Raw genomic sequence first — 72089 nt, forward strand, 5'->3', positions numbered from 1 at the left:
GCATCCCCACGCGGCTCACCTCCTCGAAAGAGAAGGGCCTGTCCTGGGGTAGTTCGGAAGAGCTGACCGGACTCCAAACATTTATTCAAAACACGGTGAACAAGAAGCTCAAACTCGTCAACGTAGTCCAGGTCATGCTCACCTGCCGGATCTTCCCGTGTCAACAACGGGCCTTCAACTTGTGGGAGTTCGACCCAGCGCAGCGCCAAACTCTAAATAGGCTCTTCGATACAACACACGAGGATGCCTGGAAGGTGCTATTCAAGGGCGCCGAGGTTCCTCCTCCTACTACCGAGGATCGCGGATTCTGCGCGAAGCGCCAAGCCAGCGCGGTAAGCTATTTTACCTCTTACAAGATACTCGTTTTACATAGTTTGACTCTATGCGGGATCTAAGCTCCCGTTCCTTTGACAAGACTGGTAGGAAATGGCCGGACCGATCGACTGTCCGGCTCCTTTGCCCAAAGGCCCAGCAAACGCGCTCCTGACGGAGATGCTGACTCCGGCTCCTTACAAGGTGCCAGAGAAGACCAAGAAGACCAAGGGAACCTGGAAGAGTTCCTGGCGCCAGGTGTTGTCAAACTCATCGTTCGATGACTCTGCGGCACACTCCTCCCCCGAAGACGAGGAGGAGGAAGAAGATGCTCCCCCTCTAGGCGGGGGAGACAAGAAAAGGAAGGCCGTCCCAATTGGGGGGCCGAAGGGTCCAAGAAGCGAAGGACTCTCCTTCCGGACAGTTCCACCTCTGCCGACGAAGGCGAAGACGAGTGGTTGCCCAGGGCCAAGCCCCTGGGGAGATCATAAGTATTCGGATACCAGAGTAACTCATAGTATTCCTTTGTCGCACTGCTTTCCCTAATGCCAAATATGATTATGCAGGCCGCCACAAGCCACTATCGATGTATCATCGGACGGCTCCCTAGGCTCGTCGGACATGGATAGTGATCCCGTCCCAACCGCCACGTCCCCTCATCCTGCGGATGACGCCGAGGTGCTATATCACGAGGCACCGGGTCGAAGGGAGATGGTCTCGGAGGTGCCTCAAGGCGGCCTCCCGGACTCCGGGAGCCAAGGGGACAAGGCCCCTGAGAGCTCCGAGTTCGGCCCTCAGCCGAACACCGCGCCGGAACCTCCAGTGGTTCCGGGCTCGGGCAGGCGGCCTCCTTCTGAGAGGAGCGAGACGCCTGTACCGGGGACCTCTGTCCATCCAGAGGTGCCGGACAATCTGTTGGGAGCGCTTCGCAGCGCTTCCATCGACGAGGAGCACCGTACTATCATGAGTGCGGTGATCCAGAAGGTTCAGTCCGCCAAGAGCGGATTGACTGAAGCCTGTGCCTGCCTTCTAAAAGGCTTTGAGGTAAGTGTTTGAAATATAGGAAAATATTACCGCATTGACAGTAGCCCCTGATGCTCTGTGCGGTGTTCACAAAGAAAAGCCGAACAGAGGATCAAACAATATTGCATGAGTCTAATATGAGTATGTCAATATGCGTATGCAGGCTTCGCTACTGGCGTCTGCCGCACTGACTGCGGAGGTTGCCGTACTGAAGTAGGACCTCAAGGGGTCCAAGAAAGAGCTCGGCCATGCCAAGAGGCAGCTCGAGGAGAACAAGGGTAAGTAAAACCCTGTCTATAGATATGTATATATAAAAGAAGACGCGGTTGCAAAATGATAGGATCATCGTATATTTGCCAAGGGCCACAACCGAGGTGGCGTCCCTGAAGCAAGCACTAACCAGGGCCGAAGATAAAGCGGCCAAGGAGCGCACTAAGCGGGAAAAGCAAGAGGCTCATGTGGGTGAGGTGCAGCAAGAGCTCCAGGCTCTCATGACGAAGCACGAGGCGTTGAAACTTGACTCAAAGACGCGAGAGTCTGAGCTTGCCGCGGCCCTCGAGAGCGCAAAGAGTGCCAAGGCCAAGGCCCAAAAGGCCCTCCATGAGATTGACGCGATGAAGAAAATAACGGTGGGTAAGGCATTCTATATGCAAAGCAAGTATGTGAAAGTAAATTACCGATTACTTAACCGAATTCGGAGCTCTCCAGGAGCATTCGCAGATTTGCCCCACAGCGTGTCGGATGCCGCACAATTTTACCAGGCCGAGGAGGGAAGCTCAACGGAGAAGCTGTTCTGGTCTCAGTATACTGAGACCGAACACCCGATGCCTTTGAGCGACTAGCTAAAGCAGCTGGTCGAGCTGCACAAGGCGGCCGAATAGGCCATGAAGGGCCTTATAGTCCGGCTGTGGCTTGGCGATGCCCTTCCGAACAGCTACTTCGGCCTGGTGAGGCGGCTTGTGGATGCCTGCCCACGGCTGGAGGTCGTCAAGCGGTCCGTCTGCATCGAAGGAGCATGCCGGGCTTTTGCCCGTGTGAAGGTGCAGTGGGCCAAGCTAGACGATGTGAAGCTGATCAAGGAAGGGCCGCCGTAGGGCAAGGAGCATCGCACCCCCGAAATTTATTATGAGGGTGTCCCGAAGGGTGCCCGTCTTGTAGTGGATGAATGTTCAAAGGATGTAATATTTGAGAAAACTTGCTCGTGTGATCCTGTATGATGAAAACTTGTTTCATATGCGCTATGCAACACTTGTGTGAATTTAAAATATTACCTTCTGTTTGGCTGTTTATCCAATCTGAGAGATGGCTAGTCCTCGGTTTCTGCCCCGATGCCACTAGTGCTGGGGTGTTCGGGATAAACCTGAGCACTCTTGTTCCCATGTTTGGGTCCTTCGAGGGAGGTGCTCAGCACAATGAACAAGGCAACCGGACTCTCTAATTTTAAATTTCGGCGAAGCCCCTCGTATTCGGAAGGCCGAATTCGGGGCGCGATACACGCCTTTAAGCCGGAGAGAGCTGGCCCCTCGCTCTAAGCGGCATAAGTCTTTAGGGACTCGAAAACCTCGCCGAACAGCGACCAGTCTCTCGCCTTATCATGACAGTCAGTTTTAGCTTTCTCTACTGAGGTGCTCAGCCCAGCAGAACCGGGGCATAATCGTAGTAGTTCTCCTAGCGCTACCTTAGCCGATAAAGCGGAACGTAAGGTACCAAAACATAAGAGCCAGGCAAACCCAACATTTAACCAAAGACATGATTCGGAGCTGATGCATATAATGCTATAAGTTCGGGTTGCCGCACTTGTGAAAGTGTTCGGACTTTTCACACCATATTGTGGGGTACGTAATCCCCTGGTGTATTGGTCGTACCAAAGTGTACGGTTGCAAGGCGTCATTAATGAACACATATATATATAATAAGAATGCAACAAAAGTCGTAATGTTATGCATTGTTTATTCAAAAAGGTGCGTTAAAGCAAAATGATACAGATGGTGCGATTAGCAAAGAGTAGGACTATGTCCCTTCCAAGGGCAAGCTAAGGAATAGTAGTAAATCAAATATTTCGCTCGTTATTGTAATCCACCTGGGAATTCCGTGGTGTGATGTAGCTTTCTGCCTCCTTGGTTGTTGCATCATGTGTTTGGCAATAGTGTTGCCGGACAGGGTTTCCAGAGAGTAAGGTCCTGAAAAAGAGAAAAATAACCAAACGGGAACCCCCTAGTGCGGTATAAGCCGCGTCTTGGGGCGTGCGGCAGTGTGCCCCCCTCCCCACTTGTGCCCATGGTATTTTTAATGCGTAATTATGTACACGTGGCACGAGTTCCGCCGTTTGGCTAGGACTGGGGTGGGGGCCGCATTGCTACACGAGCTCAGATCGCACCAGGCGGTCTAGTTGCCGATTGCTCCGAGGGCGCTTGAAGGTGTCCGGGTCTTGAAATGCCGAACTGGTGGATTGCCTTGAGAGGCTGCTTTGCGCTTCTGCTGCGAGGACCGCGGTGTGCTCCTCCATTTGGAGGGAGCGCTCTGTGTTTCCATTGACTGTAATAACCCCGCGAGGTCCTGGCATCTTGAGCTTGAGGTATGCATAATGCGGTACCGCATTGAATCTCGCAAATGCGGTTCGCCCGAGCAGTGCATGATAACCACTACGGAACGGGACTATATCGAAGATTAACTCTTCGCTTCGGAAGTTATCTAGGGATCCGAAGACCACTTCTAGTGTAATTGAGCCTGTGCAATGGGCCTCTATGCCTGGAATGACGCCTTTAAAGGTCATTTCTTTGTGGGTTTGATCCTTGAGGGGCCTATACCCATTTTGCACACTGTGTCCTGATAAAGCAGGTTCAGGCTACCGCCGCCATCCATAAGGACTCGAGTGAGGTGAAATCCGTCAATGATTGGGTCCAGAACCAGTGCGGCGAATCTGCCATGACGGATACTAGTGGGATGGTCCCTGCGATGGAAAGTGATCGAATAGGAGGACCATTGGTTGAACTTTGGGGCGACTGGCTCCAACGCATATACGTCCCTGAGCGCACGCTACCGCTACCTCTTGGGGATGTGGGTTGCGTATATCATGTTCACCGTCCGCACTTGTGGGGGAAACCTCTTCTGTCCTCCGGTGTGTGGCTGCCGGGGCTCCTCCTCGTCATCTCTATGTGGCCCCTTGTCCTTGTTTTCGGCAATTAACTTGCCGGCCTGCTTGAACACCCAACAATCCCTATTTGTGTGATTGGCTGGCTTTTCTGGGGTGCCGTGTATTTGACACGAGCGATCGAGTATACGGTCCAAGCTGGATGGACCCGGCATACTTTGTTTGAATGGCTTTTTCCGCTGACCGGGTTTAGAGCCTTCGAATCCGGCATTGACTACCGTATCCTCGGTATTACCGTTGTTAATGCGACGCTTATGTTTGTTGCGACGTGACCTGCTATTGCCATCCTTGGTATCTGAAGTACCATGGTTCTTTGATATGTTATTACTGTGAGCCAGCCAGCTGTCTTCTCCCGCACAAAAGCGGGTCATGAGTGCCGTGAGGGCTGCCATAGATTTCGGCTTTTCCTGACCAAGGTGCCGGGCTAGCCATTCGTTGTGGATGTTGTGTTTGAAAGCCGCTAGGGCCTCTGCATCCGGATAGTCGACAATTTGATTTTTCTTTCTTAGGAACCGAGTCCAGAATTGCCTGGCCGATCCTTATGGCTGCTGAATTATGTGGCTCAAGTCATCGGCATCTGGTGGCCTCACGTAAGTGCCCTAAAAGTTGTCGAGGAATGCGGCTTCCAGATCTTCCAAACAGCTGATGGACTCTACTGGCAAGCTGTTAAGCCAATGCCACGCTGGTCCCTAGAGCTTTAGTGGGAGGTATTTGATGGCGTGTAAGTCATCACCGCGGGCCATGTGGATGTGGAGGAGGAAATCCTCGATCCATACTGCGGGATATGTTGTGCCGTCGTATGATTCAATATTTACAGGTTTAAAACCTTCTGGGATTTGATGATCCATTACTTCGTCTGTGAAGCATAAGTGGTGTGCGCCGCCTCTGTATTGGGCTATATCGCGACGCAGCTCGAATGGGTCTTGCCCGCTGTGTTCGGCCCAGACAGATTTACTTTTACTGTATCCGGCGTGACATTTATCGTCTCTCATAGTGGCGCGCCCCCGTGATCCGTAGATCGATCTTGCATGATTTGCTTTGTCCTTCAATATGTCTCGCAGGTCTGGCGTTTCTCCCTATGCCTTTTTATTTGAATGGCGTCGGGGTCCGGGCTGAGTTTTTGGCTGGAATGCCTCTCTATTGCGGCCACGAGGTGGCCGATCAGCCGCGTCATACGCTTCCTCCTCCAGTCGGGGTAGCAACCTGTATTTTGGGTAACTCTTGGAGGGGTGCTCGAGTTTATATTCCTCGGCTGCGAGGACTTCAGTCCATCTGTCAGCTAGCTGATCTTGATCAGCTTGAAGCTGCTGCTGCTTTTTCTTAAGGCTATTTGCCGTGGCTATAAGCCGGTGTTTGAAGCGCTCTTGTTCGACGGGATCCTCTGGCACGGCGAATTCGTCGTCGCCGAGGCTTGCCTCGTCTTCGGAGGGGGGCATGTAATTATCATCCTCCGTTTCTCCATCTGCCGCTCTCTCACGAGGGCTAGCTCCTCCATCCTCGTGCTCTAAATCTTGCGAGAGGGGATTGTTGTTGTCTTCAGCACTATCCGGAGTGTTATTATCTCCTGTGCCGGTCTCACCACTTCTGTTCGGCGGGACTTAGAGAGGCGCCGCTGACGTCGGCGCTTGGGTTGCTTCTTGGAGGGGTCATCCTCCACTCTCTCGTCGCCATTGCCTTCTTTGGGTGTATCCACCATGTATATATCGTATGATGAGGTGGCTCTCTAGTACCCTGTGGGCAGTGGTTCCTCTTCGTCTCCCGCATCGTCGTCCATACCGTTGATGTCTTCGGAGTCGAAGTCGAGAATGTCGGTTAAGTCATCGACAGTGGCTACTAAGTGGGTGGTGGGTGGGCCACGAATTTCTTCGTCGTCCGCATCCCAGTCCTGCCGGACATAGTTCGGCCAGGATCCTCCTGACAAGGAGAGAGACCTTAATGAGTTCAGTATGTCGCCGAAGGGCGAGTGCTGAAAAATATTCGCGGAGGTAAACTCCATGATCGGCGCCCAATCGGATTCGATAGGAACGGGCGCAGGCGGCTCGGAGTCCGTGGCCGGAGAAAGATCCGGCAGTTTAACAACATGGCTCCTGTGCAAGGTAAGGTCGTTGTTTGGCTCGATCGCCGCTGAGGGTAAGGCCTTCATGCCGGGGTCCATCCACCCGTCCATGGACGGCACAGCTGGCTCCGAATTGAGGGTCGGAGCGGCTGCCTGTGCAATCTCCTAAACACTGTTCGATGGTAGAGCTAAATCGTACTCATCGTGACCGCATGACGCACAAGGCAGAGGCTCGAATCGGTCGAAGATCAAGTCTCCACGGATATCAGCTGTGTAGTTTAAGCTTCCAAACCTGACCTGGTGGCCAGGGGCGTAACTTTCAATCTGCTCCAGATGGCCAAACGAATTGGCCCACAGCGCAAACCGCCGAACATAAAGATCTGTCCGGGGAGAAAAGTCTCACCCTGGACTGCATCGCTAGCGATGATAGTAGGAGCCATCAAGCCTAATGGCGACGACATAGAGGAACTCTCAATGAAAGCACCAATGTCGGTGTCAAAACGGGCGGATCTTGGGTAGGGGGTCCCGAACTGTGCGTCTAAGGCGGATGGTCAGGAGGCAAGGGACACAATGTTTTACCCAGGTTCGGGCCCTCTTGATGGAGGTAAAACCCTACGTCCTGCTTGATTAATATTGATGATATGGGTAGTACAAAAGTAGATCTACCACGAGATAAGAGAGGCTAAACCCTAGAAGCTAACATATGGTATGATTGTATGTTGTAGTTGTTGTGTCCTACGGACTAAAACCCTACGGTTTATATAGACACCGAAGAGGTTAGGGTTACACAAGGTCGGTTACAAAGGAGGAGATACACATATCCGTATTGCCTAGCTTGCCTTCCACGCCAAGTAGAGTCCCATCCGGACACGAGACGAAGTCTTCAATCTTGTATCTTCATAGTCTAACAGTCCGGCCAATGGAGATAATCCGGCTGTACGGAGACCCCCTAATCCAGGACTGCCACAATAGTCAACTCCTTGAACTTGTCAAAAACCTTTCGCAACAAGTCGAGCTTTGTAGATAGTAACATTACTGTCAGTGTTAGTCTTCTTCTTGAAGATCCATTTATTCTCTGGCCTGCTGATCATCAGGAAAGTCAACCAAAGTCCACACTTTGTTCTCATACATGGATCCCATCTGAGATTTCATGGCTTCAAGACATTTTGCGGAATTTGGTCTCATCATCGCTTCCTCATAGTTCGTAGGTTCATCATGGTCAAGTAACATGACTTCTAGAACAGGATTGATGTACCACTCTGGTGCGGATCTTACTCTGGGTGACCTACGAGATATGGTAGTAACTTGATCAGAAGTTTCATTATCATCATTATTAGCTTCCTCACTTACTGGTGGTGGAATCACTGGAACTCATGATCATCATGATCAGAAGGTACAATTACCTCGTCAAGTTCTACTTTCCCCCACTCACTTCTTTAGAGAGAAACTCCTTCTCTAGAAAGGATCCATTCTTAGCAATGAATATCTTGCCCATGGGTCTGTGATAGAAGGTGTACCCAACAGTCTCCTTTGCGTATCCTATGAAGACACATTTCTCCGATTTGGGTTCCAGTTATCAGGTTGAAGCTTTTTCACATAAGCATCGCAGCCCCAAAATTTAAGAAATGACAACTTGGGTTTCTTGCCAAACCACAGTCCATAAGGTGTCGTCTCGACGGATTTAGATGGTGCCCTATTTAACGTGAATGTAGTTGTCTCTAAAGTGTAACCCCAAAACGATAGCGGTAAATAAGTGAGACACATCATAGATCGCACCATATCTAGTAAAGTACGATTACGACGTTCGGACACACCATTACGCTGTGGTGTTCCAGGTGGCGTGACCTGCGAAACTATTCCGCATTGTTTCAAATGAAGTCCAAACTCATAACTCAAATATTCGCCTCCATGATCATATCATAGAAACTTGATTTTCTTGTTATGATGATTTTCCACTTCACTCTGAAATTCTTTGAACTTTTCAAATGTTTCAGACGTATGTTTCATTAAGTATATATACCCATATCTGCTCAAATCATCTGTGAAGGTGAGAAAATAACGATATTCGCCGCGAGCTTCAATGTTCATTGGACCACATACATCAGTATGTATGATATCCAATAACTCTGTTGCTCGCTCCATTGTTCCGGAGAACGGAGTCTTAGTCATCTTGCCCATGAGGCATGGTTCGCAAGCATCAAGTGATTCATAATCAAGTGATTCCAAAAGTCCATCAGCATGGAGTTTTTTCATGCGCTTTACACCAATATGACCTAAACAGCAGTGCCACATATAAGTTGCACTATCATTGTTAACTTTTCATCTTTTGGCATCAATATTATGAATATGTGTATTACTACGATCAAGATTCAATAAACCATTTATATTGAGTGTATGACCAGAGAAGGTTGTATTCATGTAAATAGAACAACAATTATTATTTGACTTAAATGAATAACCATATTGCAATAAACATGATCCAATCATATTATGCTCAACACAAACACCAAAGAACATTTATTTTAGGTTCAATACTAATCCCGAAGGTAAAGGGAGTGTGCGATGGTGATCTTATCAACCTTGGAATCACTTCCAACTCTCATCATCACCTCGCCCTTAACTATTCTCTGTTTATTTTACAACTCCCGTTTCGAGTTACTAATCTTAGTAACTGAACAAGTATCAAATACTGAGGGGTTGCTATAAACACTGGTAAAGTACACATCAATAACATGTATATCAAATATACTTTTGTTCACTTTGCCATCCTTCTTATCTGCCAAGTATCTATGGCAGTTCCACTTCTAGTGACCATTTCCTCGGCAGTGACCATTTTCTTGAAACTAGTGGTCTTGTAAACCATCAACCCTTGATGCTATTTCTTGATTTCTACCTTAGCCGATTTCAGCATCGCGAAGAGCTTGGGAATTACTTTCGTAATCCCTTGCATATTATAGTTCATCACTAAGTTCTAGTAACTTGGTGACAGTGACTAGAGAACTTTGTCAATTACTATTTTATCTACAAGATTAACTCCCACTTGATTCAAGCAATCGTAGTACCCAGACAATCTGAGCACATGCTCACTAATTGAGCTATTCTCCTCCATCTTGTAGGCAAAGTATTTTCAGAGGTCTCATACCTCTTGACACGGGCATGAGTATGAAATACCAATTTCAACTCTTGGAACATCGTATATGCTCCGTGGCGTTCAAAACATTTTTGAAGCCTCAATTCTAAGACGTAAAGCATTGTGCACTATACTATCAAGTAGTCATCATACCAAGCTTGTCAAACGTTCATAACATCTGCATCTGCTCCTGCAATAGGTCTGTCACCTAGCAGTGCATCAAGGGCATAATTCTTCTGTGCATCAATGAGGATAATCCTCAGATCACGAACCTAGTCGGCATCATTGCTACTATCATCTTTCAACATAGTTTTTCTCTAAGAACATATAATAAAATAAACGGGGAACTACATCGCGACCTATTGATCTACAACATAGTTATGCAAATACTATCATGACTAAGTTCATGATAAATTAAAGTTCAATTAATCATATTACTTAAGAACTCCCACTTAGATAGACATCCATCTAGTCATCTAAACGATCACGTGATCCAAATCAACTGAACCATGTCCGATCATCACGTGAGATGGACTAGTTTTCAATGGTGAACATCACTATGTTGATCATATCTACTATATGATTCATGCTCGGCCTTTCGGTCTCCAGTGTTCTAAGGCCATATCTGCATATGCTAGGCTCGTCAAGTTCAACCCGAGTATTCCGCCTATGCAAAACTGGCTTGCACCCATTGTATGTGAACGTAGAGCTTATCACACCCAATCATCACGTGGTGTCTTGGCACGACGAACTATCGCAATGGTGCATACTCAGGGAGAACACTTATACCTTGAAATTTAGTGAGAGATCATCTTATAATGCTACCGCCGAACTAAGAAAAATAAGATGCATAAAGGATAAACATCACATGCAATCAAAATATGTGACATGATATGGCCATCATCATCTTGTGCCTTTGATCTCCATCTCCAAAGTACCGTCATGATCTCCATCGGCACCGGCATGACACCATGATCTCTATCACCGTGTCGTCACATTATAGCCTCACCAACTATTTCTTTTGCAACTATTGCTATCGCATAGCGATAAAGTAAAGAAATTGTATGGCACTTGCATCTTATGCAATAAAGAGACAGCAATAAGGCTCCTGCCAGTTGCCGATAACTTTAACAAAACATGATCATCTTATACAACAATTTATATCTCATCACGTCTTGACCATATCACATCACAACATGCCCTGCAAAAATAAGTTAGACGTCCTCTACTTTGTTGTTGCAAGTTTTACGTGGCTGCTATGGGCTTAGCAAGAACCGTTCTTACCTATACATAAAAAACGGCAACGCGGTATAGTGATTGCTTTTTGATCTTCAAAAAGAACCTTGTTCATTGAATCCGATGCAACTAAACTTGAGAAGCAGACACCCACTAGCCACCTGTGTGCAAAGCACGTCAGTAGAACTAGTCTCGTGTAAGCGTATGCGTAATGTCGGTCTGGGCCGCTTCTTCCAACAATGTCGATGAATCAAGAATCAACTAGTGACGGCAAGCAATATGTATATACCCACGCCCACAAATCCTTTTTGTTCAACTCATGCATATAACTTCTATGCATAAACTTGGCTCTGATACCACTGTTGGGGTATGCAGTAATTTCAAAAAAATTCCTATGCACACGTAAGATCATGGTGATGCATAGCAACGAGAGGGGAGAGTATCATCTAAGTACCCTCGTAGACCGTAAGCAGAAGCGTTGTGACAACGCGGTTGATGTAGTGGTATGTCTTCATGATCGACCGATCTAGCACCAAAGGTACGACACCTCCATGATTTGCACATATTCGGCTCGATGACGTCCCAAGAACTCACGATCTTGTAGAGCTTCGAGGGAGAGATTCGTCAGCATGACGGCGTGATGACGGTGATGATGTTGCTACCGGAACAGGCCTTCGCCTAAGCACCGCTACGATATTACCGAGGTGGATTATGGTGGAGGGGGGCACCGCACATGGCTAAAGATCAATGATCAACTTGTGTGTCCATGGGGTGCCCCCCTCCCCCGTATATAAAGGAGTGGAGGAGGGGGAGGGGGCCGGCCTCTCTAGGCGCGCCCCAAGGAGTCCTACTCCCACAGGGAGTAGGATCCCCCTTCCCTTTGTTGGTATTAGGAGAGAAGGAAGGAGAGGGAAGAAGGAAGGAAAGGGGGGCCGGGCCCCCCTCCCAATTCGGATTGGGCTTGGGGCGCCTTATAATTTTCTTCGTCCCCCTCTCTTCCACTAAGGCCCAATAAGGCCCATATACCTTCTGGGGGTTTCCGGTAACCTCCCGATACTCCGGTATACTCCCGATTTCGCCCGAAACCACTCCGATGTCCGAACATAGGCTTCCAATATATCGATCTTTATGTATCGACCATTTCGAGACTCCTCGTCATGTCTGTGATCAAATCATGGACTCCGAACTACCTTCGGTACATCAAAACACATAAACTCGTAATATCGATCATCACCGAACGTTAAGCATGCGGACCCTACGGGTTCGAGAACTATGTAGACATAACCGACACTACTAGGAAAAGGGCTATAGATAATATGGACACTAATGGCGCACCAGACATGTGGTGTGCCACTACTATATAGCAGTGGTGCACCATGTGCTGGTGCGCCATTAGTGTCTATCACACTAATGGCGCACCATACCAATTGTGCGCCACTACTAACATATTTTTTATTATTTTTCCAAAAATACTAATGGCGCACCAGGTCAGAGTGCGCCATTACTAGTTTTAACTAGTAATGGCGCACCACTCACATAGAGATTTGCGAAGTGCATACGGATCTGAATGTTGCAGACCCGTTGACTAAAACCCCTCTCACAAGCAAAACATGATTAAACCTAGAACTCATTGAGTCTTAATCACATGATGATGTGAACTAGTTTAGTGACACTTTTAAACTCTTTGGATGTTGGTCACATGGCGATGTGACCTGTGAGTGTTAGTCACATGACGATGTGAACTAGATTATTGACTCTAGTGCAAGTGGGAGACTGTTGGAAATATGCCCTAGAGGCAATAATAAATTAGTTATTATTATATTTCCTTGTTCATGATAATCGTTTATTATCCATGCTATAATTGTATTGATAGGAAATTCAAATACATGTGTGCATACATAGACAGCACCATGTCCCTAGTGAGCCTCTAGTTGACTAGCTCGTTGATCAATAGATGGTTACGGTTTCCTGACCATGGACATTGGATGTCATTGATAACAGGATCACATCATTAGGAGAATGATGTGATGGACAAAGACCCAATCCTAAGCCTAGCACAAGATCATGTAGTTCGTATGCTAAAGCTTTTCTAATGTCAAGTATCATTTCCTTAGACCATGAGATTGTGCAACTCCCGGATACCGTAGGAGTGCTTTGGGTGTGCCAAACGTCACAACGTAACTGGGTGGCTATAAAGGTACACTATAGGTATCTCCGAAAGTGTCTGTTGGGTTGGCACGAATCAAGACTGGGATTTTTCACTCCGTGTAAACGGAGAGGTATCTCTGGGCCCACTCGGTAGGACATCATCATAACGTGCACAATGTGATCAAGGAGTTGATCACGGGATGATGTGTTACGGAATGAGTAAAGAGACTTGCCGGTAACGAGATTGAACAAGGTATCGGGATACCGACGATCGAATCTCGGGCAAGTATCGTACCGCTAGACAAAGGGAATTGTATACGGGATTGATTAAGTCCTTGACATCGTGGTTCATCCGATGAGATCATCGTGGAACATGTGGGAGCCAACATGGGTATCCAGATCCCGTTGTTGGTTATTGACCGTAGAGTCATCTCGGTCATGTCTGCATGTCTCCCGAACCCGTAGGGTCTACACACTTAAAGTTCGGTGACGCTAGGGTTATAGAGATATTAGTATGCGGTAACCCAAAAGTTGTTCAGAGTCCCGGATGAGATCCCGGACGTCACGAGGAGTTCCGGAATGGTCCGGAGGTAAAGAATTATATATAGGAAGTGCTATTTCGGCCATCAGGACAAGTTTCGGGGTCACCGGTATTGTACCGGGACCACCAGAAGGGTCCCAGGGGTCCACCGGGTGGGGCCACCTGCCCCGGGGGGCCACATGGGCTGTAGGGGGTGCGCCTTGGCCGATATGGGTCAAGGGCACCATCCCCTAGAGGCCCATGCGCCAAAGGGACAAGAGGAGGGGAGAGTCCTAAAAGGGGAAGGCACCTCCGAGGTGCCTTGGGGAGGATGGACTCCTCCCCCCTTGGCCGAACCCTTCCTTGGAGGAAGGGGCAAGTCTGCGCCCTCCCCCTCTCCCTTGGACCTATATATAGTGGGGGAAAGGGAGGGCAGCAAAAACCTGAGCCCTGGCGCCTCCCTCTCCTCCCATGACACATCTCCCTCCTCCCACAGTGCTTGGCGAAGCCCTGTTGGAATCCCGCTACTTCCACCACCACGCCGTCGTGATGCTGGATCTCCATCAACCTCTCCTTCCCCCTTGCTGGATCAAGAAGGAGGAGACGTCGCTGCTCCGTACGTGTGTTGAACGCGGAGGTGCCGTCCGTTCGGCGCTAGGATCATCGGTGATTTGGATCACGACGAGTACGACTCCATCAACCCCGTTCTCTTGAACGCTTCCGCGCACGATCTACAAGGGTATGTAGATCCACTCCTCCCTCGTTGCTAGATGACTCCATAGATTGATCTTGGTGACACGTAGGAAATTTTTTGAATTATTGCTACGTTACCCAACAGTGGTATCAGAGCTAGGTCTATGCGTAGTTTCTATGCATGAGTAGAACACAAAGTAGTTGTGGGCGTTGATTTTGTTCAATATGCTTGCCGTTACTAGTCTTATCTTGATTCGGCGGCATCGTAGGATGAAGCAGCCCGGACCGACCTTACACGTACTCTTACGTGAGACTGGTTCCACTGACTGACATGCACTAGTTGCATAAGGTGGCTAGCGGGTGTCTGTCTCTCCTACTTTAGTCGGATCGGATTCGATGAAAAGGGTCCTCATGAAGGGTAAATAGCAATTGGCATATCATGTTGTGGTTTTTGCGTAGGTAAGAAACGTTCTTGCTAGAAACCCATAGCAGCCACGTAAAACATGCAAACAACAATTAGAGGACGTCTAACTTGTTTTTGCAGGGTATGCTATGTGATGTGATATGGCCAAAAGGATGTGATGAATGATATATGTGATGTATGAGATTGATCATGTTCTTGTAATAGGAATCACGACTTGCATGTCAATGAGTATGACAACCGGCAGGAGCCATAGGAGTTGTCTTTATTTATTTATGACCTGCGTGTCAACTTAAACGTCATGTAATTACTTTACTTTATTGCTAACCGTTAGCTGTAGAAGTAGAAGTAATAGTTGGCGAGACAACTTCATGAAGACACGATGATGGAGATCATGATGATGGAGATCATGGTGCCATGCCGGTGACGATGATGATCATGGAGCCCCGAAGATGGAGATCAAAAGGAGCAATATGATATTGGCCATATCATGTCACCATTTGATTGCATGTGATGTTTATCATGTTTATACATCTTATTTGCTTAGAACGACGGTAGGAAATAAGATGATCCCTCATTAAAATTTCAAGAAAGTGTTCCCCCTAACTGTGCACCGTTGCGACAGTTCGTTCGTTTCTAAGCACCATGTGATGATCGGGTGTGATAGATTCCAACGTTCACATACAACGGGTGTAAGACAGATTTACACATGCAAACACTTAGGTTGACTTGACGAGCCTAGCATGTACAGACATGGCCTCGGAACACAGAAGACCGAAAGGTCGAGCATGAGTCGTATAGAAGATACGATCAACATGAAGATGTTCACCGATGTTGACTAGTCCGTCTCACGTGATGATCGGACACGGCCTAGTTGACTCGGATCATGTAATCACTTAGATGACTAGAGGGATGTCTATCTGAGTGGGAGTTCATAAGATGAACTTAATTATCCTGAACATAGTCAAAAGGTCTTCGCAAATTATGTCGTAACTCGCGCTTCAGTTCTACTGTTTAGATATGTTCCTAGAGAAAATTTAGTTGAAAGTTGATAGTAGCAATTATGCGGACTAGGTTCGTAAACTGAGGATTGTCCTCATTGCTTCTTAGAAGGCTTATGTCCTTAATGCACCGCTCAGTGTGCTGAACCTCGAACGTCGTCTGTGGATGTTGCGAACATCTGACATACACGTTTTGATAACTACGTGATAGTTCAGTTGAATGGTTTAGAGTTGAGGCACCGAAGACGTTTTTGAAACGTCGCAAAACATATGAGATGTTTTGAGGGCTGAAATTGGGATTTCAGGATCGTGCCCACGTCAAGAGGTATAAGACCTCCGACGATTTTCTCAGCCTGCAAACTGAGGAGAAAAGCTCAATTGTTGAGCTAGTGCTCAGATTGTCTGAGTACAACAATCATTTGAATCAAGTGGGAGTTGATCTTCCAGATAAGATAGTGATGTTTCTCCGAAGTCATTACCACCAAGCTGCTAGAGCTTCGTGATGAACTATAATATATCAGGGACATATATGATGATCCTTGAGATATTCGTGATGTTTGACACCACAAAAGTAGAAATCAAGAAGGAGCATCAATTGTTGATGGTTGGTGAAACCACTAGTTTCAAGAAGGGCAAGGGCAAGAAGGGATAATTCATGAAACGGCAATTCAGCTGCTGCTCTAGTGAAGAAACCCAAGGTTGAACCCAAACTCGAGACTAAGTGCTTCTGTAATAAGGGGAACAATCACTAGAGCAGAATTACCCTAGATACTTGGTAGATGAGAAGGCTGGCAAGGTCGATAGAAGTATATTGGATATACATTGTGTTAATGTGTACTTTACTAGTACTCCTAGTAGCACCAGGGTATTAGATACCGGTTCGGTTGCTAAGTGTTAGTAACTCGAAATAAAAGCTACGGAATAAACGGAGACTAGCTAAAGGTGAGCTGACGATATGTGTTGGAAGTGTTTCCAAGGTTGATATGATCAAGCATCGCACGCTCCCTCTACCATCGAGATTGGTATTAAAACCTAAATAATTGTTATTTGGTGTTTGTGTTGAGCATAGACATGATTGGATTATGTCTGTCGCAATACGGTTATTCATTTAAGGAGAATAACGGTTACTCTGTTTATTTGAATAATACCTTCGATGGTCTTACACCTAAAATGAATGGTTTATTGAATCCCGATCGTAGTGATACACATTTTCATGCCAAAGGTATAAGATAGTAATGATAGTACCACACAAATGTGGCACTGCCACGTAAGTCATATTGGTATAAAACGCATGAAGAAGCTCCATGTTGATGGATCTTTGGGCTCACTCGTTTTGAAAAGTTTGAGACATGCGAACCATGTCTATTGGTATATATGCATGAAGAAACTCCATGCAAATGGACCGTTTGGACTCACTTGATTTTGAATCACTCGAGACATGCAAATCATACCACATGGGCAAGATGACTGAAAGCCTCGTTTTCAGTAAAATGGAACTAGAAAGCAACTTGTTGGAAGTAATACATTTTGATGTGTGCAGTCCAATGAGTGCTGAGGCGTGTAGTGGATATCGTTATGTTCTTACTTCACAGATGATTTGAGTAGATGTTGAGTATATTTACTTGATGAATCACGAGTCTGGATTATTGAAAGGTTCAAGTAATTATCATAGAGATGAATATCTGAATTACGATTTTGGCACAGAATTAAGACATTGTGGAAATTGTTTCACAACTGATACAGCCTGGAACACCATAGTGTGATGGTGTGTCCGAACATCATAACTGCACCCTATTGGATATAATGCATACCATGATGTCTCTTATCGAATTACCACAATAGTTTATGGGTTAGGCATTACAGACAACCACATTCACTTTAAATAGGGCACCACGTAACTCCGATGAGATGACACCGTATGAACTATGGTTTAGAGAAACCTAAGCTGTCATTTCTTAAAAGTTTGTGGCTGCGACGCTTATGTGAAAAAGTTTCAGGCTGATAAGCTCGAACCCAAAGCGGATAAATGCATCTTCATAGGACACCCAAAAGATTTGGGTATACCTCCTGTCTCAGATCCAAAAACAATAAGGGATTGTTTCTAGAATCGGGTCCTTTCTCGAAGAAAAGTTTCTCTCGAAAGAATTGAGTGGGAGGATGGTGGAGACTTGATGAGGTTATTGAACCGTCTCTTCAACTAGTGTGTGGCAGGGCACAGGAAGTTGTTCCTGTGGCACCTACACCAATTGAAGTGGAAGCTTATGATAGTGATCATGAAACTTCAGATCAAGTCACTACCAAACCTCGTGGTATGACAAGGATGCGTACTACTTCAGAATGGTACGTAATCCTGTCTTGGAAGTCATGTTGCTAGACAACAATGAACCTACGAGCTATGGAGAAGCGATGGTGGGCCCGGATTCCGATAAATGGCTCGAAGCCATAAAATCCGAGAGAGGATCCATGTATGAAAACAAAGTGTAGACTTTGGCGGAACGGCTCGATGGTCGTGAGGCTGTTGAGTGCAGATGGATTTTGAAAGGAAGACGGACAATGATGGTAAATGTCACCATTAAGAAAGCTCGACTTGTCATTAAAATGTTTTCCGACAAGTTCAAGGAGTTGACTACGGTGAGACTTTCTCACTCGTAGCGATGCTAAGAGTCTGTTGGAATTATATTAGCGATTACTGCATTATTTATGAAATCTTGCAGATAGGATGTCAAAACATTGTTTCCTCAACGATTTTCTTGAGGAAAGGCTGTATGTGATACAAACGGAAGGTTTTGTCAATCCTGAAAGATGCTAATAAGTATGGAAAGCTTCAGCAATCCTTCTAAGGACTGGAGTAAGCATCTCGGAGTTGGAATGTATGCTTTCACGATGATCAAAGATTTTGGGTTTATACAAAGTTTATGAGAAACTTGTATTTCCAAAGAAGTGAGTGGGAGCAATACAGAATTTTTGATGAATATATGTTGTTGACATATTGTTGATCAGAAATGACGTAGAATTTCTGGAAAGCATATAGGGTTATTTGGAAAGTGTTTTTTCAATGGAAAGCCTGGATTAAGCTACTTGAACATTGAGCATCAAGATCTATAAGGATAGATCAAAACGCTTAATATTACTTTCAAATGAGCACATACCTTGACATGATCTTGAAGGTGTTCAAGATGGATCAGTCAAAGAAGGAGTTCTTGCCTGAGTGGTAAGGTATGAAGTTAAGACTTAAAGCTCGACCACGGCAGAATAGAGAGAAAGGACGAAGGTCGTCCCCTATGCTTAAGACGTAGGCTCTACGGTATGCTATGCTGAGTACCGCACCTGAAGTGTGCCTTGCCATGAGTCAGTCAAGGGGTACAAGAGTGATCCAAGAATGGATCACAGGACAGCGATCAAAGTTATCCTTAGTAACTAGTGGACTAAGGAACTTTTCTCGATTATGGAGGTGGTAAAAGAGTTCGTCGTAAAGGGTTACGCCGATGCAAACTTTGACACTAATCCAGATTATTCTGAGTAGTAAACTGGATTCGTATAGTAGAACAGTTATTTGGAATAGCTCCAAATGTAGCATAGTAGTTGCATCTACAAGATGACATAGAGATTTGCGAAGTGCATACGGATCTGAATGTTGCAGACCCGTTGACTAAAACCTCTCTCACAAGCAAAACATGATCAAACCCAGAACTCATTGAGTCTTAACCACATGATGATGTGAACTAGTTTAGTGACACTAGTAAACTCTTTGGATGTTGGTCACATGGCGATGTGACCTGTGAGTGTTAATCACATGACGATGTGAACTAGATTATTGACTCTAGTGCAAGTGGGAGACTGTTGGAAATATGCCCTAGAGGCAATAATAAATTAGTTATTATTATATTTCCTTGTTCATGATAATCGTTTATTATCCATGCTATAATTGTATTGATAGGAAACTCAAATACATGTGTGGATACATAGACAACACCGTGTCCCTAGTGAGCCTCTAGTTGACTAGCTCGTTGATCAATAGATGGTTACGGTTTCCTGACCATGGACATTGGATGTCATTGATAACGGGATCACATCATTAGGAGAATGATGTGATGGACAAAGACCCAATCCTAAGCCTAGCACAAGATCATGTAGTTCGTATGCTAAAGCTTTTCTATTGTCAAGTATCATTTCCTTAGACCATGAGATTGTGCAACTCCCGGATACCGTAGGAGTGCTTTGGGTGTGCCAAACGTCACAACGTAATTGGGTGGCTATAAAGGTACACTACAGGTATCTCCGAAAGTGTCTGTTGGGTTGGCACGAATCAAGACTGGGATTTGTCACTCCGTGTAAACGGAGAGGTATCTCTGGGCCCACTCGGTAGGACATCATCATAATGTGCACAATGTGATCAAGGAGTTGATCACGGGATGATGTGTTACGGAACGAGTAAAGAGACTTGCCGGTAACGAGATTGAACAAGGTATCGGCATACCGATGATCGAATCTCGGGCAAGTATCGTACCGCTAGACAAAGGGAATTGTATACGGGATTGATTAAGTCCTTGACATCGTGGTTCATCCGATGAGATCATCGTGGAACATGTGGGAGCCAACATGGGTATCCAGATCCAGCTGTTGGTTATTGACCAGAGAGTCATCTCGGTCATGTCTGCATGTCTCCCGAACCCGTAGGGTCTACACACTTAAAGTTCGGTGACGCTAGGGTTATAGAGATATTAGTATGCGGTAACCCGAAAGTGGTTCGGAGTCCCGGATGAGATCCCGGACGTCACGAGGAGTTCCGGAATGGTCCGGAGGTAAAGAAATATATATAGGAAGTGCTATTTCGGCCATCAGGACAAGTTTCGGGGTCACCGGTATTGTACCGGGACCACCGGAAGGGTCCCAGGGGTCCACCGGGTGGGGCCACCTGCCCCGGGGGGGCACATGGGCTGTAGGGGGTGCGCCTTGGCCTATATGGGCCAAGGGCACCAGCCCCTAGAGGCCCATGCGCCAAAGGGACAAGAGGAGGGGAGAGTCCTAAAAGGGGAAGGCACCTGCGAGGTGCCTTGGCGAGGATGGACTCCTCCCCCCCTTGGCCGCACCCTTCCTTGGAGGAAGGGGCAAGGCTGCGCCCTCCCCCTCTCCCTTGGCCCTATATATAGTGGGGGAAAGGGAGGGAAGCAAAAACCTGAGCCGTGGCGCCTCCCTCTCCCTGCCATGACACATCTCCCTCCTCCCACAGCGCTTGGCGAAGCCCTGTTGGAATCCCGCTACTTCCAACACCACGCCGTCGTGATGCTGGACCTCCATCAACCTCTACATCCCCCTTGCTGTATCAAGAAGGAGGAGACGTCGCTGCTCCGTACGTGTGTTCAACGCGGAGGTGCCGTCCGTTCGGCGCTAGGATCATCGGTGATTTGGATCACGACGAGTACGACTCCATCAACCCCGTTCTCTTGAACGCTTCCACGCGTGATCTACAAGGGTATGTAGATCCACTCCTCACTCGTTGCTAGATGACTCCATAGATTGATCTTGGTGACACGTAGGAAAATTTTTGAATTATTGCTACGTTACCCAACAGGTCCACGGGGGGGGGGGAGTTTGAAAATGGGACCTTTAGTACCGGTTCATGCCATGAACCGGTACTAATGCCTCAAAGCCCATTAGTCCCAGTTGGTGGCACCAACCGGGACTAAAGGTCTAACCTTTAGTACCGGTTGGTGCCACCAACCGGGACTAATGGGCATCGCACCCTTTAGTCCCGGTTCGTGGCACGAACCGGGACTAAAGGGCCCAGGTGAACCGAGACTAATGCCTTAGCCGCACGAACCGGGATAAATGCACCCATTGGTCCCGGTTCTGGAAAACTGGGACTAATGGGCTTACCCGGCCTGGACCAAAGCCCCCTTTTCTACTAGTGTCTCTGTGCTTCAGTGTCATCCCTGGATCGGTAATGCTGACACACATGGTACCCGAAGGATTTATAACAGAGTAGCAATCACACACTTATTACATCGAATGTCTCAAAAGAGAACTTATTACAATAATATGGCTTAAGGCCATCTAATGCGATACCAGCGGAAGGCTTGGAAGATAAGTGAGTCCATCAACTCCAACGGTATAGCTGACCTGCACGGCAACGACCTAATGAACCTTACTCCTCGTGTGAAAAGTCTGCAACATAACACGTTGCAGCCCGAGAACGGGTCAGCACATGGAATATGCTGGCAATGTTACACAGTAGGACAAGAACATAATAATGCTATCATTACATGCATATTTGGCTGGTGGAAAGCTATATGGTTATAGTTTTGCGAAAAGCCAATTTTTCCCTACAACAAAGGAATAGATTTTAATTTAACTATCATGGTGGTTGAACAAATATTGAGAACATAACCCCAACTCAATCCCAATTAAAGTAATTAACAACCCAACATTATTAATTAAGAGTGATGAGATACATGTGATAACCCAAGTACTAGATACTCAAGATTGTCCATAACCGGGGACACGGCTAACCATGATTAGATTGTACACTCTGCAGAAGTTTGCGCACTTTTCCCCACAAGACTCGATCGCCTCCGTTGGATTTCTCGCACTACATGGTGTTTGAGAAACGGATGACCGAGACACGGTCTTTTCGAAACATTAACTCTCTACTCCGGGTAGACCATACCAAACCTACAAAACCCACTACCTTCTGATCCACCTCTTCAAGACCTTCACGTAACTTACTCAACTATGCTAGAGACCATAATAGCTTGTGGATGCACACGGAAGTTTCTAGCATGAATCATCTCAGTTCCCTTTGAGCCTGGGTGGCGGTCCATAGGAAGATCACACGGATACCCCGGGATTTCCAAAAAAACAGAAAACACTGGGTTCCCCAGGTGCCTCAATCCACCCAGCTGTTAATTTAAGTTGCCACCTTAAGTTGAACCATTAATTAATAACCTCACATCTATCATGGATTTCACTCAAACCCAAACCACATCTACGAGCATAGCATAGCATAGCAATATAAGCAACGCGTAGAAGTAACTCCCAAGGGTTTGATAGTAACAGGGTAATAGGTTCTACCTCAACAACTACTTCCCAACCCACAAGTTAATGACGTCCTAATCATGCAATGTTTGAGGATTGGAACTAATGCATAAAAACTGGGTATGAAAAGAGTATGATCAATGTGTTACTTGCCTTGCTGACGATCTGCGAAACCTAGAGACTCATAGTAACACCCTTCGCACTCCGGGTGTTCTATCGCAAACAAACAATAACATACATAAGCAACAAGCCAAGTTGCACAAGCAAAACTCAAATACGAGGGGTTGACCAGAAAGATCGACTTAAGAACTCCATTACGCAAAAAGAATCAAATCAAACGGAGCAACGAAACTCAAACAGTGAAAGAAACAAGATTCATTTACTAATCTGAACTAAGGACAAATTTTACAGTAGCAAAAACTTCTGCAAGTTGGTTAAACAGAAAGAGGGTCTCGAGACTAAGATCTAGGCACTTGAATCGCCTGATTCCGACTAACGAGCTAAAAGATAAACAGAATCTAAGATTGGATCAGAAATCGCGATCGAGAAAAATCGCAGATAAATCCGATAAAAAGAAAACTGACGAACAGTCTAACGAACGAGCATTCATTAGCTATGACTAACGGCCGAAAGCTGTTCGTTAAAACGAACGTACAGACGAACGTCCGCTAAATAGAAGAACCGAGAAAAACCGGCGAACCGATCTAAAAACGAACTAGGGGTTTCTAAAAAACTGAACGGTTAAAAAAATCAGCGGCTCGGGTCCGGCGCGGTACCTCCGGCGAGGGGCTCCGGCGAGCCGGGTTTGGGCGGCGGGGCGGCGGGGGCAGCAGGCGCAGGCGGCGCAGGAGGCTATGGGCGGCGCGGGCGGCGGTGGTGGTGTGGTGGTGGGGGGAGTGCGTATATAAAGGAGGAGGGGGCAAGGCGCGGCGTAGGCGGAGTCCGGCTCGGACTCCGGTCCGAGCTCGGCGGCGGCGTTACTCGCGCGCGGGAAGGAGGCGGCGGCTTGCGCTGGCGGCCCGGCTGGGTTCGGCCCAGTCTGCTGGAGATTTTTTTTAAACAATTTCGCCGACAGAAATAAAATCCTAAAAAATAAAATAAAAATCTAAGAATGCCAAAACAAATTTTCACCGTCTAAATAAAATATTTATAACGAGATGAACATTTTCTTAGCCCTAAAATGCTATTTCGAAAACGTGCAATTTTTCTAATGCAAATAAAATCGAATAAAATCAAAATAAATGATTTTAATATTTTTCCTCCAATATTTCAATTATTTTGGAGAAGTCATATTATCTCCTCTATTTTATTTTAATACGAAATAGTTTTTGGACAGAAAAAATATTAAAATCAAAATCCTCGTTTCATTATTTGATAAGAATCAAATATGAAAACCTGGAAATCCCCAACTCTCTCCGAGGGTCCTTGAGTTGCTTAGGATTTCGTGGATCGTGAAAACGAAAACACAATAAAATATGATATGCATGCATGACCTATGTATAACATTACAAATTGAAAATTTGGGATGTTACAAACCTACCCCCCTTAAGATGAATCTCGCCCTTGAGATTCGGGTTGGCTAGAAAATAGGGGCGCGTGGTCTTTGCGTAAATCATCCTCTCATTCCCAGGTGGCTTCATCCTCGGTATGGCGGCTCCACTGAACTTTACAAAACTTGATACCCTTGCTGCGGGTGACTCGGCTGGCAAACTCAAGAATCTTAACTAGCTTCTCCTCATAAGTCAAATCACTGTCCAACTAAATCGCCTCCAAGGGTACTGCATCTCTTAACGATGTATCGGCCATCTCAGCATGACACTTCTTCAACTGTGAAACGTGAAACACATCGTGAACTCCTGACAATCCCTCAGGTAATTCCAACCTATAGGAAACTTCACCCATCCGTTCCAAAACACGATATGATCATACAAATCTCGGGGCTAACTTTCCCTTAACTCCAAAACGTTTCACTCCTCTCAAGGATGATACTCGCAGATATGCTTTGTCTCCAATTTCATAGGTTACCTCCTTGCGTTTCGAGTCTGCATAACTCTTCTGCCTGGACTGAGCAATCTTCAGTCTATCACGAATTAGTTTAACCTTCTCCTCAGACTCCTTGATCAAGTCTGGTCCAAACAATGGCCGGTCTCCTACCTCATCCCACATCAACGGCGTTCTGCACCTGCGTCCATACAGGGCTTCAAACGGTGCCATCTTCAAACTGGCTTGGTAGCTATTGTTGTATGAAAACTCTACGTAAGGCAAATTGGCATCCCAGCTAGATCCATAATCTAGCGCACAGGCTCTCAACATGTCCTCCAAAATCTGATTGACCCTCTCAGTCTGTCCATCCGTCTGCGGGTGAAACGTTGTACTGAACTCCAATCTTGTTCCCAAAGTTTGGTGTAATTGATGCCAAAACTTTGAAGTAAACTGGGTTCCTCTATCTGATACGATGGTCCTCGGAACTCCATGTAGACATATGATCCTGGACATATATATCTTGGCCAACTTCGCGCTTGTATACGTGGTTTTCCCTGGGATAAAGTGAGCCACTTTGATCAAGCGATCAACTACTACCCATATAGAATCATATCCTGCTTTGGTGCTGGGCAATCCCATGATAAAATCCATGCCAAGTTTATCCCACTTCCATTCGGGTATCGGCATAGGCTGTAATAGTCCTGCTGGCTTCTGATGCTCTGCCTTTACTCTTTGGCAAACATCACATACTGCTACATACTCGGCAATATCCTTCTTCATACCAGTCCACCAGAAACGTTCCTTCAAATCCAAATACATCTTGGTGTTTCTGGGGTGTATCGAGTATGGTGAGTCATGAGCCTCCTGAAGTATTAACTTCCTGATCTCTGGGTTATTGGGTACATAAAATCGGTCCTCAAACCATAAGGTATCGTGCTCATCCTCACGAAAACCTTTGGCCTTTCCTTTGCTCATCTTCTCCTTTATCTCGGCAATCTCTTTGTCATCCTTCTGAGCTTCTCGAATCTTGCCCAACAATGTAGACTGAACCTCCATTGTTGCAACGAAACCTCTTGGAACAATCTCCAATCGAAGTTCCATGATATCCTCTGCTAACTCCGTTGGCAATCCCTTACTTTCAAGGATATTGGCATAACTCTTCTGGCTCAAAGTGTCTGCTACGACATTGGCCTTTCCTGGATGATAGTGTAGCTTCATGTCATAATCCTTTGTATGCTCCAACCATATCCTCTGTCTAAGGTTCAGCTCCTTCTGTGTGAAAATGTATTTCAAACTCTTATGATCCATGTACACATCACAACGGTTTCCAATAAGGTAATGTCTCCAAGTCTTCAATGCATGCACTACGGCTGCTAGCTCCAAATCATGTGTGGCATAGTTCAACTCATGAGGTTTTAGTTGTCGTGAGGCATACGAAACAACTCTTCCGTCCTGCATAAGCACACATCCAAGTCTTAAGCGGGAGGTGTCGCAATATACTTGGAACTCCTTATGTATATCTGGCATGTTAGCACTGGGGCTGTAGTCAAACGTTTCTTCAACTCTTGGAAACTTGCCTCGCAATCATACGTCCATTTGAACTTAGTATCCTTCTTCAATAGTTCAGTCATTGGCTTTGCAATCTTGGAAAAATTCTCAATGAACCTCCAGTAGTATTGTGCGAGTCCAAGGAAACTGCGGATCTCACTAACTGAAGCGGGTGCCAACCATTCAGTGACTGACTGAACCTTGATGGGATCTACTGCTATACCTTCTCCTGATATAACATGTCCAAGGAATCCAACTTCCTTCAACCAAAATTTGCATTTGCTGAACTTAGCATACAACTAGTGTTCCCTGAGTTTCTCGAGCACCAATCGCAAATGCTCCTTGTGCTCCTCTTCATTCTTCGAGTATACCATAATATCATCAATAAACACCACAACAAACTTGTCCAAATACTCCATGAACACCTTGTTCATCATGCTCATAAAATAGGAAGGGGCGTTAGTCAGTCCAAACGACATGACCGTATATTCGTATAGTCCATACCGCGTGGTGGATGCCGTCTTTGGTATATCCTTCTCTCGAATCTTCAACTAATGGTATCCCGATCGTAAATCAATCTTTGAACACACTTTAGCTCCTTGCAGCTAATCAAACAGATCGTTGATCATTGGCAGTGGGTACTTATTCTTGATCGTCACTTCATTCAAAGCCCGATAATCAACAACCATCCTTAGGGATTTATCCTTCTTCTCCACCAAAAGTACTGGGGCTCCCCAAGGTGACGAGCTTCTTTGAATGTAACCTTTCTCTAATAACTCCTTGATCTGTTTCTTAATTTCCTCTAGATCATTTGCAGGCATCCGATAGGGTCTCTTGGATATTGGCCCTGTAACTGGCAATAGCTCTATAAAAAACTCAATGTCTCTATCCGGTGGCATGCCTGGTAACTCCTCTGGAAAAACATCTGGAAAATCCTTCACTGCAGGCACTTCCTCCTGAACAACTCCCGTGAGGGCATTCACTTGGCTCCTCCTAGGCACATGCCTAGATACATACTTAATCATTTTTCCCTCCGGGGTGGGGAGATAAATCGACTTACTAGCACAGTCAATGCTTCCTCCATACTTTGACATCCAGTCCATACCTAATATCACATCCAATCCTTGTGACTCCAAGATAATTAGGTCAGACGGAAAAACATGTGTACCAATGGTTAGAGGTATCTGGTTGCACCATCGGCTAGCTATGTACTCTGCTCCAGGTGAACTCACTAGGAGAGGGGTCCTAAGGTTTTGGGTTGGTAGTTTAAACTTTTCCACGAATCCCCTTGATATGTATGAATGTGATGCACCAGTATCGAAAAGAACAAGAGCGGTAAATGACTTAACCAAAAACTTACCTATTACTGCTCTTCAACCTCCTCCACGTTAACGTGGTTCACTTGTCCTTTGTTGAATGGATTAGGCTTCTTTCCAGCGCTCCCATTCCCGTTTCCATTCCTTCCTTCAGGGCAATCATTAGCATAGTGCCCTGTCTTCCCGCACTTAAAGCAAGTAACTTGACTTAGGTCTCTTTTGGCGGGTGTGGCTGGGTTGGAGCGGTTCTGGTTGTTGTTAGCTCCATTCCCATTTCGATTCTTAGCACCATTGTGATTATGCGATCCTCCTCCAGTGTGGTTGTGACCTCCATGGTTATGAACAAGTCCTCCCGAGTTCAGGGTTAGGCGAGGTTTCTGCTGAGCTCCTGAGTTATACTTCCCTTGTTCGTACTTCCTCTTACGGCTCTCAATCTGCTGCTGCTTCCCTTCAATCATAAGGGCCTTATCTACCAACTCCTGGTAGTTGTTGAAGGTTGCTACCATCAACTGCATGCTCATCTCATCACTCAGCCCTTCCATAAACTTCTCTTGCTTCGCGGCATCTGTGGCCACATCATCAGGGGCATAGCGAGATAACTTGCTAAACTCATCCACGTACTGAGGCACAGTACGGTTCCCCTGGCACCAGTTGTGGAACTCCCGCTTCTTCATCTGCATAGCTCCAGTTGAGACATGAGCTGTGCGGAAAGCTTGCGGAAATTGGTCCCATGTCTCCATGGCTATGGGGTAGGTGACAGTGTAATTCTCCCACCAAGATGCTGCTGGTCCATCCAACTGATGTGCGGCAAAATGCACCTTCTTAGCATCAGTGCATCCTGTAGTGGTTAACTCCCTTCCAATCCTGCGGAGCCAATCATCTGCAACTATAGGCTCGGTGCTACTGGAAAACACCGGCGATTGTAACCTTAGAAAGCGGGCTAGGTTGTCCACTGGTGGCGGGTTGTTGTTGTTGTTGTTGCCCGGGTTCTGAACTAGCAATTGCATCAAAATATTCTGCTGCTGGATCAACTGGGTGAGCTCCGACGAGAAAGCAAATCCAGGGTCACGTCTCGGAGGCATCTGATGGGTTTAGATGGAAGAGATCAGAAGAGAAAAGGGGGTCTAATGAGAAAGCACTAGCCATATGCACATGAGACAAACCAAATCATTTCACTCAATCAATCAAGCAAGTGCATACAAGCGGTCTAGAACTATCACAAAAGTGATCAACTACTACTAAATACATGGGGCAATACTAATGATATATGGTGGTCATCTAGAAATTTTGATCGGTGGAAGACTCCATGATGTTTGCTCCAGCTTCTTCTTCAAATTCATCCTCACTAGGATCAGAATCGGTGTTGTCGATGATGATGTAGTTGTCCGGGCAAGTGGAATCGTCGTCTTCTACTCCCGGTGCTGGTCCTCCCATGAATACTCCGATCTTCTTAACTAGGTCGTCATTCTTCTCCAGTAGTGTCTTGATTTCCTCCTCATATCCATCGCGTGTAAACTTGAGTTCTTCCTCAAGCTCGATGATCCTAGTCTTCGCCTTCTTCAAGTCCATCATGTCTGCGCACATCTGGTTCTCCTAACGTCGAATGTGCTAGTTTAACTCCTGGATGAAAGCTGCAATGGAGCTATCCTTCTTGGTGCTGATTACTTCCCATTGCTCGTCTCGGCGCCCACATATCTGATAGATAGTGTCTTTGAGTTCCCTGTTATAGACTTCTCCAATGCGTCCCATGGTGATGTGAGCTACCATACTCTTTCCTAAACTCCAGGTTGGTGCATTGAAGGAAAACTCTATGGGTTTAGTGACTGGCATGAAGGTCCATCCTGGAACTTGTACTTGAATCATACATCGCTCCTCCTCTGGTAAAGTGGCGTTGTATGTCCTGGTGAAGCTTGGTATTCCAATGTTCAAGTACCTAGTGACATCCTTCAGGTGGCGTCCAAATGGTGTTTCTTCATCCGGTTGTGTAAACTTGTTCCTTGCATCCGCCATCCTAAAGAGTAGAAAATGGAGAGGAGTCAGAAATGAGAAGAGAGGTGTGACCTATGGTTTAGCTTAGTGGTCGTGTCCTCACTCAGCGTGTGCTCTGATACCATCTTGTAGCGACTCGACCTCAAACAGTTAAGTCCCTGTGCTTCAGTGTCATCCCTGGATCGGTAATGCTGACACACACAGTACTCGAAGGATTTATAAAAGAGTAGCAATCACACACTTATTACATCGAATGTCTCAAAAGAGAACTTATTACAGTAATATGGCTTAAGGCCATCTAATGCGATAATAGCAGAAGGCTTGGAAGATAAGTGAGTCCATCAACTCGAATGGCATAGCTGAGCTGCATGACAACGACCAAACGAACCTTACTCCTCGTCTGAAAAGTCTGCAACATAATACGTTGCAGCTCGAGAATGGGTCAGCACAAGGAATATGCTGGCAACGTAACACGGCAGGACAAGAACAGAATAATGCTATCACTACATGCATATTTGGCTGGTGGAAAGCTCTATGGTTATAGTTTTTTGAAAAGCCAATTTTTCCCTACAACAAAGGAATAGATTTTAATTTAACTATCATGGTGGTTGAACAAATATTGAGAAGGTAACCCCAACTCAATCCCAATTAAAGTAATTAACAACCCAACAATATTAATTAAGAGTGATGAGATACATGTGATAACCCAAGTACTAGATACTCAAGATTGTCCATAACCGGGGACACGGCTAACCATGATTAGATTGTACACTCTTCTTGCGCACTTTTCCCCACAAGACTCGATCGCCTCCGTTGGATTTTTCGCACTACATGGTGTTTGAGAAACGGATGACCAAGACACAGTCTTTCAGAAACATTAACTCTCTACTCCGGGTAGACCATACCAAACCTACAAAACCCACTACCTGTTGATCCACCTCTTCAAGAGCTTCACGTAACTTACTCAACTATGCTAGAGCCCATAATATCTTGTGGCTGCACATGGAAGTTTCTAGCATGAATCAACTCAGTTCCCTTTGAGCCTGGGTGGAGGTCCATAGGAAGATCACACGGATACCCCGGGATTTCCAAAAAAACAGACAACACTAGGTTCCCTGGGTGCCTCAATCCACCCAGATGTTAATTTAAGCTGCCACCTTAAGTTGAACCATTAATTAATAACCTCACATTTTTCATGGATTTCACTCAAACCCAAACCACGTCTACGAGCATAGCATAGCATAGCAATATAAGCAACGCGTAGAAGTAACTCCCAAGGGTTTGATAGTAACAGGGTAATAGGTTCTACCTCAACAACTACTTCCCAACCCACAAGTTAATGACGTACTAATCATGCAATGTTTGAGGATTGGAACTAATGCATAAAAACTGGGTATGAAAAGAGTATGATCAATGTGTTACTTGCCTTGCTGACGATCCGCGAAACATAGAGACTCGTAGTAACACGCTTCGCACTCCGGGTGTTCTATCGCAAACAAATAATAACATACATAAGCAACAAGCAAAGATGCACAAGCAAAACTCAAATACGAGGGGTGGACCAGAAAGTTCAACTTAAGAACTCTGGTACGTAAAAAGAATCAAATCAAACGGAGCAACGAGACTCAAACGGCGAAAGAAACAAGATCCGTTTACTAATCTGAACTAAGGTGAAATTTTACAGTAGCAAAAACTTCTGCAAGTTGGTTAAACAGAAAGAGGGTCTCGAGACGAAGATCTAGGCGCTTGAATCGCTTGATTCCGACTAATGAGCGAAAAGATAAACAGAATCTAAGATCGGATCAGAAATCGCGATCGAGAAAAATCGCAGATAAATCCGATAAAAACGGGCGAAAGCCATTCGTTAAATCGCAGATAAATCGACTAATGAGCATTTGTTAGCTGTTAATAACGGGCGAAAGCCGTTCGTTAAAACGAACGTACGGACGAACGTCCGTTAAATAGAAGAACCGAGAAAAACCGGCGAACCGATCTAAAAAAACAAACTAGGGGTTTCTAAAAAACCAAACGGTTAAAAAAACGGCGGCTCGGATCCGGCGCGGTACCTACGGCAAGGGGCTCCGGCGAGGCGGGGTTGGGCGGCGGGGCTCGGCGGCGGCAGCAGCTGGCGCGGGTGGCGCGGGCGGCGGTGGGCGGCGCGGGCGGCGGTGGTGGTGTGGTGGTGGGGGGCCAGGTGGTGCGTATATAAAGGGGGAGGGGGCGACTAGGAGGCGGGGGCAAGGCGCGGCGGAGGCGGCGCTCGCGCGCGGGAAGGCGCCGGCGGCTTGGGCCGGCGGCCCGGCTGGGTTCGGCCCAGTCGGCTGGAGTTTTTTTTAAAACAATTTCACCGACATATATAAAATCCTAGAAAATAAAATAAAAAACTAAAAATGACAAAACAAATTTTCACCGTCTAAAAAAATAATTAGAACGAGATGAACATTTTCTTGGCCCTAAAATGCAATTTCGAAAACATGCATTTTTTCTAATGCAAATAAAATCCAAATAAAATCGAATAAAATGAAAATAAATGATTTTAACATTTTTTCCTCCAATATTTCAATTATTTTGGAGAAGTCATATTATCTCCTCTCTTTTATTTTAATACGAAATATTTTTCGGAGAGAAAAATTATTAAAATCAAAATCCTCGTTTCATTATTTGATAAGAATCAAATATGAAAACCTGGAAATCCCCAACTCTCTCCGAGGGTCCTTGAGTTGCTTAGGATTTCGAGGATTGCGAAAACGAAAATGCAATAAAATATGATATGCATGCATGACCTATGTATAACATTCCAAACTGAAAATTTGGGATGTTACAAGTAGTTTCAGTTTGCTTGCAAGGAGTAGTTTCAGTAAAGTTTCAGCATGGCTTCAGTATAGTCTTAGTAGCCGATTTGCTATTCACTTTGTGCTATTAGTTTGCTTCCATCTTTGTGCCCACTCTGAAGAGTATTCGTATATGCTTGGAACTAAACAAAATTATACAATGAACTTCTGCAGGCTGATCTGAGTTGGACCATCCTCTGCAGCCAACTTCTCTTCGGCAAGAGGAAGAAAGGAGAATCATGGTATGGTTTCACCCCTAGAAGATATATTGCTATACCCCGAGTGAAGGGAAGGAGTTTGCTGGGTTTTGTCTCCGACCATTGTGTCGTGATGATTTTGCAGGTACCCCGAGAGGCCCTTGAGTTTACCGGAATGTCGATTAACTTCTGTTCCGGCAAATTCGGGTACTCCATATGTCCTATTTTCAGCAAAGGTCATGCTGAAATTTTCCGTGAATTTTAGCATGACTTTGCTAAAAATAGGACATATGGGGTACTTGCGACAAATGCATGGGCCGGGGTATCTTAGTACTTAATTAAGTAGGATCAACTGCCTCTTGTGTTATACATATAGAAGTGTGATATCAACTCATAGTTATTACTAATGTCAGTTGTTCATCATCGATAAACCCTAATCTGGTAGGATGACCTACTAAAAAAGCCCATACCACATATCCTATTTGGATGGCTCTGCTAACCCTTGACCATAAATATTTGAGATGGATGTAGCAGGCTTAAAGAAAGAAATGTTTTAGGCCAACTCCACTGGGCCTGGCTGAAAATGCACAAGTGTGCATGACTAACAATATTCTATTGTAAAGCTAAACAGGAAAGAGGAACCACTCATCCTAACCATTTGCTCTCAAAATTACCACTTCACTTCTTACTACTGAAAATCTAAGACCATCTCCATTCACCAATTGCTCAAACCAGTTCAAAGGGCGTGTTTTCACCACACTGTGGATTATCTTATTGGACCCAACAGAGATGATGTAGTTTTGAATTATGAACATAGGAAATGTCGTCATCGGACGACGAAAGTCTCCCCGGGGAGTGCGGCTGGTGCCACGACGATCGAGGTCCGTGTGACAGGCCTCACCTGGACGATGATCGGCGCTTCAGCATTAAACTCGAGGAGACCTTCGAAGTTGAAACGGTACACAACGACGACAAGTGTTTTTTCATAATTAAGCATGACTTCAACTATTTCAACATTTAATTTTGATCTTTTACAATTCGAGTATAGCTTATCACATGCCATGCAAGACGCTATGTCTTGGAGAGGATGGATTTTGAAGACCATGAAAATTCGGAAACAAAGAAAATTCACCTAAGGACTCATCATGATGTGGATTTTGAAGTAAATCTGTATAATTCTGGGAGTGTAACCCATTTTGGTTGCAAAAATTGGGGAGCATTTTGCAAGAAGTATGGTTTTGATGAGGGTATGCTTGTCACCATGGATCTTGGTGATCCTGACATCGACCAAGACAATATGGACATTTGGGTCCTTGTTGATACGCCTCCGGTTCTACCGCTATGTGAGTTTCTCAAACATAGTTAATTATTAACTAATTTATATTGTTCATTTCAAAATATTTGACATCTTATTTCCATTGATAGCTTATTTTGATTGTTCAAAAAATGTGCGGAACATGGTAGACAAAACCCACTACACCAATGGCTCCGAGTTAACTTATCAGGAGAAAAATCATCTGGTCGGATTTTGTACTGATCTTGAGAATTACAATATCTATTGTAAAACTCCTCAACATTATGGTCAATACGTGCCACTAGTGCACGTGTTGAACTATGGTAACTACCATGGAGATACCCTGGTAAGATATTTTACTCTTACGACATCCGTGCATCTTTTGCATACTTCTAAAACTAGTACATCATTGCTAACTATGAAGTTATTACTATGTTTTTCAACAGAGAATCCCAGAGGATTGTGTGCCTCATTTGACGTATCAGAATGGCAGCTTTCGTGTTTTGAACATATATCCAGGTCATCCTACGAATCTCAACTGTCCATACCGGAATTCTCAAAGAAGTGGAGACATGCTAATCAGTAAATGGAAAAAATGTATGGACAGTCCTAAGGAGGTTCTTGGAAGCAAAAGGAAGCGAAGCGCAAGAATTGGAGATAGGATGATCTCCATTCTCCATAATGGAGAGTCAGGGTCTATATTGTTTTATGCTATTTTACCTTAAATAGGGTATTTAGGTCCTGCCTAATACTGATGATCATGTGCTAAGAACAATTAAGTAGGGTTGGTTCGATGACTATCAAGATGATGATCGTATGACTTGTTATTAATAACGAGAAGAAGTTGTATGATGATGATTAGTAGGACTTGTTAGGATTAGTATTACTTTCGACAAACTCGCTACTCGCGGTCTCGAGACTTGTAATGTTCTATCTTTGTTCGGTCTTTTGAATTCGGAGACTAATATGATGAATTGTATTCGGAGACTAATCTTCTATTGTATTCTATGAATATGATGTTGCTGTGTGGTGCTGTCTATATTCTGTCCAGTAATATATTTTGTAACCTGTGAAAATATTAGAAAAAAAATCCCTAATATTCATACTAGTGGCGCACCACCAACTAGTGCGCCATTAGTAAGCCAGAGCACACTAGTGGCGCATCATCAACTAGTGCGCCATTAGTAAGCCAGAGCACATGGGTAAATATGGCCCCCTGGGAGGCATACTAATGGCGCACCGTGGGTATACTAATGGCGCACTGCGTGGTGCGCCAATAGTATACTAGATACTAATGGCGCACCCGTGGTGCGCCATTAGTAAAAAATTCTAATGGCGTGATGCTAGTGGCGCACCTGTGGTGCGCCATTAGTAGGCAAAATAGGTGCGCCACTAGCAGGCCTTTTCCTAGTAGTGCGAGACATGTCTTCGGTCAATAACCAATAGCAGAACCTAGATGCTCATATTGGTTCCTACATATTATACGTTGTTCCCTTTGTCATCGTATGTTACTTGCCCGAGATTCGATCGTCGGTATCTCAAGAGCTAGTTCAATCTCGTTACCGGCAAGTCTCTTTACTCGTTCCGTAATGATACATCCCATAACTAACACATTAGCTACATTGCTTGCAAAGCTTATTGTGATGTACATTACCGAGAGGGCCCAGAGATACCTCTCCGACAATCGGAGTGACAAATCCTAATCTTGATCCATGCCAACTCAACAAACACCATTGGAGACACCTATAGAGCACGTTTATAATCACCTAGTTACGTTGTGAAGTTTGGTAGCACACAAAGTGTTCCTCCGGTATTCAGGAGTTGCATGATCTCATAGTCATAGGAACATGTATAGTTATGGAGAAAGCAATAGCAACAATATAACGATCATCGTGCTAAGCTAATGGATGGGTCAAGTCAATCACATCATTCTCTAATGATGTGATCCCGTTAATCAAATGACAACTCATGTCTATGGTTAGGAAACATAACCATCATTGATTCAACGAGCTAGTCAAGTAGAGGCAAACTAGTGACACTCTATTTGTCTATGTATTCACACATGTACTAAGTTTCCGGTTAATACAATTCTAGCATGAATAATAAACATTTATCATGATATAAGGGAATATAAATAAAAAAATTATTATTGCCTCTAGGGCATATTTCCTTCAGGTCGGGTGAGAGGGTTTTGATCGACGTCCCCCATCATGTCTAAGTCTATGAACAACATGAAAATTTCTAAGTGAATGAACAACTCTGAATTTTTTTACATGTACTCCTACAACATGAAAATTTCTAAGTGATTGCTAAACAGTTTGCTAAGGGTAGGGGCGCGGCAGCGGGGGGTAGGGCAGGGGCGCACGGAGCCACGGCGGGGAGGCAAAGAGGCGGGTCGCGGCGAGGGCGTCGGCGTCGCCGTCGAGGAGTTCGTCGGCGCCGTCGGGGAGAGAAGGATCGAAGAACTGAATGGAAAATTTTCAGAAGTGCTTCTTATATACACGAAGCATTTGTCCCGGTTTGTGGCACCAATCGGGACCAATGTTCCATTTAGTCCCGGTTCGTGCCACCAACCGGGACCAAAGGTCTTTTTTGGTCAGCCCAAAGGGCGGGAAGCAGAGACCCTTTTGGACCCGGTTGGTGGCACCAACCAGGACTAAAGGGGGGCATTGGTCCTGGTTGGGGCCACGAACCAAGACCAAAGGGGGGCATTGGTCCTGGTTCATGCCACCAACCGGGACCAAAGGCGTTGTGCTGTAACTGGCGTGGTGCGGTGGGATGTTTAGTCCCACCTCGCTTGCTGAGAGGACTTGAGAGTGGTTTATAAGCGCTACTACACCAACCCTCTCGAGCTCCTCTCAACTGCAGGCTTACGGGCCTAATCTCACACTCCTCTACCTATGGGCCTACTGGGCCTGTGCAGGCCTGAGTCCTGGCCCAACTAGTTCGTTGGGTTTCTAGTCGTATTCAGGTCGTGGTGGCCCAGTAGGCGGTATTTTTTTAATTTTTTCCAGTTTTTTTGTTTTCTTTTTTGCTTTATTTATTTTCTTTTGTTTCTACTTACAGCTAAATACTTATAGTTTTTCAGTGATTCTTTTTGCTTTTAGGTCACAAAAATTATAAACTTTCTGTTAGTGCCATTAGTTTTCAAATTTGAATTCTTTTAAATTTGTGTGAATCACTAGTTTACGAATAACTTTACTATAAAAATAGATTTTTGAGTGATTCTTCTTCCTACTATTTAATATTACCGTGTTTTATCATTATGTTCAATTTGGTAATTTTTAGGTTATTTTAAATTTCTGTTTTAATCAAAAATAGATTTTTTTTATTTTAGTTTTCTATTAAAGTTTCTAACAAAAAAATTCTTTATGAAAATTCTTTTTGCTATTAATGTTTTGAACAAAAAATACTTTGATAATTTTAGTTGCATAAATTTTATATAATTTTACTCTAAAACATACAAGAGGTTTATAAAATCTTTTTAATTGATCCCTTTTGCTATTAGTTAATTCTTTGAGCTAAATGACCGGCCCTGAAATTGAAAAACACTATGAATGAACTCCTAAAAGGTTGAAAGTTGGCATGGTATCATCATTTCACCCACATAACATGTGCTAAAAAGTTGAGCGGGTTACGGCAAAAGCTGGATGCACTTCGTGCACAAAATGGACAATCTTTTTCGAAGTATCAGGGTTTCAGACGAAAACTCATCTTTTACAAAAGGCATTTCATTTCTTCACATGTAACTGCAGTGATAATCAAGATCATAGGCATTATCATAATAGTTGTGGAAAGAAAGTTTTCACTTTTTCTTTGCTTGTGTCATTTGCTTGTTGCACCGTAACCATGGATAATCTTCATCGTTTAATAGGGTGCTTGGGGTCAGCCTTGACTTTGAAGGGAGGAATTTCATCAAACTTTTCATAATCTTCAGACATGTCTATCTTGCCCCCACTCCCATGAGGTCTCTTTTTCCTGAAAAAACTATGTGGCACTTTGCCTCATCGTATGATGTATTCGCTTCCTTATCTTTTCTTTTTCTCGGTTTGGTAGACATGTCCTTCACATAGAAAACCTGTGCCACATCCTTGGCTAGGACGAATGGTTCGTATGTGTATCCAATATTGTTCAGATCCACTGTTGTCATTCCGTACTATGGGTCTACCTGTACCCCGCCTCCTGACGGATTGACCCATTTGCACTGAAACAAAGAGACCTTAAAATCATGTCCATAGTCAAGTTCCCATATGTCCACTATGTAACCATAATATGTGTCCTTTCCCCTCTTGGTTGCTTCATCAAAGCGGACACCACTGTTTTGGTTGTTGCTCTTTTGATCTTGGGGGATCGTGTAAAATGTATTCCCATTTACACTACAAAAAAAAGACACATCCGTGACATTTTGGGCCAAACGAAAAAAATTGGTCATACTTATGACACTTCTATGACGATAATTGTGACAAAACCCGGTATACCAATAGATGTGGTGGGGTCCTACTTCTATGACAAAAAATCATGACAGAAAATGAGCTTTTCGTCCTCGGCGGGCAGGAGACGCAGTTGCATGACATTCTTTGGGCCGTCCATGACGGAAAAAACCGTGGTAGAAGCGAGGATGAGGAAAATAACGGGGAGTTCCCGGTTACGGTGGGTGGTCGGGGGCCGAGCGATGCGCGTTTATCTTGAAATTCAATGGTCCAAGTGGCTGGTTATTATCATATAGCAGCACCACCTGAAAGCATCATATAGCAGCAGCAGCTCATTGCAACTCATCATACAGCAGCAGCAGCAGAGTGCAATTCATCATATACCAGCAGCAGCTCATAGCAATTCATTATATAGCAGCAGCACGAGCAGCTCATAGCAGTTCATCATATAGCAGCAGCAGAAGCAGCTCATATCAATCTATTATATTATTAAAATGATAGAAAACGTACGGTAGAGATTAAACATTATAGAGTTATGTTAAATCAACGACAGTGATTGGGTGATTCTTTTTTTGGTTGCATGAAGGGTGATTTGAACCTAGGAAGGGTAGTCGGGAAAATATACAGCAGAGTACCGTTTCCCTAAAAAATGGCCACGGAAATTGTACAGGCAAAATGATTTTTGTATGTAAAAGAATTATAGATGTCAATAGTTGGATGGATACTATAATTCTGTAATTTAGAAAAAAGGTAGTACGTATTTGTTTTTCTAAGAACTACAATGTTGTTATATATACAAAGCATTTATTTAGTAGATAAAGAATACAATAATTATATATATGAAATCTATCTACTATTATATTATTAAAACAAGAGAGAAATAAGCCATCACGGTCATCCACATATGTTAATATATTTGCATCGTCGGATCAAAAAATAAAATAACGGTTGAGATATATTAAATAAATTACATAACATATTAACATTTATGTACGAACATATTGGACAGTCGGGTCTGTATTTGAAGATTCCTAATATAGAAGCTTAAAGCTTAAACGCCAGCTAAAAAAATGCACGTAATGCTCAGAGTTTTTGTTTTTTTAGGGATCATAGTCTTGGTTATGAACGCGCTTACTTTCTTTACCGATCCACTTACGAAAAGAGACCCAAAGGCCACAAAATAAAATAAAAACAGTCGGTGCATCCTAGAGTGCAGTACTAATGAGAAGCTAGGACATGCTTCTATATTAATTAACTAATGTAGAGTTACAAATTCACAAATGGGGCCAGCCGGTTTTATGAGCTCACTTAAAAAGATGAAAAATGTAGTTGTAGGTAAAATATCCGAGCAGTTATTCTGTATCCTAGGTAGAATTTTATCAATAAAACATGTTTATCTATCTATAAGCTAAACAATAAAATTAAACTGTATACTGCACGTACTATTTACTATTACGGATAAACATTTTATTTTACTTTGTAGTTCAAGAATAAATATATTTAAAAATAATGAAATTACTCATGTGTGTAGAGCAGATCTACAAGTACACATGATATATATTTTAAATCTTCTGAAATTTACAAATATGATTCTCTTTACTTTTGAAAATAACTCCCATTATATGAGTATATAAACTGTCTCTAATTCTATATTTGTTTTTATCTTTCCACTATCTCAAAATTTCCTGTAACCTATAAATATGCCTTTTCTTACTTTTGAAAATTATGGGCCAGCTTTATGGGTATATTATTGGCCTTCAAACCCGTATTTTTTTGCACTCTTTCTGTCGATAAGACTTCAGCTATTCGCGAGACCATTCACACATATCAATTTAAATAGCACATGTTTTCTCAAAAAGTTGAAAAGTGTGCACCAAGTGGGGCCATATCCGATGGCCATGTTCAAATTTTATAAGCCGACCAATGGAAGGAAATCAAATTCTTGACCGATGGTAGTTTGTAAAGTCATTTCTTCCACCATGTCAAGAGGCGAGTGGATGAATAGATTACTAAGATCATGTATGACCCTTAATGTTTGGATTTAAATGCTTATAAAATGATTCATAAATAATATATATTAGGGTAGGTCACAAACTTGAATAACATCAATTTTTTATCACCCGCCTTGCCAGAAACCGAATTCAATCAATGGAAGATTTATATAAAAATCCAATCATGTTTCCGCAAGACATATATTATGGATACATTTTTCAATAATAATTCATCGCACCAGCAACATAGCTTCAAGACAATATAACTAGAACTAAAATAGTAAGCACCGAACTTTTGAAACATATTGAAGACAAAACAATATGTATTGAGCCTAGCCGCGCAAATGCGCGGGTTACCCCGCTAGTTCATCATGTAGCAGCAGCAGGAGCAGTTTATACCAACTCATCATATAGCAGTAGCAGCTCATCGCAATTCATCATATAGCAGCAGCAGCTCATAGCAATTCATCATTTAGCAGCAGCAGGAGCAGCTCATAGCAATGCATCATATAGTAGCAACAGAAGCAGCTCATAGCAATTCATCGTATAGTGGATCAGAATGAAAATTTGGCGAAAAAATCAGAGGAGATCCTCACCTTGTTGGATGAGCTCATCCTTCAACAGAACCTCAAGGTCACGACCTGGGATGAGGGGAGGGGGAATAAGGTGCCTTCTGCCGCAGTGTGGCATCAGCCGTAGTTGTGCGGCGCCCACCAGAGTAGTGTGTTGGACGGACCACAGTGGAGCAGCTGCTGGAGACCATGAGAATGAGGGGCGGTGCCAGAGGGAGGAGCAGCCGAGGAGATTTGGCCCTACCCGCCGTCCATGTAGCCTTGCTGGACAGAGCATCGTCCATGACCAGGCAAGATGGGACCAGTGGTGACGGCTCGCTGGAGGAACCCTATCGCTGCAGGCAGGGGATCGAGGTTGAGGGAAAGGGGAGAGGGGATGCAAGCGGGCAGGGCAATTGCATTTTGAGTGTAATATAGGCTGACAACAGAGCCATTTCACTATTCCCCTTCCTTTCAATTTTTAGTGAACTTCTACCTGAAACACCCCCCTCCAAAGCGAAATAAGTTAAGCCCAAGCCCATAACTGAAAAATGACTTCTTTACATCGTTTATGGCTTATTTTGACAATAAGATCTGAAAAGGCGGAATAGAACTGGCCCTTAACCTACAATTCAATTGTGCGTACAATAATGAATCACTCCTGCCTGCTATAGTGTACATTTAGGCGTCATCATACATGGCATAACCTAATACATGGGAATTCCATTGTAGAATCTGGAATATGCAATGTTTATGTTAGTTCATACGTTGCACATGATATTTAAATGCCCCTTAAATCTAGTCAGTCAAGTGATGGTCTTTAAGCCTCCTTCTTTGCTTCTTTTCTTGATACATCTGTTCAATTGCTTGTTTGCATCAGCCATCCATACCAGAACTGTTTGCTTTGATTACTGGTTGTTCTTGACCTAACACTCTAACAGATCTTGTCAAAGATTTAAACACTAAGGGCTGTTGTAGTAGGGGCTTGTCTAACTCATAGGTGACATAACGGTTTGGCTATACACTAAAGTAGTCTCTCCAAGAGTACCTAGAGATCCAGTTCGAAGGTATGCCTAGTTTTTATATAATGCACACATAGTAAATGCTCATTTCATTGTGTGCAAGTGTAAGAGATGTGGCATGTTTCATTATGTGGTGTTGTTTTGTTATAATCTCATCCTTTTGTGTTGTTCATAGACTGAAAAGTATTCATATTTATCTTCCAAGGCGACGAGTAACTAGTTTGTGTCATCTTGCAGAGGGGGTGCAATGAAGATAAGATTGTGGATTTCCAAGTACAAGATGTTAGGAAGGAGCCTTGCAAGAGAAGTAGGAGCAGCGTTGAGCATGTTCAACTAGTTAAGGTAAGTCACTGTATCCAACTCAACAGTTCAATTTCATGTTTGTTTCGGGCATAGTTAATTTGCTCTTTTCAATTGCTTTATTTGTACTCAGTTAATGAGATGCCCAAACAATGATGCTTAATGTTGGGTACTTGTATAACTATTAGTTGACATAATTAAAGGCCTTACCATTTAATTACTATGGCGAAGTGTGCCTGAAGCTTTGAAGTCTATTAACCAACTATTACTGCATGAGGCTCACAATCTAGTTTATACTAGGCTAATGATTGCATAGCTTTGCTTGATGTAGTAGGTTTGTATGAATCCCTCTGCTGTTCATTATGCTCCCTAAGACTTTAATTGAGCTACAGAATGCCTAACTGCTTGCTTACTTATACGCAACGTGCTATCTAAATTTGTAACCTGACTGTGTTTTGGATTTGGCCCCAACATCATGCTCCTCTGGTGCTAGAGAGATTTCTATATGCAGGCTGCACAGACTACCATTTTTATAATTTTTCAAATATCACCTGCTTATGCTTCATGACATGTAACATTATTGTTAGTCCTGTTTTCCATGTACAAAATAGTCTGTCTTGCTCGCTTCACTGTTGTAACTATATTTTTGCCATAGTCATGTGTACTTACAGAAACATTTCAGGATGAAGTGACATCAACACAAAGATCTGCGAGCAGTGCGGCATGGCCGTTTCCGAATGATTATGGATTGGAATTGGAATGTGCTGATGTTCTCGAGCATCGACTAGAGGTGGCAAGACAACGTGTACACGATTCTCAACGTACAATCAACAAGTTGAGACTGGACATGCAGATATTAGATGTAGGAGTCAAAAAAATGAAACAAGACACTGAGGTAACCACGAAGGAATTGGATATTTTGCAGACTGAAATTTGTGCTATCTAAATCCGACCAATCGTATTTTCTGAAGAGATTATAGTTTAAATGGTAACTTCTGTTGATGTGTGTCCATGATGTATGAGCTTTATTTGTCCAGTGTATGTAATTTGATGTTTGTCTATGCTTTATTATCACTGGTGCCGAACTATAATTCCCAGTGGGTATATTCGGTTGTAATTTCTTTATTGTATAGTGTAGGATTATTGTATGTTTCTATGCCTTAGTCTTTTTATTGTATAGTGTATGTTTTTGAGAGGTGATAGTATACAATAGGATAATTGTTGAATATGCTATATCGTTGAAAGGGGGGCCCACACGCCCAAACATTTCCTAGATGCCATACAAACGAACAAACATGTGTAGTCAAAGGGGGCCTTAATTGGGCTAATCAAAATAATATTAAGTGGATCCCAAATGATGTGGCCCATCGTAACAACGGCTCTTAGCAGGCCATTAACTGGCCAAAAGCTCGATAGGGCCGTATAAATGGAAATGGCCCACGGGCCTCTAGCAGGCTGAAATAGATGTCAATTTTGTCTAGGCCCTTTTACTTTACGGGCCAATAAGAGGCTGAAAGTGTTATGGGGCAGAGGAGGCCCAATTTGCAAAATAGGCTTTTACTAGGCCGAAAGTCGCGTTGGGCTGGAATGATGCCCTGCGGAATGTGGGCCCCTAATGGACCTAAAGTCAAAGTCCCAACTGTTGTGCGGGCCGTTAGCAGACCGAGAGACAAAATGGGCTAGGAGTTGGCCCATTTACCAAATGGGCCTTTTACAGGCCTAATGTCACGGCAGGCTAGAATTGACCCAACTGCAGAATGGGCCGAGAAAAGGCCAAAAGACGTTTCGGGCCGGTAACGGGCTAGAACTGACGATGGGTTGCTAACAGGACGAAAGAACCTCGGGCCGCAATTGAGCCCAAAGATGTAGCGGGCCGCTAACAGGCTAAAACTAACGATGGGCTGGAAATTGTCAAATGTAGAATGGGCCTTTGATGGGCCTATTTTGAGTAACTTGGAAGGGCCGTGCTTGTAAATGGGCCTGACTCAAGTAGGCCGCTAATGGGCCGGCCCGCTTATTTTGACAGGCCCGGCCTTTTAACCTGAATGGGCCACTGTTGGGTTGGTCGACGTGTCAATGTATCATAGGCGCCTCATGTCTAGTGAATGGATGACATATGTCCCAACGGTTAGCCAACACGTGTTTCCTCCAGCCAATGAGAATTTTACACTTGGAAAATCCTCATTGGTCCGGGCTGTTAGCGGGTTAGCGGATCCAAAACTGGACCCGATAGCTTAACGGCGACCTGTTACTGTGGATGCCACATGTCGGTCACTCTTGCTGAAAGCACTTACATGACGCGGCATTTATCATCATGGAAGTGAACACTTCCATGATGATAATTTTGGTAATGTCATGGAACACTTCTACGACAGCACATGTATGACTATCTTGATTCTGTCATAAAATTTTCATGGATTTACATGCATGACAGAAAATGTGACCTACTGTGACAAACACGTAACATCACGGAAGTGTCTTTTTTTGTAGTGTTATCTCGTACCCTTTGTAAGTCAATACAGTCGAAGATGGTCCCCTGGCCAACGAGTACAGCTCATCAGAAACAGTGTTGTCACCCATGTGACGTGTTTGCAACCAACTGCCAAAAGTCCTGATGTGTTCACATGTAATCCAGTTGTCACACTGCTCCCGGTGTTTGGAGCGCAGAATATTCTTCTATTCATTGACATACAGGGTCACCAAGGTAGAATTATGTAGAACTGTGTAGTGTTCTTGAGACCTAGAATGCCCGTCCCTACATATTATTGAATCCGCTCCTAGCTTGCCATTTCCAGTCAGTCTCCCCTCATACCGCGATTGAGGGCGACCAATCTTCTTATGGTTAGAAATGAAGTCAACACAAAATCCAATGACCTCCTCTGTTTGATGGCCCGTGGTGATGCTGCCTTCTGGCCTAGCACGGTTATGAACATGTTTATTTAAGACTCCCATGAACCTCTCAAAGCGGAACATATTGTGTAGAAATACAGAGCCCAGAATGGCAATCTCGTCGACTAGATGAACTAGGACCTGCATCATGATATTGAAGAAGGTTGGTGGGAACACCATCTTGAAACTGACAAGACATTGCGCCAAATCACTCCTTAACCTTGGTAGGATTTATGGATCGATCACCTTCTGAGAGATTGTTGGGGAACGTAGCAGAAATTCAAAATTTTCTACGCATCACCAAGATCAATCTATGGAGTAATCTAGCAACGAGGGAAGGAGAGTTCATCTACATACACTTGTAGATCGCTAAGCGGAAGCGTTCAATTGAACGGGGTTGATGGAGTCGTACTCGTCGTGATCCAAATCACCGATGATCCTAGTGCCGAACGGACGGCACCTCCGCGTTCAACACACATACAGCTCGGTGACGTCTCCCATGCCTTGATCCAGCAAGGAGAGAGGGAGAGGTTGAGGAAGACTCCATCCAGCAGCAGCACAACGGCGTGGTGGTGGTGGAGGAGCATGGTACTCCATCAGGGCTTCGCCAAGCACCGCAAGAGACGAGGAGGGAGAGGGGTAGAGCTGCGCCAAGAAGGAGAGGAACTCGTGTGTCTTGGGCAGCCCAAACCTCAAGTATATATAGGGGGAGGGGAGGGGCTGCGCCCCCACCTAGGGTTCCCTCCCTAGGGGAGGCGGCAGCCCCCAGATCCCATCTGGGTGGCGGCCAGGTGGAGGGGAGAGGGAGGCACACCAGGCATGGGCCCTAAGGCCCATCTGCCCTTAGGGTTTGCCCCCCTCCTCCCCTTAGGCGCCTTGGGCCCTTGTGGGGGGTGCACCAGCCCACCTGGGGTTGGTCCCCTCCCACACTTGGCCCATGCATCCCTCCGGGGCTTGTGGCCCCACTTGGTGGACCCCCGGGACCCTCCCGGTGGTCCCGGTACGTTACCAATAAAACCCGAAACTTTTCCGATGACCAAAACAGGACTTCCCATATATAAATCTTTACCTCCGGACCATTCTGGAACTCCTCGTGACGTCCGGATCTCATCCGGGACTCCGAACAACATTCAGTAACCACGTATATCTATTCCTTATAACCCTAGCGTCATCGAACCTTAAGTGTTTAGACCCTACGGGTTCGGGAACCATGCAGACATGACCGAGACGTTCTCCAGTCAATAACCAACAGCGGGATCTGGATACCCATGTTGGCTCCCACATGTTCCACGATGATCTCATCGGATGAACCACGATGTCAAGGACTTAATCAATCCCGTATACAATTCCCTTTGTCTAGCGGTACGATACTTGCTCGAGATTCGATCGTCAGTATCCCGATACCTTGTTCAATCTCGTTACCGGCAAGTATCTTTACTTGTTCCGTAACACATCATCCCGTGATCAACTCCTTGATCACATTGTGCACATTATGATGATGTCCTACCGAGTGGGCCCAGAGATACCTCTCCGTTTACACGGAGTGACAAATCCCAGTCTCGATTCATGCCAACCCAACAGACACTTTCGGAGATACCTGTAGTGTACCTTTATAGCCACCCAGTTACGTTGTGACGTTTGGCACACCCAAAGTATTCCTACGGTATCCGGGAGTTGCACAATCTCATGTTCTAAGGAAATGATACTTGACATTTAGAAAAGCTTTAGCATACGAACTACACGATCTTTGTGCTAGGCTTAGGATTGGGTCTTGTCCATCACATCATTCTCCTAATGATGTGATCCCGTTATCAACGACATCCAATGTCCATGGTCAGGAAACCGCAACCATATATTGATCAACGAGCTAGTAAACTAGAGGCTTACTAGGGACATGGTGTTGTCTATGTATCCACACATGTATCTGAGTTTCCTATCAATACAATTCTTAGCATGGATAATAAACGATTATCATGAACAAGGAAATATAATAATAACCAATTTATTATTGCCTCTAGGGTATATTTCCAACAGAGATTGCATTAAGGAATGCACATAGCTTCATAATGGCTAATCAAACATTTTCCGGAAGAAGCCCCCTCAATGCAACCGGAAGCATTAGTGTCATAATCACGTGGCAGTCATGAGACTTTAGGTTCTGGAACTTTTCCTCTGCCATATACATTATTCCCTTTATATTCGACAAGAAGCTAGACGGGACCTTCATACTAAGCAGGCATTCAGAGAAGATTTGCTTCTCTTCTTTGTTAAGAGCATAGCTAGCAGGACCTTCATACTGCTTTGGAGGGACACCGTATTTTTCGTGCACACGTTGCTGGTCCTCCCATGCCCCAGGTGTATCTTTTGTCTTCCCATACATGCCAAAGAAGCCTAGCAGGTTCATGCAAAGATTCTGCTTCACATGCATCACGTCAATTGCATAGCGGACCTCTAGGTCTTTCCAATAGGTAGGTCCCAAAATATAGATTTCTTCTTCCACATGGGTGCGCACCCCTCAGCGTTTTTCAAACAGATAGTCTGTTGGGACCCTTTCCAAAGATTACATGTAAATCATTGACCATAGCAAGTATGCGATCACCAGTACGGACGGCGGGCTTCTTCTGGTGATCTTCCTCGCCTTTGAAATGCTTGCCTTTCTTTCGACATTGATGGTTGGTCGGAAGAAATCAGTGATGCGCCAGGTACACATTTTTCTTGCATTTGTCCAAATATATACTTTCGGTGTCATCTAAACAGAGCATGCATGTGTGATATCCCTTGTTTGTCTGCCCTGAAAGGTTACTGGGAGCAGGCCAATCATTGATCATTACAAACAGCAACGCATGTAGGTGAAATTCTTGTTGTTTGTGCTCATCCCACACACGTACACCATTTCCATTCCACAGCTGTAAAAGTTCTCCAACTAATTACCTTAGGTACACATCAATGTCGTTGTCGGGTTGCTTACGGCCTTGGATGAGAACCGGCATCATAATGAACTTCCGCTTCATGCAAAGCCAAGGAGGAAGGTTATAGATACATAGAGTCGGATCAGGTGCTATGATTCTTGCTCTGCTCCCCAAAAGGATTAATGCCATCCGCGCTTAACCCAAATCATATGTTCCTTGCGTCACCTTCAAAGTCCCCCCACTTTCTCTCAATTTTTCTCCACTGCAACCCGTCAGCAAATGCTCTCAACTTCCTGTGTTTCTTATGGACCTCTTTGTGCCATCGCATCAACTTGGCATGCTCTTTGTTTCTGAACAGACGTTTCAACTATGGTATTATAGGAGCATACCACATCACCTTGGCAGGAACCCTCTTCCTGGGGCGCTCGACGTCAACATCACCAAGGTCATCTCGTCTGATCTTATACTGCAATGCACCGCATACCATTCTGCTTGTTTGCCTCAGCCACTTCGAGAAATTATGCACGCCCTTAATTTATTCGGAGGTGCGTCTGTTACCGTACATCCATTGCCGGTTCATCTGCGTGCATTATATATAACTAGTAAATATGCCCGTGCGTTGCTACGGGTGCCGGGGTACTGATCCACGGGCACCTATGGGACCGGCGGGCCGAGTCCCTTTCGGTTTGGCGGGGGCGGAGGTCGCGCAAAGAGCGGATCGAGGCGGAGCACGCGAGCGGTTTACCCAGGTTCGGGCCGCACGGATGCGTAAAACCCTACTCCTGCTTTGTGGTTTGTATTGAGTTCTTGCTCGGGAGCGCGGAGTGCTACAATACACACCAGCAGCTAACGAGACCGAGCATGAGTGTTCTTGAACCAGCTAACCCCCGCCTACGTTGCGCATGGGCCTCCTTTTATATGCTCAAGGGGTCACCGACAGGTGGCAACGTAGACAAGGGTAAAAATGGAAAGGTGCTGCGATAGGTACAGCTACCTGCTACAGTGTATCATACATAACCCTGACGGCAGGGGACAAGGGCATTAAATGCCCGTCTGTGTCGCCTAAACAGTGCAAAAGGGACCGTCAGGGACGCCACCGCTCGCCACGATGGCAATCTTGTCAGCGCCGCTTGCCATCGCGCACCGCTGGCTGCACAGCCTCCCGCCACGCACGCCTGGAAGGTTCCCAGAGCGACACGTTGGTGGATGTGCTGGAGCGCGGGCATGGAGTGGTGGCTTGCCGCGGCAAGCGCCTTGCCGCGGTCGTTGTCTTGTCGCGTCCGGGAGCTTGTCGCTCACCGGGTCTTGCCGTGACGCGCGGCGCGTCGCGGCAAGTTCCTTGAGATGCCTTGGTTGGCCTTCCCGGCAAGCTCCTCTTGCCGGGGTCTTGTCTCCTTGGCTTGGATACTTTGTTCTTGAATGGCTCCAAAGGAACCACGGAGGACCTTGGCGGTCACCCGGCAAGCCTTGCCACGGGATGCTGCGACTGCCCGTGCACAAGTTCGGGATACTAGGGTATCCCTACTCTAGTACACTGACAGGAGCCCCCGGGCCTGGGCCATACACGGTGCCGAGCGCTGTTGGGCCAGGCCCAAAACAGGGCACGGGCACGCGCGGCCTAGGTTACGCCGTATCTCTCTCCGTATCCACCGCGCCCTCGCCGAACGGCACGCGTTTAATGCGGCGTCGTGGGAGAGATCGTGGGTGGTTTCTTTATTCGGAAATGCGGAACGTCCGCCCCCTCCCTCCTTATAAGCAGGGGAAACAGGGGCAGTTCGCACATTCGCCGGTTGCTGCTTCCAATCTCAGAAATCTCCGCCGCTCCCTCGTCTTCCCAAAGCCGAAAGAGAGCAGCACTCCACCCCCCATCACCACCAGCATCACCAACGCCGTCGACCTCCTCCACTACTTCCGCCCTGGCTCCAAAAGCCGACAAGGGGAAAGTCGTGAAGTCGACCGAGGCGCAGCGGCTTGCGGCGCTGCGGAAGGAGCGGGCAGTCTTCCCCCCCAAGCTTGCCGCGAGGGAGCTGAGGGAGAACTACTACCTCTTCTGGTCGGCGGAGACGCGAGCGCATCCGCGCACAAAGGTACTTCCCGCCGCCGCTTGGGAGAAGGCCCCAAATGGATACCCTTTCTTTGCCTTGTTCTTCTACTGCGGGCTCTGCCCGCCTTTCTCTGAATTCTTCTGCGACATCATGAATACCTATGGATTCCACCTCCTTGACTTCACCCCCAATGCCGTTTTGACCATGGCAGTTTTCACACATCTCTGCGAAAACTTTGTCGGATTCCATCCCAATGTAGCCCTCTTCCGCCACTTCTTCATACCCCGAGTAGAGAGAGGAGAGCCTCTATCCGGCGGAATCGCCTGGATCTCAAGGGCCGGCAAGAAGGAAACTTATCTGGAGGGAGAATTCTATGGCAAGTGGGAGGAGTGGAGGGCAGACTGGTGCTAGATTGACGAGGAGAACCCGCAGCCATTCACCACCCGGCGCCAAACCCCAGTAGCATGCGGCAGCGATTGGAGTAACGTGGCCCTGGAATATGACAGGCTAAAGATTGTTGTCACCCGGATCCTGCGCCTCAGGCTTGCCGGGCTCACTGTAGGTGCCGTTGGCGCAGATTTTCTTCGCCGCCGCATCGCCCCCCTGCAGGAACGGGGGAGACCCACTTGGGAGTTCAAGAATGCGGCGGATATCATGAGGCTGCGGCCGGGCCTCAACTACAACTTTACTGTTCTGGAGCTCAACGCGATGCTCCAAGAACTGTTCAAGTATGACCCCCAACATCCCGAAGTGTTCAGGTTGCCGGGGGGTGTCGTTCTGTTGTGCAACAATTCCGCGCTCGACCGCATCCGTGCAATGATGCCGCTGTGCGACTCGCATGGAATTGTGCCAACTTGGCAAGAGCCTGCTGACGACGTCGTGCAGCAATTCTTTGATGACTTGGTAGAAGTGCCGATCCGCTCCGACGAGAAGGATAGCCTCACCCGCGACACCACCGATGCGGAGATGGCACTCATCGCCACCAGGCTGGAAGTGGCGGCGGCAGCCGCAGCCGCGGGCGAATTTGGATTCACCGTGGAGGAGGCAGATGCAGCAGAGGCGGCAAGCCGTGCCGAGCGAAGGGAGCCTGCCAGCGAGAAAGAGCTTGCCGGGCAGAACGTCGAGTCGAGCGAGCCCGCCAAGGATACGAGCGGCTCGCTGGAGATCAACTCGTCTTCCACTTCATCTTCAGACAGCTCGCCGCAAGCAGAGCCTCCATCCCCACCAAGAAGGCGTCTCCGCAAGGCCGGTGACGTAGCAGAGCGGCAAGCGGGTCAACAGTCGCCGCGCCGCGTGACACGCTCCACCGTGGCAAACACTGTTGCCGCGGGAGCACCTCATGCTGCGACGGCAACTGGAGCGGGGTCGTCTCAGACCGCCGCCACTGCTCCCGCCAAGCGGCCAAGGGAAGCTTCTCCTCCGCCTCCTCGCGCCGGGCGCGCGCCGGACTTCGACTTCTCCGCATTCAGCTCTAACGAGGAAGAAGAAGAAGAGTAAGCTTCTCTTGCTGTTCTTCAATTCTTGCCGTTTGTCTTGTATCTCATTTGCTTTGCTCTGAACTTGTTCCTTTTTAGGACTCTGGCCCAGAGAGCAGCAAAGAGAGCCAAGGTCCCAGTGATTGTCATCGAGGACGAACCTACTGCGACAGCGGGGGGTGCGCCCGAGACAACCTTGCCGGACCCGACAACTTTTCTCCAGAGCAGCCCCCAGCGTAAGTATATGGTTTTCTTTCCGCCGTGAGGTGCGCATGGATACTCTGTTTTTGCTGATATCTAACTGCTGGTTTGTGTAGGAGCAGAGCAGCCTCACCAGGAGCCAAGGGAGAATCCCCCGACAAGAGAGAGCTCTCCGTCAAGGGAGAGTTTTCCGGTAAGGGAGAAGTCTCCGGCAAGGGAGGGTTCTCCGGCAAGGGACAGCACCAGCGGCCCCCCGACGGCGGAGACCACGACTGCAGAACCCGGCACAGGTAATCCTTTCGCTACAAGGCTTCCCTTGGGTTCTTCTTCTTTTGATCTTCTTGGGTTTTTGCTTGACTCTTCTCCCCTTTCCGGCTGTCAGACCCATCTGCTACAGAGCCGACGGAGACCAAGGTTGCCGCCGAAGAAGCAACCGGTGCTGGCGATCCCGCCAACGCAGAGGCCGCCAAGGCTACCGCCGTAGCAACTGGCGAGGGGTCCGGCGATCGCACTGACGGCCCTGAGGCCGCAGGAGCGCCAGGCGCTACACCGACCGCCGACCCGTCCGCCGCTGCCGCAGCGCCAGGCTCCGAAGAGCCCCAGCCAGGCGTATACTTGAAGGCCGGTGATGACGTCTTCATCAACCTTCCCTGGGCGTCAAGCTCCAGGGCGCCGGTCGAGGGAGAGATCTTCGACGGGGAAGTGCTTGCCTTCACGGGGCTGATGTTGATTGACGCGCCGAGCAGCAGCAGCAACGAGCCTGAGGAAGAGCGGCTGCTGCGGAAGTTGTTGTCACTCTACCGCGCGCGGCAAGCCAAGCTGGACTCCCGCGAGGCGCTTGTCGCGAAGGCGGGAGTAGACATCGAGAAGCGCGCGGAGGAGCTCCGGGGCTTCCACCAGGAAGCTCGTCGGTCCTTGGCAGAGGAGCGGGAGCAAGTCGACGAAGCGCAGAAGGCCTTCCTCCTCGAGAAGGCCGAAGTCGAAGAGCAGCAGCGGCTTGCCGCTGTGAAGCTATCCGCGGATGAGGGCGAGCTGGCACAGCGGAAGGTCAATCTTGACGCCCACGAGGAGCTTGCCGTGCGCGAGGAAAAACTCGGCGGAGCCCTTAAGCAGGCGGAGGATGCTGCCGCAGCCGCCGAGGCCGCCAAGAAGGAGTTGGAGACAAAGGTGGCGCAGCTAGAGGCCGATCTCGCCGAGAAGGGCAAAGAGCTCAGTGCCGCCAAGGACTCCAATGTGAATCTTGAGTTGAAGCTGACCACTTTGACCAAGACTCTGGACGGCGCCAAGAAGCAGGAGGCGGCCTTGAAAGAAGAGATCAAGGCCGACAAGGCGCTGCTGGAAAGTGTTGCCGCCACCCAGAATGCCTTCAAGGAGAATGTGGAGCACTGGACGGAGAGCCTCGTGAGTGCTGCCGCATATATTGACAAGGAGCTGGCGCAGCTGGGGATGGAGGACCTCGGGTATCCCTCCGACGAGAACCTCCAACCCAGCGCAAAGCTCGTCTTGTTCTTCAAGGGCGTGGCGACGGCCCTCCAGCGACTCCGGGAGAGGATCCCAAAGCAACTGGCCGACGAGTCGCGCAAGATCTGTGCGGGAGCTCTTCAGAAAGTGTTGGTGAAGGTGGCCTTCTGCAATCCGGGCCTCAACCTCACCAACGTCCTCAAGACCCTGCCGCCGGATGCTGATCTGGAGGCGCTCAAGGCCCTTGTCGCACCCATTGTGGACAAGGTGAGCGGGATCAAGAGGATCGAGGGCGATCGCGTAGATTAGGCCGCCCATTTCTTCTTTTCTTGTCGCTGTTTGTCATGTTATGAAAACAATCTGTTAGAGCCGCGACAAGCTATCTTTGTAATATAACTCTATTCTGGGTAATGATTGCAATGTTATTCCCTTTACTTGATTCCTTCCTTTGTATGTTTTTGCCCTACGCTTTTAGGGAACTTGCCGGTGCAGGCACCTTAGCCGCGAGCGCTGAGTGCGGAACGTCAGCAGCCTGCTGGCGGTGCTGTTACCGACAAGAAACCTTGTCGCAACTAGTCGCAGCTCACTTAAGTTGTTGAGCGGACTCGAAACAAAGTAAGGGCGCAAATAGCTACAAGTTGGTTCCTCCGCGCACAGGTTTCCATACAAAGTGCGGTCATTCAAGGGAGATAACTTAAAAATTTTAAAAATCTGATTGCTCAAACTTTGGCAACTTAGCTTTTCTGTTGTTTGCTTCCCGGCAAGGCGAAACTTTCTTGAACAACGCCTGGTCCATACTATTATCTTCTCCTCCCCCCCCCCCCCGACAAACTTGTGGGCGAGGGAATCTTCCTTTCCTTGAAAAAAGAAGGAAGAGAAAATAAAGATATGGAGCCTTACGGCTCGTTATTGCTTACCAGGGAGTAGGTGCTGCACAAAGTGTCAGATAACACATGCAAAAAATAGAAAGCATGAAATTGACAAGATGTGCGGAGCACATGAGCTTTACTTATGCACGGGGTCTGCGCCCGGCTTTGTACAAAGGATTACATGCAACAGCGGCAAGACTTGTACAAAAGGTGGTTGCCAGAACAGGTTCCGGCAACCGCGCCTTACGGGTAAAACTTACGAAGATGCTCAATATTCCAGGAGTTGCTCACCGGAATGGCGTCTTCGGTCTCAAGGCGGACAGCGCCAGGCCTAGTGACTCGTTTCATCCGGTAAGGGCCTTCCCACTTTGGCGTCAACTTGTTGGAATTCTTGGCGGACTGAACACGCCGAAGAACAAGGTCGCCTTCCTCGAGACTTCTGGCATTAACTTTGCGGCTATGGTAGCGGCGCAAAGCTTGCTGGTAGCGAGCAGCTCGCACAGCAGCCTGAAGACGGTCTTCCTCAAGGAGCAGCGCGTCATCTTCTCGCAGCTGCTCTTGCTCGAGCTCATCATAAGTGAGCACTCGAGGTGACCCGTATACGAGTTCCGTGGGGAGAACTGCCTCTGCTCCATAGACTAGAGCGAAAGGTGTCTGGCCAGTGGCTCGATTTGGCGTCGTTCTGATCGACCAAAGAACCACCGGCAGCTCCTCGATCCAGTTTCTTCCGCACTTGTGCAGCCTGTCGAAAGTCCTGGTCTTGAGCCCGCACAGCACTTCAGCATTTGCCCTCTCTGCTTGACCGTTGCTTCTCGGGTGAGCAACAGAAGCGAAGAAGACCTTGGCGCCAAGGTCTTGGACGTACTGCATGAAGGTGCGGCTCGTGAATTGTGTACCATTGTCGGTGATTATCCTGTTAGGGATCCCGAAGCGGCAAACAATCGACCTGAAGAACTTGACTACTGACTGTGCTGTCACCTTCCTCACTGGCTCCACTTCCGGCCACTTTGTGAACTTGTCGATTGCTACGTACAAGTACTCAAAGCCCCCGACTGCTCGGGGAAAGGGGCCGAGGATGTCGAGCCCCCAGACCGAAAATGGCCAGGATAAAGGGATCGTCTGGAGAGCTTGAGCTGGTTGGTGTATCTGCTTGGAATGGAACTGGCACGCTTCACACTTGGTTACTTGTGCAGTTGCATCCTGGAGGGCTGTCGGCCAAAAGAAACCTTGCCGGAATGCTTTGCCGACAAGTGCTCTTGCGCCAATGTGGTGACCACATATGCCTCCATGTATCTCTGCCAATAGCTTTTGTCCGTCTTCCCGGTGAATACACTTCAATTTCACACCGTTGAGTCTTCTTCTGTACAGTGTCTTGTCGACAAACTGGTACATACTTGACTGCCGGGCTACTCTTTCCGCTTCTTCTTGCTCTTCGGGAAGTTCTCCTGTCTGAAGGAAACGGACAATCTGCTGTGCCCATGCTGCAGCTTGCGGCTCGACAACAAGGACTAAAGGCAAATCTGCGGCTGCGGGAACGTCCGCTTCTATGGCGAGAACCTGCGACTCTGCCGGAGCTTGACATTCCCCGGCAAGCTTGCCGGAGCAAAACTTGTCGGGAGCTTCTTCTTCAACGGAACAAACCCTAGGGCTTGCTGGAGCAGACTGCTCCTCAGCGCTCTTGGCGTTGATCTTGGGAACCTTCTTGGCGGCGGCTTCGGGAAGCTCTGCCGGCAAATAGCCACCAGAAATCAACTTCCTCTTCTTGTTCTGTCCAGCTGATGGCGTTACAGACAGTTGAGTCAGCTTGAGCACAAAGATCCCTGGTTCCACAGGTAACTTAAGTGCGGCGTACTTCGACAGGCCATCGGCAATGGCGTTCTGAGCTCTTGGAACATGCTCCATTTGTAGGCCGTCAAAGTGCTCTTCTAGCTTTCTCACTTCGTCGACGTAGGCTTCCATCAACAGACTCTGATAGCTCTTGTTTACTTGGCGGACGACAAGCTGTGAGTCACCCCTGACAATGAGCTTCTTGATCCCAAGGTCTGCCGCGATCCTGAGACCGGCAAGCAAGCCTTCATACTCTGCACTATTGTTAGTTGCTTGCTCCTTGGGAAAGTGCATCTGGACTACGTACTTGAGGTGCTCTCCGGTGGGTGCGACAAGCAGCACACCTGCGCCGGCGCCTTGTAGCGAAAAGGCACCATCAAAGTACATCAGCCACTCTTTGCCTGCTTCCTTGACGGGGATGCTCATTTCTAGAATTTCTTCATCTGGTGTTGGCGTCCATTCTGCTATAAATTCTGCCAATGCTCTGCTCTGGATAGTTGAAGTACTCTCAAACTTGAGGCCAAAGCTTGACAATTCCAGTGCCCACTCAACAATCCTGCCTGTCGCTTCTGGATTCTGTAGTATCCTCTTCAGCGGAAAGCGAGTGACAACTGTGATCTCATGTGCTTGGAAGTAATGGCGCAGCTTTCTCGAGGCCATGAGAAGGCCGAAAAGCAATTTCTGCACGCCAGAGTACCTTGACCTAGCCCCCTGCAGAAGGGAACTGACAAAGTAAACTGGGCGCTGCACCATTTTCTTCTATTTCTCCTCGTGCATCTGCGCAGATCCATCTTTGTCGGGACCAGAGCTTGCTGGGGAAGCCCCTTGCTTGTCGCTGGATGCGCTTGCCGTGGTTGCTGGCTCGTCATCTGCCTCCCTCTCTGCTACTAACGCAGCACTAACCACTTGATTGGTTGCCGCTATGTACAGCAGCAACTTCTCTTGTGGTTTAGGTGCGACAAGTATTGGAGGAGAGGACAGATATCTCTTCAAGTCTTGCAGCGCAGCCTCCGCTTCCGGAGTCCATTTCATTGGACCTGCCTTTTTCAATAATTTGAAAAATGGCAGGGCGCGCTCAGCAAACCTAGAGATAAACCTGCTGAGAGCAGCCATGCAACCGGCAAGTCTTTGTACATCCTTGACGCGCTTTGGTGCTTCAATCTGCTCAATGGCCTTGATCTTGTCGTGATTGGCTTCAATTCCCCGCTGAGACACGAAGAACCTGAGGAGCTTGCCGGAGGGGACTCCAAACACACACTTCTCTGGGTTGAGCTTGAGGCTGATCTTGCGCAGATTTGCAAAGGTCTCGTCTAAATCTTGAATCAGAGTCGCCTTGTCCTTGCTCTTGACCACTATGTCATCCATGTAGGCTTCCACATTTCTGTGCATTTGTGGCTCCAGAGCGACATGGACTACTCTTGCAAATGTTGAACCAGCATTTTTTAAACCGAAAGGCATCCGTATAAAACAGTACGTGCCACATGGAGTAATAAATGTGGTCTTCTCCTCATCTTCTTCTGCCATGAAGATCTGATGGTATCCTGAGTATGCGTCAAGAAATGAAAGCAAATCACATCCGGCTGTGGAGTCAACAATCTGGTCAATGCGCGGCAAAGGAAATGGGTCTTTGGGACAAGCTTTGTTAACATCGTAAAATCGATACAAAGTCTCCATTTCCCGTTCGCCTTGCGCACGACTACAGGATTGGCCAACCACGTAGGATGGAGCACTCCTCTGACAAGGCCTGCTGCTTCCAACTTCTTGATCTCTTTCGCAATGAACTCTTGGCGCTCCACTGCTTGCTTCCTAACCTTCTGCTTGACGGGCCGCGCATGAGGACAAACGGCAAGGTGATGCTCAATTACTTTCCTGGGAACACCGGGGATGTCAGACGGTTGCCATGCAAAGACGTCGACATTCGCCCGCAGGAAAGCAATGAGCGCGCTTTCCTATTTGGGGTCGAGAGTGGCACTGATGGTGAAGGTACCACTAGTGCCGTCCTCCTTGGCGGACACCTTCTTCGTCTCTGGCGGGGCCGCCATTGTCTTCTTACACTTGCCGGGGGAGCTCGATGGTGCGTCCTCGACGGCGGCGCAGCACTCCGAAGAGGTGCGCTTGCCGGAGTGGGCATCAGAACTCTTGCCGGACTTGGTCTTCTTCTTCCCCCCGGGAGCTTCAACGGCAAGTGACTTGCGGTCTGTTGCGGCTGTCGCTTCCCGGTAGATCTTGTCGGCGCAGATAAGAGCATCCTTCTTGTCGCCGGGGACAGAGATGATGCTTATCGGGCCTGGCATCTTCAGCATGTTGTATGCGTAGTGAGAGGCTGCCATGAACTTGGCGAGTGTTGGACGGCCAAGTATCCCATTGTAAGGCAATGGAATATCGGCAACGTCAAAAGTGAAACCAACATCGGCAAGCACCCGACTACAGTTGTGCGGTCAGGGTGGTCCTCAATATCAAAGATGATAGGCGTGCTGGACCATTTCAGAAGCTTGCGTGACTCGACGGGTGGTTCTGCTGCATTGACTTCCCGCACCCACTGCTTGAGTTGGCGGTGCGAAGTATGCAGAGAAGCACCGCCGTCAACACACAAAACCTCTGTGGCTTTCTGGAACTCCTGTTCGCTGGTCTCAACATCATCCATGTCTTCGTCGTTGTCGTCGCCTTCATCCTTGTCGCGGCCGCGGGGAAGTCTGTCTCCTTGCCGCTACTTGGCCTTGCCGCGGCGTCCTCCCCGGCCGGCGCGCTTCTTGCCAGATTCTCCAGCGCCTCCTTGGGCCCTCTCCTTGTCACGTCGCTCGTATTCAGCCTTTTGCTGCTGGACAAGCTACTCGACCTTCTTGCAGCTATGGAGGTCATGGCCCTTGGTGCGGTGAATCTTGCAGTACTGCTTGTCGGTGCCGTCCTGCTTGTCGGCGACCGCCACAGCCTGGCAGTTGGTGCATGCGGCAATCTCCTTGCCGGAGCTACCAACTTTGGCTTTCTGGGCGCCACCTTCTTTGCCGGACTGCTCAACGACTAGCACATCTTTGCCTTTCTTCTTCCTATTCCGCCGCCAGTTTTTCTTTGCCGGGGCGGCATCCTCGCTGTCAGATCCTCCTGCTCCTGTATTCTCTCCGGGGAGTTTCCTCCCTTCCTCAGCACGTGCACACTTGTCGGCCAGGGCATACAGCTCACTGACGTCTCTGATCTTGCACATCGCCATCTCCTCCCGCATCCTGCGGTTACGCACATTCTGATGGAACGCGCTGATGACCGCGGCAGGGTGGACATCTGGGATGTTGTGCTGTACACGGCTGAATCTCTGAATGTACTTGCACAGGGGCTCTCCTTCCTTCTGGGCGAGCAGATGAAGGTCACTCTCTTGGCCATGAGGTTTGTGGCCGCCTATAAAGGCGCGGACAAACTGATGGCATAGGTCTGCCCAGGAGGATATGGAGTTGTCCGGCAAGTGCATGAGCCAGGACCTGACGTTGGGCTTGAGCACCAGCGGGAAGTAGTTGGCAAGGATCTTGTCGTCCCGTCCCCCGGCAGCATGCACCGCGATGGTGTAGATGCTGAGGAACTCCGACGGATGCGACTTGCCGTCGTACTTCTCTGGTACGTCGGGCTTGAAATTCTTCATGCTGGGCCACTGGACTTGCCGCAGCTCACGAGTGAACGCAGGGCATCCTACCGTGTACGGCAAGTCGCTTGGTTCCCTGGCGCATGCATGTCGACAGAGGGCCCAGCGCGCTGGTCTGATTGACGTCGCGCTTCTCTTTGGCGCTCGATGCGAGTACGAGCATCTTCTTGCTGTCGTTCGTGAAGAACTTGGCGCTGATCGCGACGAGCTCGTGGATCTGATGACGCGGTGGAGTCGCTGTCGAGGTGGATCCGGCGAGTCGGTGATCTTGGCCTTCGGGCGGAGAGTGCACAGTAGTTGCACCCCCACCGGTCTTGTCGCCACCGGCTCATGCCTGGCTGACTTGCCGTGGCTGCGACGTGCTCGGCTGCCGCTGAGTGTCGCCGTTGGCGAAGCCGATGAGATTCTGAATGGTGGCCCTCCAGTCGTCGATCTTGTCTGCCGTCGGAGGGTAGTCCAGGAGCAGTTGAGCTCGCGCCAAAGCTTCTGCTGCAGTGGCGGGTGGCGGTGGCGAATGGTGCGAGGAGTGGGATATGCTCGGACTTCTAACTACGTTAGAAGGAGCAGTATCCCGTCCAGGCGACCGTGCCTCGCTCATGCCAGCATGTTGGTGTGCATGCTGGTCTGGAGCACTCCGAGATCCACCAGCTCGATCTTAGTCCAGCAAACGCATGGTACCGTGAGTACCGTGACGCTGCCGGTCCCGCGCCTCCTGAGGTGGGCGCGGTGCATGTACGGACGCCGAGGTCTTGGAATGCGCCCGGTCGTTGTGGGAGCCGGCTACGCCGCCGATGGGCAGCGCAGCCTTGTCCTTGGACCTGGCAGCACCGTGAGCTCCCTCGTCGACGCCCGTTCTTCCGCCGGCGTCCGCCTCGTCAGCCGCTTGCTCTGGTGGTAGCGGGGCGGACGGAGCAGCCGCCTCCGAAGCCTTCTTTTTCGGCGGCATGTCGATGAAGATGATGGAGATCAAGCTCGTGTGAACGCCGGATCTGGTTCACACCACCTCGACGCCCCCTACCTGGTGCGCCAAAGATGCCGGGGTACTGATCCACGGGCACCTATGGGACCAGCGGGCCGAGTCCCTTTCGGTTCGGCGGGGGCGGAGGTCGCGCAAAGAGCGGATCGAGGCGGAGCACGCGAGCGGTTTACCCAGGTTCGGGCCGCACGGATGCGTAAAACCCTACTCCTGCTTTGTGGTTTGTATTGAGTTCTTGCTCGGGAGCGCGGAGTGCTACAGTACACACCAGCAGCTAACGAGACCGAGCGTGAGTGTTCTTGAACCAGCTAACCCCCTCCTATGTTGCGCATGGGCCTCTTTTATATGCTCAAGGGGTCACCGACAGGTGGCAACGTAGACAAGGGTAAAAATGGAAAGGTGCTGCGATAGGTACAGCTACCTGCTACAGTGTATCATACCTAACCCTGACGGCAGGGGACAAGGGCATTAAATGCCCGTCTGTGTCGCCTAAACAGTGCAAAAGGGACCGTCAGGGACGCCACCGCTCGCCACGATGGCAATCTTGTCAGCGCCGCTTGCCACCGCGCACCGCTGGCTGCACAGCCTCCTGCCACGCACGCCTGGAAGGGTCCCAGAGCGACACATTGGTGGATGTGCTGGAGCGTGGGCACGGAGTGGTGGCTTGCCGCGGCAACCGCCTTGCTGCGGTCGTTGTCTTGTCGCGTCCGGGAGCTTGTCGCTCACCGGGTCTTGCCGTGACGCGCGGCGCGTCGCGGCAAGTTCCTTGAGATGCCTTGGTTGGCCTTCCCAGCAAGCTCCTCTTGCCGGGGTCTTGTCTCCTTGGCTTGGATACTTTGTTCTTGAATGGCTCCAAAGGAACCACGGAGGACCTTGGCGGTCACCCGGCAAGCCTTGCCGCGGGATGCTGCGACTGCCCGTGCACAAGTTCGGGATACTAGGGTATTCCTACTCTAGTACACCGACAACAGGTGACAATGCAACTAAACAAATAGAACAAATGATTAAATTACTTGAATGACTTCTTAAAGATGGAATGCATGGATAGTATCATAAGGTAGAACTAAAAAAATTTATTCAACCATTGATTGCTTAGGCGCATCAATCATTGTTTTTTCAGTTTGATATGTTGTTGTCCAAGAGCACAATTTTAGTTTAGGGGTTGTTCGGATCTCCTTCAACGCCATGCTTCACCAACTACATGAATCAGAGGCCTATCATAGTACAATTTGGTGAAGTTGCCGAAGCTTATCTTCGTGAAGTCAAAATCACAGAGCTTAATATATTTATGATGACAGTGCCATCGCCAAGTGGATTTACAGTTACTTGTGTATCTCCATTTTCATGAACCCGGTCGAAGCACTATCCATGACGTCGGCATTGTTTCCTTCTCACAAGTCCGCCACGAAGCTCTATCGATGACGTCGCCATTGTTCCATTCTCACAAGCCCACCACTGTCCAGCCACCAGCCCTCCACCTCAATTCTATTTGTGTCGTCGCCCCGCCATTGCCTCCCTCTCCTCCCGTCGTCCTCCTACCTCTATCACCCTCTTTCACACGATCGTCCTCCTTCCTAGCGTCACCCTCTTCACTAACATAGACCCCCTCCCCGCCGTCGACCTATGCTATATTCGTGTGTCGGGACCCCGATCCTAAGTCACACCGATCTAGCATGTAACACTTCATATCACTTTGCGGCCTCACGCACGGTATTCCCACGGGTGCCACCTTACCTGGCCTGGGACCGTTTGCGCCTTTTGGCTCACACATATGATAGTGTCTAGCATCCATATGACAGAGAACCCGGGCCGACATGACTAGTCGTGAACCCAAAGTGGCACTAACTTACAGGGACAGGCATACATGAATCAACCACGAGCATGTCGGTCAACAGCGTATGAATCCGGGCTGTAGCACTGGGCTAACAGGACTCCGGGAACCCGGGCTGTAGCAGGCTAAGCAGGACTCCGGATGTCACCGCGTGACATTTCCCCGAAGGGACAGACACAAGAACGAAGTGAATCACATGTCGGCCAGTCAAGTGTTCCAGAGCAGTAGTGCTGGGCTAGCAGGACTCCAGTGAATCGGGCTGTAGCGGACTACTATGGCACATGGAAGCACAAGACTACATTTCCCCATAAGAGAGGCTACCAGAGGTAAACAACTAGGTTGACGGATACCACACATAGCAATACACGTTACACGTACGCATAACATGCAAGTATGTGTTGTACAACATGGCATCACAACATAACTCAAACTCATATAGATAAAGGCCTAGAAGAGCCACATAGCATTCAATACAAACAGGGGTCTCATGACCCATCATTCAGAGCATACAAGCAACGAAAGCATTACATGTCTGAGTACAGACAACTACAAAAGGAAAAGACTAAGAAGCCTGAATAACACGAGCCTCCCAAGGGTACAAGATCGTAGCTGGGATACAAGCTACTCGTCGAAGTCACTAGTGTAACCAACTGCAAAACAGGAATAAGCAAACGTGAGTATGAGGGTACTCAGCATGTCTTACATCAGAACTATCTACATATGCAACATTATCAACAAAGGGGGTGGTGGAGTTTTAACAGCAGCAAGCCAGCTTTGACTCAGTGGCTAACCTATACTACGAGTATCAGAAACTTCTTTGGGGTGAGAAGACGCAGACGAGTCCACATATTCACCATATCAATACTCCACTATGGATCCGTTCCCGTCTCCCTACGAGAAGGCCATCCATAGCACTCTCGCTTATCTTGCGGATTTTAGAGTATCCACTTCAAGTTGTCTATGTACTACATAAGTCCTCCAAATGTCCATATCCGAGGAAAACGACTATTCGAATAGATAATATTGACCCTGCAGGGGTGTACTTCTTCACACACGCTCTCGCCACATATAGCCCTGTACACGTCATGTACCTCGGCAACCTTCAAGCGGAAGCCAGGCGAGGGTGTCGGCCACGACCTGACTAACCACAGGAGTCTCTCATCCAGGTTTATCGCCTATTCGGGTTCCATCCGCAAGGAGATCCGGCCAGGGTGTCGCTCACGGCCCCAAACAATGTGTGCAGGGTTCCCAAGCCCACCATCCGGGTGCCACTTGGTACACCATGCCACGGTGCCTAGTCTGTCCCAAGCCCGTCCCGTGGGACACCACCTGGTAGACAAGTAGCACTACCTACAAACGCCAGAAACTAGTTGCAACTCCTGGACATAGATCAAGTGGATTAATAAGCCGAGAGGGGCCGGATGACTGGAACCCAATGTGTGGTAGTAACTGGCCTTGGATAACATACACAGAACTCAGTGCTTAGGGACGGTTCCAATGAGACAACCCACCATGTACTCCTACATGGCCTCTCATCGTTACCTTTACCAAAACGTGTTCACACACTTAGCCTTTATCGGTAGGACATGTTCACCACTCTGATTCATTCCCGATGAATCAGACCTGACACAACTCTAATCATAGCTGGCATAAATAAATCAAGCATGGATGAGTAGGCACATCAAGGCTCAAGAAACTCCTACTCATGCTAGTGGGTCTCAACTATTTACTGTGGCAATGACAGGTCATGCAGAGGAATGGGTTCAACTACCGCATCAGAAAGGTAGCAGTTGAATCGTTGTTGTCCTAATGCAGTATAAGGAGCAGGAGCGAGAGAGTGGGATTTATCAAAATTCTCAAGGGGGGTTGCTTGCCTGATAGATCCACGAAGAAGCACTGCTCCTCAGACAGGTACTCGAGACACCTTCCGGAGTAGAACCTATCGAGAAGGGACGGTGCCGGCAATCAATAAACAACCATATGCAATAATATGATGCATGAAGATGACATTTCAAAGATGCTATGATTTTCCCTAATGCATCTAGCATCAATTTGGTTGAAGTCCATATGAACCAAGGTTCATATGCAAACCCCAAATTAAGTATATAACTTGCCATTATTACGTTTTCACTTATACAGCAAGTATAAATTGGTTTTTCATGCATGAAACTGGCATAAATGGATTCCTTGCATTTTTCTGATAATTTTTCGTATATAATTTATTTGCTTCGGAATTACGGTTGAATTACTATGAATTTTAGAAGTTTTAACTATTTTCTGAAATTCCCTGAATTATTTAAAATCCAGAAAATCAATTACTGCGTCAGTGTGACATCACAGAGGCGTCAGGAGGGCTGACCAGGTCAAACCTGACGTGTGGGGGCCACACGCCAGCGACACAGTGGTTAAGCCCGGGTCAAACCCGCACTGACCAGGGTTTGACTTGGCTCTGGGGCCCACTGTCAGTCTCAGGGGGGATTAGGCTGTGGGATTAGCGCTAATTAAGCCGCCACGTCAGCCTCGCCGGAGTTCGGCCGGCGACGACCAAACCGCGCGGCGGTGCTTCGCTGGAACGCGCTATAGGCGGCGGAAAAGCATGCGAGGACTACCAATCGGCAGCCCGCGCTCGACCGCATCCACTTGGGCATAGGGGAGGTCGCGGGGACGGCGGAGCTCGCCAGAGCAGGGCTTGCGACGGCGGCCGGAGCTCGGCTATGCGCGAGCGGGGTGCTGTAGCTCGAGGCGAGCGAACGGGGGGGGTGCTAGGCAGCACCTAAAGGGCAACAGGAGCCCGCCGGAGCAACTAGAAGGAGCGGAGGGGCTCAGGGGCACGGAGCTTGCCGGCCATGGCGGACGGCGGCTTCGAGTGCTCGCGGGGCAGCGGCTACGGTGCGTGCGTGAAGAGAAAGGAGGAGGGGAGCGATTCAGTGGCTCACAGCGAGTCTTCCGGTGCAGACGGTGGAGCCGGGGAGGTGTCGGAGCGAGCGTGCCGGCGAAGCGAATCTCCGGCGACCCGAGGAGGATGAAGGGGTCGGGGACGATGCTTCGAGGCGTCCGGCGCCGCGTGGCCCGGCGAAGAGGACTAGGGCGACGAGGCGGGTCTTCTGGACTGCTCAAGGGAACGAGGGAGAGGCGATGGCCGTGGTGGCGCACGGCGGTGCTCTCCGGTGCGCTCGGGACAGAGGGGGAGAGCGAGACAGAGGAGGGGAGAGGAAGTGTGGGGGATCCATACGGCTCCAGGGGGTGGCGTGGCATCTCCAGAGCGTCGAGGGAGCGGCGGGAAGCAGGAGGTGGTCGGGCGTGCGCCGGCGCGCGTCGGCCACGCGCTCGGCGTCCTCCTGGCAGGAGGAAGAAGACCTCCCTGCACCTGGTGGGCTGGGCCGGCCAGATGGGCAGCCACGTGAGCGCCAGGTAAGTCTTTTCTTATTTCTTGTTTTCCTTTTCTATTTCTGACATTTGTTTTGTATCTAAAAGAAATGTTAAAACATTTCCATAAATGCTGAAAATATTTGTGGCATCTAGATATAATATTCCAGAGGCCCTCACCAATTCCCAACATTTTTGGAGCCATTAAAATATTTATATAATTTAAACAGCTCCAAATCAAATATTTATGCATTGATTCAAAAATCCAAAATGTGTAGCAAAAATGTGCATCACCTCTGGTTGTTGTTCCCAACATTATCCAAAGAGCATGAACATTTTTGAAGAGCATTTTGGGTTCATTGAAAATCCATTTTAAAGTTGAACCTATTGGAAAAACTTTGGTGCTAGGGTTTGCAACTTTCCCCATTTCAAATTTATTTGAAAGATTAAGCATGATGCACAAGCAAGGCTAGGACATACCAGAACTAGGGATGTGACAACCCGCCCCCACTCGAAAAATTCTCGTCCCGAGATTCAGGAGTTGGCGGAAAGAAAGAGGGGTACTCAAGTCGAAGACAATCTTCTCGCTCCCAAGTAGCTTCTCTCTCGGAATAATGAGACCACTGAACCTTGAGAAACTTGATTTCATGACGTCGAGTGACACGCTCTGCTTGATCCAGAATGCTAACGGGGTACTCTCGATAAGTGAGGTTATCTTGGAGATCAAGCGTTTCGTGGTCCATTCCGCGGATGGGATCCGAGAAGCAACGCCTGAGTTAAGAGACGTGGAAGACATCATGAACTCGAGAAAGATGTGGGGGTAGTTCCAACTGGTAGGCAACCTCTCCTCGTTTAGCGAGAATGCAAAAAGGACCGATGTAACGAGGAGCCAACTTGCCCTTGATACCGAAACGATGGGTACCCTTCAAAGGAGTAACCCAAAGGTAAGCCTTGTCGCCAACTTCATAAACCACTTCCTTATGATGACGGTCATACTGGCTCTTTTGACGAGATTGGGCTGTTTTCAAATTCTCACGAATGATGCGAACTTGCTCTTCTGCCTCCTGCATCATATCCGGTCCAAAGAATTGTCTTTCACTGGTTTCTGACCAGTTCAAAGGTGTTCGACATCTTCGTCCATACAGAATCTCGAAGGGTGCTTTCTTAAGACTGGATTGGTAGCTATTGTTATAAGCAAACTCGGCAAAGGGAAGAAATTTCTCCCAATCCATACCGAATGAGATAACGCAAGCTCTAAGCATGTCTTCAAGAATTTGGTTGACCCTTTCCACCTGACCACTTGACTGAGGGTGGAAAGCAGTACTAAAAGAAAGATGAGTTCCCATGGCATTCTGGAAACTTTCCCAAAAATGAGAGGTGAAAAGACTGCCACGGTCTGAATTGATCTCTAGTGGAACACCATGGAGTGACACTATTCGGGAGATATATAAGTCAGCGAGCTGACTAGCAGTGATACTCTCTAGAACAGGTAGGAAGTGAGCCACTTTGGAAAGACGGTCGATGACTACGAAGATAGCATTATTTCCTTTCTTGGTCCTGGGAAAGCCGGTGATGAAGTCCATACCAACTTTGTTACATTTCCACTCGGGAATAGCTAAAGGTTGAAGGGTGCCAGTAGGTCATTGATGCTCTGCCTTAACGCGACGACAAACGTCACAGTTGGCAATATACTGAGCGATTTCTCTCTTCATCCTAGTCCACCAGAACCTCTGGCATAGGTCCTGATACATCTTTGTACTACCGGGATGAATCATGAGAGGGGATTCATGGGCCTCCTTAAGGATCAGTTGCTGCATCTGTTGACATTTGGGAACCACCAAACGGTTTCCAAAGTAAACCACACCTCGTTGATCCATAGAGAAACAGCCAGCAACTCCCTTGGAAAATTTCTTCTTGATTCGGGAGATTCCCGTATCATGCTTCTGAGCCTATATGATCTGATCTGTAAGGGTAGGTTTCGCCACCAAGGTAGAAAGGGAACCATGAGGAGCTATGTGAAGGTTAAGCTTACTGAATTCCTCATGGAGGGGTGGTTGACATTGTTGCAACATGAGGTTGTTGCAATAGGATTTACGACTTAAAGCATCAGCCATGACATTGGCTTTGCCTGGGGTGTAGGTGATTCCTAAGTCGTAATCTGAGATCAACTCCAACCAACATCTCTGTCTGAGATTCAGATCCGGTTGGGTGAAGATATACTTGAGACTCTGATGGTTAGTGTAGATTTCGCAACGGTTACCAAGAAGGTAATGTCTCCAAGTCTTAAGTGCATAGACTACGGCTACAAGCTCCAGATCATGTGTAGGATAATTTTCCTCATGTGGATGCAACTGTCGAGATGCATAGGCAATCACATGACGATCCCGCATAAGAATGCAACCTAGTCCTTGACGCAAAGCATCACAATAGATAACAAAGTCTTTAGTGAAATCCGGTGGCACGAGTATGGGCGCAGAAGTCAGGCGTCTTTTCAGTTCCTGAAAACTGTGCTCACACTGCGGGGTCCTCTCAAACCTTTTATCTTTCTTGAGAAGCTCCGTGAGGGGTTTGGCCACTTTGGAGAAGTTTTCAACGAAGCGGCGACAATAACTGGCTAGACCAAGGAAACTCCTAACTTGTTTGACCATTTCGGGTGGAGTCCAATCGAGAACGGCTTTGACTCTCTCAGGATTGACAGCAATGCCCTTACCAGAGATCACATGGCCCAGATAGGTCACTTCTGGCTACCAAAATTCACACTTGGAGAACTTGGCATAAAGGCGATGCTCTCTGAGTTTTTCTAACATGAGTCTAAGATGTTCGGCATGCTCTTCCTCGTTCTTCGAGTAAATAAGAATATCATCGAGATAATCCACGATGAACTTATCTAAGTACTCCATAAAGATCGAGTTCATCAAGCGGGAGAAAGTAGATGGAGCATTGGTTAGGCCGAAAGACATCACAGTGTACTCGTATTGACCATAACGAGTGACAAAGGCCGTTTTGGGGATGTCCCCGTTTCTGATCTTGATTTGGTGGTAGCCTAACCTCAAATCCATCTTGGAAAGGACTGAGGATCCAGCGAGCTGATCATACAGGTCGTTGATCCTGGGGAGAGAATACTTGTTCTTTATCGTGACCAAATTAACGGGACGATAATCTACAACCATCCGATCCGTACCATCCTTCTTCTTAACAAAGAGGACAGGACAAGCCCAAGGAGAAGAACTGGGACGGATGAAACCCTTTTGCAAGGACTCATCAAGTTGTTTCTTAAGCTCGGCTAACTCCAAAGGTGCCATCTTGTGTGGTCTCCTAGAGATTGGAACAGTTCCTGGGATAAGTTCTATGACAAACTCTACATCTCTGTCAGGTGGGACACCTGGCAGTTCTTCTGGAAAAACATCCGGGAAGTCACGGACTACCGGAATGTCTTCAAGGTCTGGAAGAGGGCTGGCATTAAGAGAATAGAGTTGACGCCTTGCAACTCTAGTAGAGACAGTGACTATTTTGCCAGATGGATGTGTAAGTTCAACAGATATGGTGTAACAATCGATCTTGGCATGATGAGCTGTCATCCAGTCGATACCCAAGATGATGTAAATATCTGCGGACTTGAGAGATATCAAAGAAGCAAGGAATACCAGTCTGTCAACAAGGATTTCATTACCATGGCTTACCTTGGAGGTTTGCCATTTGGAACCAGGAGTCTGGATTATTAGTGGAGTTGGCATATCACAAAATGACATGTCGTGCAACCGAGCATAACCTTCGGATATGAAGGAGTGGGATGCTCCAGTATCAAACAGAACTGAAGCTGGGTGACAATTGACAAGAAGCGTACCCAGTACGACGTCGAGATCATCTTGAGCTCCTGTAGCTGCGACATGGTGCACACATGCTCGTTCAATGGAGGCTGGCTTGGTACTGATCATCTTGACTGATGGCTTTTCACGGCCAACAGACCTCTCAGACTGGGGTGGAGTATAACTGGACTGAGGGCAGTCACGTGCATAGTGTCCTAGTTCTCCGCAGGTGAAGCAAGTTCCTGAGGTAGGACGTGGACCTACATTGGCATGTGGTCCACTAATAGGCCTGGGTGGAGCACATTGCTGAGTTGGGTGAGGCGCCACATCGGATGGCTTCGGTGCATATCGAGGTGGAAGAGCTGAGTTCGGAATCCAAATCCGTCGCTTCTGAGAGCCAGAGCGGGAGGAAGAACCCAGATCACGGTTGTGCTTACGAGACTCCTCGTAAGTAAGCTGAGCTGTCTTTGCATTAATGGCCTTGTTCAAAAGAGCCTGGAAAGTATCACAATGATGCAGGTGGACATCACGACGCAACTTAGGGTTGAGACCCTTCCAGAACCTAGCCTGCTTCTTAGCGTCCATGGACACTTCTTCTGTAGCATAGCGGGCGAGGCTTCCAAACTCTCTACTGTAAGCATCAATAGGCAGCTTACCCTGGGTAAAACTACAGAACTCTTCCCTCTTGCGGTCAATGAGAGCCTGAGGAATGTGGTGCTCACGAAAAGCCTCGGTGAAATCCTTCCACGTAGGAAACTGGTCAGCTGGAAGCATAGCCTCATAGCTCTGCCACCAAATACTAGCAGGACCTTCCAGGTGATAGGTAGCATAGGTGACCTTTTCACCTTCAGATACGTTTGCAGAATAAAACTTGTGAGTGATGCTTCGGAGCCAGTCATCTGCATCGAATGGCTCAATGGAATGATGGAAGGTGGGTGGTTTTAGACCAATGAAGTCAGTGATGGAAACCAACTTCTTACACTGATGTGCGGTGTTCTGCTCAATCTGTGCTAGCAAGCGGTTAGTCTCACGCTTGTTCCTCTCGGATGCTAACAAAAACTCTGCCATCAAAGGCTGGTCAGGAGGATCCTCATCCCTACCATCTCCGGGGTTCTTGCTATGAGCAACTGAACCTCGGTTAGCAAACGACATCCTGGCACAGAAACCAAGGAAACAAGGATGGAATTAGCATCAACATAAGGATGCGGAATGTAATGCAAAAGCATTGGAAACTCTTGAAATCCTGGGACAATTTCAGCAGCAGAATGGCTGTAAATGCTCAAAAGGATTTTTTAGACATTCATCAAAGGAATAGCATAATCAATCAGCATCATAATATCAAGGTTCTGGGTCAAACTGAGGACACCGGAAGTAGTAGAACTGTACGGAGACACAACCCAACAATCCTAAGACTTTACGGTTTAGTAACACGTCATCCTGAGAGATAGAGGAGAAGCCTAGGCCTTAACCCTCGTAGAAAAGAAGAGGCTGACTCAGAAAGAATGACATGAGGTAAAGGAGTAAAAAGAGCCTTACGTTCCCTTCCACAATCAATTCCCTTATATAACTAAAGCATTTCTAGACTCAACTTCGACCAGTTTGGCTTGGTAATCCTAAAGTCAGTCGGGCTCTGATACCAACGCTGTCGGGACCTCGATCCTAAGTCACACCGATCTAGCATGTAACACTTCATATCACTTTGCGGCCTCACGCACGGTATTCCCATGGGTGCCACCTTACCTGGCCCGGGACCGTTTGCGCCTATTGGCTCACGTATATGATAGTGTCGCTAGCATCCATATGATAGAGAACCCAGGCCGACATGACTAGTCGTGAACCCAAAGTGGCACTAACTTACAGGGACAGGCATACATGAATCAACCACGAGCATGTTGGTCAACAGCGTATGAATCCGGGCTATAGCACTGGGCTAACAGGACTCCGGGAACCCGAGCTGTAGTAGGCTAGGCAGGACTCCGGATGTCACCGCGTGACATTTCCCCGAAGGGACAGACATAAGAACGAAGTGAATCACATGCCGGCCAGTCAAATGTTCCAGAGCAGTAGTGCTGGGCTAGCAGGACTCCGGTGAATCGGGCTTTAGCGGACTACTATGGCACATGGAAGCACAAGACTACATTTCCCCATAAGAGAGGCTACCAGAGGTAAACAACTAGGTTGACGGATCCCACGCATAGCAATACACGTTACACGTATGCATAACATGCAAGTATGTGTTGTACAACATGGCATCACAACATAACTCAAACTCATATAGATAAAGGCCCAGAAGAGCCACATAGCATTCAATACAAACAGGGGTCTCATGACCCATCATTCAGAGCATACAAGCAATGGAAGCCTTACATGTCTGAGTACAGACAACTACAAAAGGAAAAGACTAAGAAGCCTGACTAAACACGAGCCTCCCAAGGGTACAAGATCGTAGCTGGGATACAAGCTACTCGTCAAAGTCACTAGTGTAACCAACTGCAAAACATAAATAAGCAAACGTGAGTACGAGGGTACTCAGCAAGTCTTACATCAGAACTATCTACATATGCAACATTATCAACAAAGGGGGTGGTGGAGTTTTAACATCAGCAAGCCATCTTTGACTTAGTGGCTAAC

Source organism: Triticum urartu, chromosome 5A (genome assembly GCF_056163025.1).
Source record: "Triticum urartu cultivar PI428250 chromosome 5A, HENAU_Tu73, whole genome shotgun sequence".
NCBI classification, from domain to species: domain Eukaryota; kingdom Viridiplantae; phylum Streptophyta; class Magnoliopsida; order Poales; family Poaceae; genus Triticum; species Triticum urartu.